At 42.5% G+C, this 60,948-nt stretch overlaps 1 protein-coding gene across 1 annotated transcript; it reads right to left on the reverse strand.

Annotated features, from left to right (window-relative positions):
* Window positions 1-34,179: 34,179 nt before the first annotated feature.
* Window positions 34,180-60,420, reverse strand: TRIM29 (tripartite motif containing 29; the record flags this gene model as incomplete). The annotated part of the gene is made up of 9 exons (XM_081333749.1): window positions 34,180-34,345; window positions 38,484-38,560; window positions 39,703-39,804; window positions 40,595-40,699; window positions 41,174-41,260; window positions 43,189-43,387; window positions 44,038-44,271; window positions 46,355-46,450; window positions 59,572-60,420. The coding sequence occupies 9 exons, from the start codon at window positions 60,418-60,420 to the stop codon at window positions 34,283-34,285; spliced, it is 1,812 nt and encodes a 603-aa protein (XP_081189875.1). The 3' UTR covers window positions 34,180-34,282.
* Between the last annotated feature and the right edge of the window lie 528 nt (window positions 60,421-60,948).

The following is a 60,948-nucleotide window of genomic DNA, read 5'->3' on the forward strand; positions in this document are numbered from 1 at the left end:
TCCACATGTCCACACTTTTTCTCCAGCTAACTAGGTCAGCATCCTGTTTTGATGATGGTCAGCCAAGCATCACCAAGGCACAAAGTCATCTTCTTCTCTCCCAGAGTCCCATGAGTTCTCAATCAAAAGAACGGTGCCTCTCCAAATTTTCCTTAACTTCTCCATATATCTCTCAGCTTGTTAAATTGGCTTGCTCATTTTCATTTTAAATGTATGATTTGGTTGGTATTATTTTCAATACCATACATTGTAACAAGGCTTAGGGGTTTTATTTCTTTTTCTTTTAAAAAAAAATCCATAAAGGCACAGATCATTAGTTGAATTAGCAGAGTGTTGAGATTTATGACTCCATCGGGAGGAAAACACTGACAGTGTTGTATTTTTCCCCCCTTTGTTTTAAGTTGGACTGCAGCTTAAGGGCTGGCCACAGGAGTGTAAATTTGACAAACACATCTCCATTTTTTTTAAAAAAAAGTCTTTTTTTTTTGTTTTAAAGATCTTGAGAAGGTATGTGGAGAGGCAAGAGCTGCCTCTGTTCCTTGACTCCTGCCCTTCATGACTACATCTTCAGAAGAATTGACCTCCTTGTAGGTGGACAAAATATCCCTTACTTTCATGAAATGTCCTTAAGATGTTTGTTGAAGAAACGTCCCTCAATCTGGCAGATCTTGGCACGTATACACCCCAAAGTTATCAGTAGAAAGAGAGCAAATGAAAGAAATTTGAATTGTAGAATCATAGGGCTGAAAGGGACCTGGGAGGTCTTCTAGTCCAACTGCTGCCCAAGGCAGGAGTCCTTAACCATCATGGAAAAATGGTTGTCCAATCTTTTCTTGAAAGCCTCCAGGGATGGAGCACCCACAACTGGGAAGCAAACTGCCCCGTTGATTAATTGTTCTGTCAAGTAACTCCTTCTTATTTCCAGATAAGATCTCCCTCTAACAGGTTTCCATCTATTGCTTTTTTTGAAACGTGTCATGATGCAAATCCCATAATTTATATACTTGCATCAGACCTCAGGATTATAATGATATCTCCCAAACAATTGAAACAAAGATAAAGTAGAATATTGGGTGACACTTAATCAATCATCAATCTACAGTGAGCCTTAGACTTCTTGTTTACTATTAATCAATTTTGCTTCCTCCAGTCAATGATTTGACTTGCTATGCTGACAGCATCACAAAACTAAATATAATTGCATTCTGCATTTGTATTGGATGACATAAAACTTTATTTCATTTAAAAACCAAAAAATGGGGAGAAAAAGAAAACAGGGAAAATCATTCATTCATTCATTCATTCATTCATTCATTCATTCAATATCTATAGCACCCATCTCAGTCAACAAGTCAGAATGTTGACTTCCAACTCTTTCCAATATAGTAAAATACTAATATATTTGCAACCTCTACTTTTTACATAACCTATCATTATTATAAACCATTTCTGTAACTACATAATTATTCAGTCTTCAAACTAAATTTCATTTTTTTCTCCTCTTTTGAGAATAACGAGAAGCAGTATCTCAATAGAAAGAAAGGCAAATGAAATCTCTTTGTGTTTAAAAATCACAACTAATCTTAAGTGGAAGTGCTAAATCCTGCCCTTGTATGAGCTCTTAAGAATCAAGGTTTTTTTAGCATTAAAAGAACTTCACATTGTTTTCCTCCTAATGATATTATTGTAGTTTTGTCCCTAAATTTGATGACATCGTGATTGCTGCTGGTAATTTTAACTTGATTATTCTGCTGGTGTTTTTTTATCCTCTGTTACTTTTATTGTACGTCTGTAACTCATTTGCACCTAACTTGGAAAAGTGCGTTTAATGGGCAGATTAGAAATGCTGTAATTTATTTGAATATATGAAGAGGCTGTTTTGGTTTTAGAACTCATTTGGGCCGTTGTGAACCCCTCTTAACACCATCTCAGTTACCACTCAAACTATATTAAGTTGCCTGCTGTGAAAGGCATTGAGTTAGGAAGATATTCTACAGACCATAAAAGTAATTTGTAATGAATTTATTTGTTGAAACATTTATTGCCTGCCTACTATCCTAAGGAAATCAAGGTAAGTTAAGATGAAATAATGAAATACAATAAAAACCAAGAATGGTTTAAAGGATTAAAGAGGCAATTATTATGGATTAGTAGTTCTAAAACCTTTGGTTTATTTCTTCTGAAGAAGATTAAAAAGTCTAAGGCAGACTAAGAGAAGTAGATACATTTCTCAGCCTTTCTAATTGCTGGGAAAATGCATTTATGGCCTCAGTTTGTCAAAGGTCCTATAAGTCATTTGTGAGGCTTGAAGAGGTTAAGGCACCAGTCTAGAAAGCAGGAGTTGGTGAGTTTTAGTTCTAATCCTACCTTAACCATGAAAGCCAGCTAGGTGACATTGGGCCAATCACCAGGAGATGTTGAATTCTAGTTCTACCTGAGGCATGAAAGCCAGCTGGGTGACTTTAGGCCAATCCTTTTCTCTCAGCCCACCTGACCTCACAGGTTGGGAAAATAGGAAAAGGAAGGTGTTCTGGATAGGTTTGCCACCTTGAGTTAGTTGTAAAAATAACAAAGACAGGATACAAATAAATCAAATGAAAAATAAAATAAATAACGAAATATCGTCCCCCTACGAGGAAAGTCTTATATAAAACTCTATATACACGTTACATATACATGCACAGTGTGTTTACAGAACACCTACAAATATGCTCTCATTTAACTCTTTCCATATTAAAAATGAAATTCATCATTATCAAATGGGACATTCTTTTACTCCTTTATTCTTGTCTATTTTTAAGTTCTTTTCTGGGATTTATTTTTTTACTTCTATACACCAGAAACGTTGGGAGTCTGGTGGTATATTAATTTAATGAATTAATAAATAATATGGTTTAAAAGTACTGGTTCAAAAAATGCAAAACTTTGCAAAAATGTTTATTTCTCTCCCCTCATCTTGCAATTCCTTCCATGTTTTACTACTTTGGCCTCATCACCCCCTCCTGAACTTCTAAACTTCCTTCTTTTCCTAGTTTTGTGTTGTGTTTCTGTGTGGCTTGTGTTCCTGCTTTACCTCCTTTGAGTTGAGCTAAATGATCGATGTTTGGGCAATATCAAATTTGTTGTTCCCAATCTCTGGAACAAGTGTATTAAGAGCACGAGGCTGCAAAATGAATCAATGTGCCAGAATAGTCTTCTAATCACAGTTCCTCAAGACCGTACAGATGGAATTTGCTATTTCTTATCGAGATAAGAGGCTGAATTTTGGATAGGCAGCATTTCAGCCAGAGAAATGTTTGTTCTTTTCTCACCCAGGGAAGTTTTTTTTCAAGTACATCTTTGGATTGTGGCTGATGGTCTTTTTTTTCCTCAAGCCCTTTGGAGCGTGGTAGAAAACTCAAGCTAGGAAACAGCAAGATAGTAAAAGAAGGAAACTTAAATGCATTTAAAGATCTCTAAGTCCATAAAATAAACTAGAATCCAGGGTGGTGGGGGGGAGGATACGATGGAATACAGGCTGCTTGCAAACAGTGAAAGCATTAAAAGCAATTTTGTGGTAAGAACAAATTGACATGGTGTCTTGTTTCTGAATGGCCTGGCCTTCACCGTTGGTGACCCCAATCTTGCTCTTCTACTTCCTGAATCACATTAGCTAAATACATTTCTTCTGTCAAACCAAGAAGGCCATATTTCTCTTTTTATCTAAAAAATATTAATTTCTGCCTTTTATCTCGTTCTCTTTCTTTCTCTCTCTCTGTATGTGTGTGTGTGTGTGTGTGTATGTCTCTCGATCTATATCTATTTCTATCTATCTATCTATCTATCTATCTATCTATCTATCTATCTATCTATCTATCTATCAGATTCCTCTAAAAATCCAATTTTAAAGTCTTTCATTGAGGAAAAGAAATCTAGCAAATATTAGTCTCCAATTGTATCATAATCTTAGAAAGAGCTCATGGATCTGCAAATTGGATCCAACTATGTCTGTACCTTTATTTTATGATGATGAAATTTATATGCCACCGTTCCCACCAAGAGGCATCTCTTAGGCAGCTTGCAACCTTGCATTAATCTAACTATGTCTGAAAGCCAAAGAGAACAAAATTCACAGCTGTGTGCTTGTGATTTCTACACAAGCAGGGGAGAAACATCCCCAACCTGACCAAAATTTTATTTATTTATTATATGAGTCCACCGTGCTTTGACTCTTCATTGCTGATGCATTACCCATAACAAGACCCCAACTCTTAAGAAAAAGAAAAGCATTAGAGCATCCGTGACCCTTGAAGCTTCATGAATTCAGACAACTATGGTTGGAGAAGGGGAAAACGTAGCTTTCTTTTCTGCAGAGAATTGTTCAGACCAAAGGAATGACTAAATAACTGCACCAGAGGGACCTAAGCGAAGTAAATGTTACTCAACGACCAGTAAACTTAATTGGGTGTGGTGGGATGTGGACAGGATATCAACCCAGCCTTCCTTTCTTCCCTTCTTCCCTTCTAATCATTCCATCCATCCTGAATTTTGACATTCCATGTTTCAATAAAGCCAGTGTTAAGACTTTTGCTTCTGATAGCATATAATTGCTAGTGGATAATCCTATATTAACTTTTCCCCCGTCGAATCAGAAGAGGGCTAGTGGGAATCAGTCACGTCCCATCTCTAGACGGTGCTGTTATCATGTTTATGAACAGCCACACCAGGCGGGGATATTTGCATATAAATAACCTGCCAATACACACAAAAGAGGCACCTGGCAACTATTTCATTTATTATTCCGGAGAGAGGTGGAGACAAATGAACCAATGTGGTTGGTACCCATGTCATGGAAATTCATCTGCCATCATTGATTAGACCAGGTGGAGACTGTGACCCCATAAATACAGGGTAATGATATCTCTCTCTGTGTGTTTGTGTGTGTGTGTATGTGTGTGTGTGTGTGTGTGTGTGTGTGTGTATTAAAACCATGCATGTTGATCAGTGTCCTTCTGTCCTCTTATTAAGAAGCTGCAGAGATGAAAAATCTCCTTCTGCAGGATCACCACCAGTTTTTTATGCCTACGTTCTCCTGCTTTCTGTTATGTGCCAAGGAAATCAGAAGATCCAGGTAGTTCAAAGGGGTATAATAGAGATTTATTGCAAATTTAAGTTCTTTAAAGAATCTGAACTACTAATAGTCCAATCAAATTAGCAGTAGAGAAGAGTCAACATCCCAAAGGTGCTTTTTTCAAAAGGCAACTGGACTTTGTTTTATCTTGAAGACATTTCGCTTCTTATCCAAGAAGCCTCTTCAGTTCTGATTGAATGATGGAAGGATTTATATTCCTTGCAATCATCTGGTCATTAGTACTCTTTCTGAGAGTCATTGGGGCCACTGGGAGGTTCATATTACAAGCGAAACTTCTTCAAGGGAAAAGAAAATCCAGTAGCCTTTTGAAATAGCACCTTTGGGACAACCATGACCTGAATCAGCCAAGCGGGCTGACTGAGGAATTCTGGGACTTGAAATCCACAGTTCATAAAAGGGCCAAGTCTGAAGACCCCTGACCTGGATGATTGAGAATCTCCATAGACATCCAGTCAATGGTGTTCAAGATGGGCTGGGCATAGATCTCTTGTGAGCGTGAAGGGATTCAAGACTGATGATATGTTTGATCCCTCCCTCAAGCTCTTCATTTGTCTGCATAGCACCACTGGTGCTTGAACCTCTCCAGTTAGCGTTGCTTTGAACATCTCTCTGGAGTTAAAGCAAGATGTCATCTATAAGCTTCTTGCAGTGGTGAACCTGGGTCTGTCTACCAGAAATGCATTTCCTTCTGGGGTTCCAGCATGTTATTTAGCTGTACCATAATCGGGCAGTTTCCTGCAGCATCTGGTTTTAGAAGTTTCACTTAGCTGAATCTACTGCCACATGTCTTCACCGAGTAATTCTGAGAACTAATTTTATGAGATATGGAAAGACAGGATAGTTCCAGATAAACATCTCCTAAGGCTCCTGAGCAGAGGAATTATAGACCCATCTTTCCATCATAGCTGTTTGTATATGTTCGTGTTAGGAGCAAAGATGGAAGATTTTTACTAGATGGTTACAAATCAGAAAATGTTATTGAGCTACCTTTAAAAAAAAAAGCTGCAGGCAAGGTGAATACACAATAAAAGCTTTGCCTGGCAATATCTGTGTCCTTTCCAACCTTACTACCATCCATAATTTTATGTACTTCTATTCTGTCAGCTTCCCCATTTCGGCTGTCTCTTTCCAAAGTAAAAATAGCTAGGAACTTTAGCTTTTCATTGCAGGGTTTCAAAATCCTTCAATCATTTATAAAGCTACTCAGTCTGGGCTGGTAATAACCACAAGATGGCAGCAAAGAGCTAAGATTTTCTGTAACTCTTCTGTACCCTCTACTGGCCATCTGGAAATTTGCTGTCCAGATCTGGAATTTCATCCTTTCCAGGAAGGCATAATCCAATGCAACTTCAGTCTCAAGGTTTATTTATTTGGTTAAGAAATATATTTGCTGCCCATCTCGTATCCAACAAGGTTTTACGAGAATGAAGAAGGTTGATTCTCCTTGTCCCCTGTTGCAATCGTCTATTATGAGCCCTTGTTTGTTCTAGTAAAATCAGATAGTCCTTAATTTATGACTGTTTTCACTTAGTGACCATGTGAAGTTACAATCTACCTAGAAAAAGTTATTACCTGATTCCAAAGTTTTAACAGTTGGGCCCCCACTCCTGGGATCATGTGCCCACACTTTGGGCAAATGGCAACATGACTATTTATAGTCATTTGCAGCATCCCACAATCAAGTGGCCATGTTTTACTGGCTGGCTGGGGCATTCTGGACTCTTCAAGTTGCCAAGGTTGAGAAACACTGCATTAGATTATGTAACTTAATGGACGATATCTGGAATCACCTTCTGAGCTTAATAGATAAGCATCAGCCATTGGAATTGGGTGCTCCAGTACCTGTCACTGCTTTGCAAAGAAAGGCAGCAGAAATCTGCTGAGGATGACATAGCAATTGTTGGATTGAGTCCTGAGCACAACAGTGATTGTGAGCACTCCTTGCAATATTAACATCTGAAAACCTGGTTTTTTGATCTATCAGGCCTGGACTGAAGGGGTTTTAGCTTTTAATATTGTTTTAATTGTTGGGCTTATGTAATTTAATCTATTTTAATTTATACTATTTTTATATTATGTTTTATGCTGCCCTGTAAACCGCCCTGAGTCCTTCGGGAATAGGGCGGTATAAAAATTTAATTAAATAAATAAATAAATAAATAAACATGTCTCCTCCTCCCATCAGATACTTTTTTCAGATACTTTTTTTATAGGAAGAAAAGTCTCTGCTACATAACATCTAGTTTAAGGAAAAGAAGGACTAGGGGTGACACGATAGCAGTGTTCTCATATTTGAGGGGCAGCTACAAAGAAGAGGGGGGGTCAACCTATTCTCCAAAGCACCTGAAGACAAAACAAGAAACAATGGATGGAAACTAATCAAGAAGAGAAGCAACCTAGAACTAAGGAGAAATTTCCTGACAGTGAGAACAATTAACCAGTGGAACCACCTGCCTCCAGAAGTTGTGGGCGCTCCAACACTGGAAGTTTTAAGAAGAGATTGGATAACCATTTGTTTCCTGCTTGAGCAGGGGGTTGGACTAGAAGACCTCCAAGATCCCTTCCAACTGTTTCTCTGTTATTCTGTAACATGCTGAATAGACTTTGATTGCCCTCAGCAACACCAACCTGGGTCTAGTTGCAATGGCTTATTAGTGTTGCAATGTCACCAAACTCATAAAGTGACATCCGGCTAGGTTTACTGGAGGAATGTGGCTTCATTAAGAGAGAGAAATAAGGAAATTAAAAAGGCAGCCAAGAATGAACCAACAGCAGTGAAGAGGTTAACAAACCTGTGCCTCCCTTTGAAAGGATTTGGGGAGTAATAAATCCATCCTCGACAAGTGACAACTTTTATCTGAAATCAAAATGGATGAATATTTCGTGTGGTCTCTGCAGATCCGTAGCCTAGAAAAAGAGACACCAGCAGGTTATGTTGTGTGGGTGGAAGGATGGTTAACAACTGAGTGGAAAATTTGGTGGTCTAGATTCCTCTTATTGAACGTGGGTTGTTTATGTGACGTTGCCAAGGCAACAGAAAGTTAAGGTGGCATGCGCTGATGCTGTCACATCGAAAGCACTAATGGAGCCTATTAGAGCATCACAATCCATTTTGGCAACATGGTTTGTGCCCACGGGAGACCAACACAAAATAGTTCAATGAGTTGCAGGGCGGTTTGGTAAATGGGAGAGTTGCCGCTACGAGGAACAGGATGAGGGGTTCCAACTGTGGGTGAAAACGTTTTCTGTGAATTTTGTAATTGCACCCAACGAAGAGGGCAAAAAGCAGAGACCGCAGAGAGGCGAGAAGCGACCCATTTCTCAGGTGGGTGAGAGAATGATAGGGAGGCACACAGATTACTACCATCACCTGGTTAAATTGGCCATAGCTAGCCCAACCCTGGTAATGCCAAAATCCATGGCAAGCTCAGCAGATAGGCAAGTGGTCTGAATTTTGCAGATGAGCCATACAGATGGTCTGGAACTTACGACAGAAACAGTGTTGAGAAACAGAAACAGTGCTGAGAAACATGGTGTTGATATATTATTGGCATACTACATCAAGTACACACAGATAGTCCTCACCTTACGACCACAATTGACCCCAAAATTTCTGTTGCTAAGCAAAACATCTGTTCAGTGAATTTTGCCCCATTTTATGGCCTTTCTTGCCACCGTTAAGTAAATCATTTGCAGTTGTTAACTTAGTCGTGTAGTTGTTCAATGAATCTGGCTTCCCCATCTGGCTTCCCAGCCTGGGAAGGCTACAGATGACATTGACATGGTCCCCAGGACACTGCAAACATCACAAAGACCGGTCTGTTGCCAACCATTTGTATTTCGATCACGTGACCATGAGGATGCTGCCACAGTCACAAGCATGGAAAAACAGTCATAAGTCACCTTTTCCAGTGTCTTCGTAACTTGGAACAGTCACTAAACGAACTGCTGTAAGTCGAGGACTATCTGTAAAAGGAATATAATGTCTGAACAAATTCAGGCATTTAATTCAGCGCAATTCATTACAGGAATGGGCCTCGCCAGCATGGCACCTGGTACGACATTTGCTACCTTACAAATGAAGTTTCTGGCAAGGCCTGTGGTGCCTCCTCCATCCCCATCCTCGCCCAATCAGAAAAGGATGGGAGGAAGTCAGTCTGAAGCTACCAACTGCCCTCTTTCTCGACCCCAAAAATCTGTGACTGCTTTACTCGAAGACGTGCAAATGCAGCCTCTTCGTTCCAGGAAGAGCGCAGCAACAGGAACATCTTCAGAGGCACACCAAACATGGAAGGAGGCTATTTTTAGCATTTACAGGCCACTCTTTAACAAAGTCCTTGGGGCACCTCACAGCCCCTCATTGCAAAGCGATTCGACCCTGGATAAGCACTAGAGCAGGGGTCTTCAAACTTCGCCCTTTTATGACTTGTGGACTTCAACTCCCAGAATTCCTCAGCCAGTGTGCCTGGCTGAGGAATTCTGGGAGTTGAAGTCCACAAGTCACAAAAGGGCCAAGTTTGAAGACCCCTGCACTAGAGGAAGAGGAAGCCTCAATTCCTTTGTAGAAGGGTTGCAGAAGGAAGAGGAGAAAAAAGCTATCCTTGTGATCCATCTTTGCTTCGCCTGGAAGCACCGGAGCCCCAGGTAGGATGGAGCCTTTGCAAGCCAAAGGCTTGCATTATTACAAAGCCAGTTCCGAGCGAGGGCCGTTTGCATCCAATCTTCCTTCTGATTCTGCTGGTATGAATAAAAATGATGCCTGGGAAATGTCTGTCTCTCTTTGTGTGGGTGTGTGTGGGTGTGTGGGTGTGTGTGTATGGGATCATAATAATTGCTGCTGGTAATTTAGCATCGCAGATTCCTGCCCTTTGGTTCACTAGAACGGCCCTACTCCCCACGCCTCCGATGAAGAAGGATGGGGAAGGTGGGGTAGCGCTGCGGCTTAGCTTTGATTGATGCAGCCCCGAATAAAAGCTGTAAGGATGGATGTGTCACCCCAACCCATTTGATGGCCCCACTCCCCAACTGTGTTGTCACCGGATTATTTTGATCTATCTCTTTTCAGGACACAGCGATTGGTAAAGCCAAGAGATTTGAAGCGGGACAAAAGTCTTATTTAAAGGGATTTGCCTTTTTTCTTTCATGTCTTCCCTTCACAACATCCTTTTCAAATGTATTTTATTAACAGGTCTATTCAATCCAAACTGCCTCTGAGCTTGAAAAGTTGGTTTTTCTGAGTCACTTTTTGCTTTTGCTAATCCCCCCCCCCCAACTCTCTCATCTTTCTTCTTTTCAAACATTTTGTGTCGCTGTTTTTTCTTTCTCAGCACATTTTAATCCCACATCAGACACAGAGTTGTTCTTTCTCCCCCCTCCCCCCCCCCCCTCTGATCTGTTGCAGTAGACCAGGGGTAGGCAACCTCGGCTCTTTTACGACTCATGGACTTCAACTCCCAGAATTCCTGAGTCAGCTATGCTGACTCAGGAATTCTGGGAGTTGAAGTCCATGAGTTATAAAAGAGCTGAGGTTGCCTACCCCTGCAGTAGACAGAGAACGTTGCTCTCTTCCCTTCTGCCTTACAGAGATGGTCCCACTCGCCCGATCCCCATGTTCACATGGTTTTCTGCAGTGGGGATGATGGGCTGTGCAGGCCTAGAGAACAAACTTCTCTTTTGGTATTATAACTACTGAAAAGGTGGCTTTTATTGCTCCATGGCAAGATAATAGTTACTGGAAGGAGTAGGGGGGTCCTTTGGGGGCTTGCATTAGAGAAAAATTATTTCATTTGCTGTTTATTTGACGGGGAGAAAACCCCAGCTTTAACCAACCAAAATCCTCAAAAGGAAGACAGGGAGATGATAGATAGATAGATAGATAGATAGATAGATAGATAGATAGATAGATAGATAGATAGATAGATAGATAGATAGATAGACAGACAGACAGACAGACAGACAGACAGACAGACAGACAGACAGACAGACAGACAGACATGGGCAGTGGATATATGATAGACAGACAGACAGACGATGGTTGGACAAGCAGAGGTGTGTGTGTGTGCATTAGCACAGTCATTAGCACAAAGTATGCTATGTTCCAAGGATCATCAGCACAAAAACATCAGCACACACCCAAAGCAGCTTACAATCTAATCCTGCATTCAAATCTGTCATGCAGTTTTTCAAATATTTCCCTACGTAAGAGGCTTCTGTTCTACTAACTTTAGTTTAAACAGGGAGGGGGGAGGTTGGATCACTAGAGATGATGTAGGTGCCACTGATTGCATTTCTTTCTAGCAGCCCTGAATAAAATCCTTCTCCCTCACTCTTCAGGAAGACTCTTTGGATACCCTCCCTCCCCTTTTCAATCCGTAAAGACTCTGTAGGATAAAGATCTTCCTGAAGTCTTCTTCTCAGGTTCAATTGAAAAATATTGTCAGATCTGAAAGTCCAGGCATCTCTTCTATACTGAACAAGAAGGACCGTCATCTTGTCCTTCATCTCAGGTTCAAAATGTCTTGGGGGCCATCTTGGGCTGAAGAAGACAAGAGAAACGTATTTACAAATCCGTGGTGTACGTCTTCAAGATTGGACCAATGTGATGAGTTCTCCAGCACTTGGACAAAATTAAAGACACTGCAGAAAGGTCCCAGATAATACTTTGGAAGATAATGCAGGACCTAGAAATGAAGTAGTGAAGGGATGGAGTCCTCCAGCTAGAATTAGTAGGAACTCACGCCCTAGAAAAGGTCTTCGGGGTGACCTAGATAGTCTCCTTCGTTGCTCCTTGAAACTGTTGGTGAGTTTTTAGTCACAAGCAGACATCTTCTTCACACCATACCTCAGGTATGGACAGATTCTGGATCCACAAAACAAGGAAGATGATGATTGAAGTGATGCTACTGAGCAGGAACAGCTAGGATTTAGGGATTATTTTTTCATGGCTGGTCAAGGAGACAATTCGGTGTTTCTCTTTGTTTTATAAAGTGTCACAAATGACTTTGATATATGCATTATGATACAGCTACTTTACAACCTACACTGTATTTGCAGACCCTTCCCATCTCAAAAAGGGCAAGGAACTGGGCCGCCCATTCGAGGCAACTCAATCAGAGTGGCTCCAGCATCAATTCCTTTTCCACAACTGAAGAGGACCTGTGTGTATTCATCATACAATATCCAGTTCACAAGTCTTGACAGTGACTGAATAACCTACATGCACATATACGGCCACGGAGTATTCATATGTAGTACGTGTGTCGGGTTCTCGTTGCTCAAGCACCTGACCATATCATTTCGTCTAAACCAAACCAGCCTTCAGAATCTTTCCACCTGTCTTTCAAAAGCTCAATTACTACAATTATTTTCTTAAAAAGAGATTTAATGGGCTCACCTCTTGCCCTGCGGATTCCTACACACACGAGACACGGAATGGAAATTACTTTTCCGCTGATTGCTTGGCTGTCCCCAACATTTAGATTTCATACAACCTAATCATCCTCATTAGCATAATTTGGGTGGATTCATTCCATATCTCAGTGACACGGTTGATTATTTATAGGGCCCAACAGCTGATTACAATTAACTTTGATTAATTGAAAGACTTTCTGAAAAGAATCCCAGGACAACAGAAACAACAAAAGCTTGTGGCTGTTTTTATAGCTCTGCTATCCTTTATAATGCAGATGCAGGGTATTCTTTTTTTTTTTAAAGGAAAATAAATGTGTCTAGATCGTAAAGCATTAAAAGGAAGCACGAAAGTATGTGTCTCTGTGTGTGCGTATTTGTGTATGTCTTTGTAGTTTCCCTGTTGGCAATTGCTGCCTGTTTTTTTAGCTACGCTATGCTAATTTATGCCTCCTAATGAGAAATTGCATTGGGCTGCTGTTCTCTCCTTCCTTGTCTACTGTATGCCGAGTTGAAGGCTAAGCTGATGGAGTACGGGGCAGTGAATTTCCTTAATTCATGCAGCTGCATGCACAACGCCAATATTTTTATACGTGAAGAAGCTTGCAAAGAAAAACCGTGATGGTGGGGAAAAAATGGCTCGTTTTATGAAGTGTCCGTGACTAAGCAGACTCTTCATTCTTCCTCCCGAGATCCTTACCCTGGTGAACAGCCAGGTTAAGTGAGATAAATATGCTCATAATGATTCTGAAGAGGAAAGGTGCAGACAGCATAACCCAACCTGGTGTCTCTTGGAGCTGCAGGAGGGATTAGATACCTCTAACATCTCAAAGAAGGGGGTCCACCAACTTCTATAGGATTTGTATCATCTAAAACCATCAAGCAAAGATACCTGGAGGAAATTAAGGATGAAAAGGATGTAGCAGAGCTAGCAAATTCAGTGAGATGAGTGGCATATTTCGAGAACAAAGGACATTCTTCAGAAATTCTTCCAGAATATGATTCTATGATTGAAGGATCCTTGGTGCTCTCTAAGCTTGGTGGTTTTCTTGCAGATGTTTCATTACCAAACTAGGTAACATCATCAGCGTTAGATGATGTTAGTACTAGCACAGATGATATCACCTACTTGGGGTAATGAAACATCTGTAAGGAAACCACCAAGCTCAGAGAGCACCAAGGACCCCTCATTTCAACTTTGAGCTACAAATATTCTCCTTTATTGATTCTATGATTGATTGCTCTACATCTCAATCAGAGGCTCCATTTTAAGACAGTGGAGTATTTCTCGTTGCCCGTTCTTCCTCAAATAATCCATTCCTTCTCTCCTTGTAAGTTCTCCCTCTCATTTAGACCTGCCCTCCCCTGTCAAATCCATGTTACATTTACTCTGGTGTGCAACGTGGAACACCAGGCTTTTTCTCCCTTGAGTTGTGGGTCTGCTGTTCCAGCCACTTGCTCCACAGGGGGTTGCTTGTAATTCTGCTTCCTCAGCAGGGGCCCAGTGATCTGATAGGCACTCTAGGCTCCATCTGGTTGTGTATCTTCAGATCTTCCCCCTGGTATTTAGCAACTAAGCTCTGAGGATGATTTTGAGCTTCTTACAAAGAAGCCAGCTGCTAATCTTTCCTTCCCATAGAGAGAGAAAGAGAGAGAGAGAGACAGAGAGAAGAAAATAGTGGAAAGAGTTCAGCTCACTATGGTATTAATCACACCAGTGCACACGTGCCCAATGGAGTTTCCCACTAATTTGGCTCACAATGGGTGGAATGGAGGATATTAGAAGAAGCCAAGAGGATCTCTTTTTTTTTTTTACAGTGGTACCCTTTGGAAGTATTACTCTACAGCACCCAAAATCTCCAACCAGCATGTCTGGATAGCTAGGAGACAATGAAGTCCAAGACATTTGGAAGAAGCTCTGGAGAAAGCATGACTAGGAGGTCCTTCTTGCTCACCTCACCATCAAAGCTCACCAGTCAGAGCATAGAAAAACTCAAACAAATAGTGCAAGATCAGAAGATATGGAGACCTGACCCATAGAATTGCCAAGAGTCCGACACAACTGAATGGATAACATCATCAACATCATCATCTTGCCCATCTAATTCTGTATGGAAGATTGCCATTGTAAGATGCAGAATGACCTTCTAGAACAGGGTGTCCAACCTTGCCAACTTTCAGACTTGTGGACTTCAACTCCCAGAATTACCCAGCCAGCATGAGGAAGTCTTAAAGTTCTACAGGTCTTAAAGTTGCCAAGATTGGACACACCTGTCCTAGAATAATGGATCTATCTTGGTCTAGCCCAGCAGGATTAAAGTTTGCACCTGCTACTAAATCTGGCACAATGTGAGTATAGAACAGACAATAACAGTGACAAATTCATCTCTGCAGACATTTCAGATTCCTCCTCCTTTGCCTCCCCCTCTCCCACTTCTTTGAAAGCGAGTTTCTAGCCCTTAAGGCAATGAAGCTGGGCTGCAGAATGCAGCTTTGTGAGCGACACTGATAACAATGTTATGCTGAATTGGATTTTGTGGTGGTCCATGAGAAGAGTAAGGTCTTTTTCAGAGTTGTCCTCATCTTTTTCACATGCTGGCTAGCAGGAATTGTCATACATAGGCAAATTGGGAGACATTATCCCAATTTGCAGCATTTGTATCTGGGGTAGGGTTCACCCCCTCAGTCCACTAACCCGCATATCTTGGAGCAGAATTCTTGCAAAAGATCAAATGCAAGATAAAAAAGCTTGTTTGCTGCTTTTTCACATCATGCTCAAAATCGCCTGACAACACTGTCTGGCTGAATACTTGATCCGCTGCAATAAATATTCATTCTATATTCATTTTAATTCTGCTCAAGATCAATAATTTATTTGGCATCTTTCTTTCTGTACATCTTTTCTCTCTCTGCCTTGCTGAAGGAAGGAAGAAGACAGAGAGAACAAAATAATTTTCATGCCTTGCTGATCTCCAAATATTGCAAGGTGCCTGAGTGGGTCTCCAGGTGGGGAGGGGGGTTCAAATACCCTGGCCCCAAAGATAAGGGGAGCAAGGAGGGTGGCCATTATTATCTATGTATTTAAATGTATTGACCACCCATCTCCAGTGAACTCTGGGCAGCCCACAAAACTAAGAGACACATAAAAACAACTAGAAATATCAAATCAAAGACAGCCTGGACTAATATGCTCCAGTAAGAAAAGCTAAAAAAAAATCCAATCAAGGGGTGTCATTGAACAAATAACAAACATCAACCCTAATCCTGGGATTGGATCTTCAATCACATGGACCCATTGTTAATTTACATCTCCAAATACGAAAGTAGCATTTATGGAACTTAATGTACACGGGAACACAACACAACAGATCTCAGTCAAGCAGAGAAGCTGTTTGCTATCTCTCAGTGGAAGTCCAGGCTTCTCTTGACCTCTTTTGAGGTTCTCCATCAGATGGACAGACTTGTAAAGAGACAAGACATTGAAAAACAGCATTCCAGACCAGTGCTTTTTTTGTAAAAGAAAAAGGTGCCGGAACTCACACGTCATACAACCCGCCTTGCCTACCCTACAAGGTTCCATCCAAAAAAGGTGCCGGAACTCCGTTCTGAGCGTTCTATGAGGGAAAAAAAGCCCTGTTCCAGACTATCGTAGACGCAAACTGGCTAATTAAAGACTGTTTTAACTTCAGTTTTCGTATCCCCCAGAAGTCCACCAAAGCAAATCAGAAGACCATCCTTGGAGACAGTTGGGTTCCTTCAAGCTCACTGTAGCCCGGTAGACATCCATGGCTGTCTATTAGAATGATAGATGATACCCCAATGACCAAGCCACAGCTTGTAAATCCAACAATACAGATTTCCTGACAAAACCAAGTTGCTTTCTTTGGGGCAGCTGAAGTGGAAAAGATGAAAATGACAGCTTCCAAGTGTCTGCTCCAAGATTAATGTAGCTGCAGGGCTCCAGCATGGGACAGGTGAAGGAAGAAATTATAAATGGGGACCCTTCGTGTCATGTATCTCATGTAGCTAGGGAGCAAAAGGTGTCCTATGTCAGTTAAAAACGTGAGACACCACATTTTATTTCTCTTCTGGGACATGACCCAATAAGAAGAGGACCCAAAACATACGATAGGATTACTTGCTCACTCACCTGGGACAAGGTGATGAGGTTTTATTGGGCAATGGTGTGCACCCATCCACCTTCCCACTCTAAGTTTTTCAAAATATTCACTTGGTGAACCTGGTGGCCACATGGCAGAGCAAGGTGCCAGTTTTCAGCATGTTTATCTGCAACCCTATCTTCAAGGTTCAAGTAGGACAAGGGTCTCTCCAAACATGGCAACTTTAAGACTTGTGGACTTCAACTCCCAGAATTCCCCAGCCAGCCATCCCAACAACCAGCGAGGTGAATGAGCTGAGTCAGAGGAAGGAGGAGCGTCTGACCCATCTTAAACCAGTGAGCTCTGAGGTCAAGTGGGGACTTCAGCGTGGGTCTAACTCGGCACTGAAACCCCCAAATGCAACATATGTGACTCCAGACTCCAGAATCAATTTTCTAGCCCAGCTTCCTCCCAGACCACGTTTATTGGACCATCACTTTTTTATGAGCTTTGAACAGCACAGCTGAAAGTTCTGCCTTCTCTGGATTCGATGCAAATGTATTTCTATCCTGCCCTCTTTGCTCAATTGGGCTGCGCTTCTTCACTGTGCTGTGAAAGGCTACTTTGCTCTTACATCTTTATGGAAGCCTCAGCTGCATTAGTGTAATTGATCTATTAGGCTATCCCATTTATGGATTTAATCACCCTTCTTTCTCCAACGTGGCTTGGAGCCAAGAGCCAATTAAGATCAATGCAAGAATTCAGTGGATCTTCTATGGCTTTTAAGCAGGAGAATTTTTCAACACCTGGGATACACAGAGAGAGAGAGAGAGAGATTTCTGATCAATTTATACAGTAGTATATATTCTTTTTGAGCTGCGCATTGGATTAAGAGGAAAAAATAATAATCCAGGAACAACACAATAGCAAATCACTTCTCTCTATAAAAATGTCCCTATAATCTCTAGAGAAGCGTTTCTCAATCTTAGGAAGCTTGAAGATGCGTGGACTTCAACTCCCAAATTTCTTCAGTTGGACTTCATGGCTGGAGCAGGCTAGCTAGGGAATTCTGGGAGTTGAAGTCCACACATCTTAAACCTTTCAAGTTGAGGAATGCTGCCCTAGATGGTGGCAGTAGCATTTAGTCATCCTGGAAGACCACAAGAAACTAAATGGGTAGAACTAGGATAGGAGACCATCCATTACTGCCCTAATAATGGGCCTGATTAGGAAGCCAGAACAAACAGTTCCATATTGTTGCAGGAGAGCAAGGTAGATGTATCCATGAAGTTACCATAAGGGTGAGTGGGTTGAAGGAAGCTTTACCTTTTATCTAAGCTACTTGGGGACCACAGATGTCTGGCAGACAAAGGCAGGCAAGCTTTGCTCAGCAGATGGCAAGCCACTTGTATATAAACAAAGAACAAACACAACTTCCTTCTAACACTGATATTACCTAGCTGGATCGTGAAATGTCTTCAAGAAAACACCCGACAAGAAAGCACCAAAGGATCCCTCATAATGCTCATCCTCCTCCTCCTTCTCTCTACAAACCCCCCTCCCTTCTAGCCCTGAGGATGTTGGGTAGTTGGGTAATGAAACATCTGCAAGAAAACCACCCAGCTCAGAGAGCGCCAAAGGGCCCCACAGTCATTGTCATCCTCCTCCTCTTCCTTCTCCCCACAAACACCACTCCCTTCTAGCACGGAAGATGTTACTAGTTAGGTAACGAAATATCTGTAGAAAAACAATCACATTCAAAGAGCACCAAGGATCCCACCATCCTGTCCCTTCCCACAGCCAGCGATCCAGTGGACCGATTGGCTTGTAAAAAAACTGAAATGAGCCACACCATTGTTCAGCCATGAGCTCTCCCAGTTTGACCATGCTAAAACACATTCTTCATACTTAAGTGCTGTTATCATCACTGTAAACCCTCCAAAGTTCTTGGATGAGATGAGGTCTTCTTTTTCCCCCCATGCACCAGGTTCCTTTTTAAGCAAGTCTCCATATGCTGAGATACAAACCCTGCTATATTTTTTCTGCTCTGGCTGGGTCCCCAACCCAAAATCTCTGCTTTCTATAAGAGAAGATAAGCAAATTTTAACCTGCCTGGCTCTCTCTGCAATTTGCAATTCCATTTACACTTCAAAAGTAGAAATAGCGGGCTTGCAGGCCCAAAGGAGATCAGGTTAATGATGGAAGAGGCAGGAGATTGTAATTCTGTTCACCCCAGTGGAACCTCACCAGATCAGTGGATTTGCAACTCCTTTCAGCATTTAAAAGGAAACTCCCTTTGGCACAGACAGGGATGCTTGATTCGGTCCCAGGGAAAGGGTAGTGGGGAGATTCAGATGGGAATTTTAACCAGTTCTCCCCAATTACACATCTCCTTGCCAGAAGAATGCCTAAGTAGACCAAGAGCCAGTTGAAAAAGGAACCTAAAGAATGATCTCCACATTCATTAAAAGAAAGAAGAGAAGAAATGTCATGTGACCAGCACCATGGTCTCCAAGGGGGCAGGAGACCCCAATGGTGGACTTTCAGCCCATTGTCTCACTGAGCTTCCTATTACATCATCCAGAACAGTGTTTCACAACCTTGGTAACTTGAAGATGGTGGACTTCAACTCCCAGAATTCCCCACCCAGCAAGCTTGGCCAAGAGAAGTTGGCATAAGGGAGCTAGCCACTCATGAGACACCAGCAGAACCAACCTCATTTCTTAAAGCTGAAGAAGCTTCTTGGATGAGAAGTGAAATGTCTTCAAAGAAAAACCAAGAAAGTCCAGTTGCCTCCTGAAAAAGCACCTTTGGGGCAACCATGACCTGGATGACTGAGAATCTCCACAGACAACTCCATTTCTTGTGGTTTTGTGACCACCAGAACATTGAGGGCTGCAGGACTGAGCATGTGGGAGAACCTCAAGAATGTTCTCCTGGTCAAACATCACTTGAGGGAGAGACCTACCATTGCGGACAGTTTTTATTGAGAAGGGAAGCTTCTCTCCGTGGACATGTACAGAAACTCAGATATATACCAGCACGAAAAATCCCTACATTTTGGTGGCTAGCAGTTGAGTTGAATCTCCTTAGTGCTATTGTGAGAATCCAGGCAAAACCATCGCTTTCCAGCAAATGTTGCAAAACAACAACAAAACCCTTCACTGCTTTTCCACAAATGCTGCTAAAAAAAAACAAAAAACCCTTCACATCTGACAAAGTTTATGCCATATGCTCCACTCATTGGTGGGGGGGGGGAGGAGATAGTCATGACCTTGATCTAGAACTTTCTGTGCAGTGTATGAAAAATATATTAAAATTTGTTTGGTTATTTTCTGGGGTTTTTTTTCCTTGTATGGCTTGGCTTTAAATGAAAATTTCAAACTGGCAATCCTGCTGCAAGGTCAAAGGAGACCATTTTACTCTTTAAAATGTGCCTGACCTCCTGCAAAGGGGGAAAGCTTTGGGACCCCTACACTCAGGGGGCTGGAGGGGGGGGGTCACCAAAGGATGCTGACTAGTTGACAAGCTTCTGCTGAGCAAAAACAAAAACAAAACAGCACCATCTGGGCAAAGCTGTATCTCAATTCAGCCTGTAGATCTGTTGGGTGAGGGCCTTTTTAATTTTTTTGTAGCTATTTATTTATTTATTTATTTATTTATTTATTTATTTATTTATTTATTTATTATTTGGATTTATATACCAGCCCTCTCCCGAATGACTCGGGGCAGTGTACAGGGCAATTAAAACACTATATACAACACATAACATACAAAAATTAAAATAAATTAAACCAAGTAGCCCTAAACAATAAAACACGTTCTAAAATGTAAAATGTAAAATCTAAAATCTAAAATCCCAGTCCCTCAGTCCAGGCCGGCAAGTTCGAATAGCCAAGTCTTCAGGTCGTGGCGAAAAGAGCGAAGGTCGGGAGCCATCCGGAGCTCAACAGGGAGCTGATTCCAGAGGGCAGGCGCGCCCACAGAGAATGCTCTCCCCCTGGGGGCCGCCAGTCGACATTCCCTGACCGACGGCACCCTGAGGAGGCCCTCTCTGTGGGAGCGCACGGGGCGATGGGAAGTTAACGCTGGCAAAAGGTACTCCCGTAAATAATCCGGACCCGTGCCATGGTGCAGCTTAGGGAATCTCATACCTTTTAATAAAATTTGTTGATTGGACAAAAGGCTAGCAGACTGCTTCTGATTTCCTAATCAGAAGGAACCTGCCTTGACCTTGATTTCTACCTTGGGTAGACTGAGATACTAATTCACTTGGAAGGGACCTTGGAGGTCATCTAGTCCAACCCCCTGCTCAGGCAGGAAACCTTACACCATTTCAGACAAATGGTTGTCCCGTCCCTTCTTAAAAACTTCCAGTGTTGGAGCATTCACCACTTCTGGAGGCAGGTGGTTCCACTGGTTCATTGTTCCCACAGTCAGGAAATTTCTCCATAGTTCCAGGTTGCTTCTCTCCTTGATTAGTTTCCATCCACTGTTTCTTCTTCTGCCTTCAGCTTCCTTGGAGAATAGGTTGACCGCCTCTTCTTGGTGGCAGCCCCTGAGATATTGGGACACTGCTTAAGGTTGTCTCCATGAAGTCTCTGGTGCTCTCGGAGCTTGGCTGTTTTCTTGAAAACATTTCAGTACCCAAGTAGGTAATATCATCAACACTAGAAGGGACTGGTGCTGGAAGGAGGAGGGGGAGGAGGAAGAGGGGTGGAAGAGGAGGAGGAGGACATTTAATAGAAAGTTCAGTCCTGAGCTACTAATATTTACCTCTAACTGTTGTCTCCCTGCTTGATGCTGAATGTTCATGAGCATTCAGGGCCTGTAACATGAGTCACCCCCAGCAGGTGATGGACATCTTTTAATTAGCAGGCAAGTGAATTACACTGAGATACCAGAAAAGCCCGTCTCTTCTTGACAGGCTGGGGAAAGGGAGATTCCCCCCCTTTTCGATTTAAGATAATAAATAAAAGGTGAGATGGACAGCGTACAAGTCTAATAAATTAGACTTGTTAGATAACATCTGTGGCTGGTGCCAGCAGATTACAGGATGGATATTTACCAGGATTTGCAAATATTCAGGAGGAAAGCAGAAGACACAAGCAGCCTAGGAATTTATTACAATCTGCTGTGTTTGTTGGTTATCTTTAAGGAAAGAGAGAGGTGGAAAGATGAGGTCTTAATTTGGGAGAAACTATAAGTTTGGGCAGTTTTGCCAGCCTTTCTGGAATTCGGAAATGGAAGGTCTAACAGAGAAATTTTGAAATAAACTATGAGTAAACAACCCCTTAAGGCAGGGATCTTCAAACTTGGCCCTTTTTTGACTTGTGGACTTCAACTCCCAGAATTTGTCAGCCAACGTGCCTGGCTGAGGAATTCTGGGAATTGAAGTCCACAAGTCATAAAAGGGCCAAGTTTGAAGACCCCTATCTTAAAGCATCCTGGCTGAGGAATTCTGGGAGTTGAAGTCCACAAATTTGAAGACCCCTGCCTTAAGGTTTTGTGAGTGGCCTCCAGCCCATTTTATTTTATTATTTTATTTTATTTTATTTTATTTTATTATTTTATTTTATTTTATTATTTTATTTTATTTTATTTTATTTTATTATTTTATTTTATTTTATTTTATTTTATTAATTTAATTTATTAGACTCGTATGCTGCCCATATTGCCTTTTATTTATTAAAAAATATATATGGACGACCAAGTCATACGCGGTGCCTCTGGGTAGCGTAAGGGTCTTTTCTGATACTATGGTTCTATTTTTTTTCCCCAGATAGGACTACAATCATCTTTTTTTAATATTAGTGAACATTCAGTACAGTATAGTAGATTAGAAAAGAGAATCAAAGAAGAAAAAGTCACTGAGTTTTAGGCTGAAGACACCCATACCCAAACCACGCTTCTCAATATATTCCCCAAGATTCATGTGTGACTTTGACCCTAGATCAAAGGAAAGTTGGCAGCCTATTTTTCTGCTGTTGGGTCCCACCGTTTCCCCCAGTAAAATACAACCACAAATGGAAATCCTTCTCCTGAGAGACTGAATTCTCCACCCCACGTTTTTCTGCTCTCTTCTAAAGGAGATTCACACAACAGTCCATTCATCAAAACGCAGCCATCCAGAAGCTGGCTTGAAACAGGCCATAAATTCAGCCAACCGCAAAACAAACAGCCCTTCAGCCACAGACAATGAATGAATGGAGGAAGGTTTTTCAGAAATGTCTCTATCATGATCAATATGATGTTGAATTGTAGGGCAGGCGCACACAACAGGTTAAGCTAAAATGAGAATACAGCGGTTTGTGGTTGAACAAAGCAAGCTAGTTGAACTAGGCTATTACCTTAAGCCAGTGTTTTCCAAACCTGTGAAAATTTGTCCCCAGTTGATTAAGAGTAGTTTTTCTTTGAGTAACGACATGTGAACTCACCACCCACCACAACAAGGACCTTTAAACAGATTAAGGATTGAGATACTGTATATATTTAAAATTTTTGCAAAGTATTCCTATTCAGACAAAAACCTATGACATTACCAAAGGGAATTTGTTTTAAGGATCATTCAACAATAGTCTATTTAAAATACGGAGTAGTCCTCAAATTATGAGGTTTTGATCAGCTACTGTTTAAAGTTACAACAGTGTTAAAGAAAGAGATTTACAACCAGGCCTTGAATTTCAATAGGACTTTCTGATAAATGGTTTAGGGTAAAGAAGGAGAAAATTTAGGAGGCATTACGTTAAGCCATAGTAGGATTTACTTGTTTAGGCATCACGTATTGTGTGCATGTCATCATTTCAGCCATTCAGTCGTGTCCGACCTTTGGCCACTCTGTGGATCAGCACTCTCCATGCCTCTCTATCTCATACTGCCTCCTTCAGATTCACCATGGTCATCCTGGTGTCATCCTTTATAGCAGGTGTCCCCAACCCTGGTCCATGGACCAGTACCGGGCCACGGCATGCCAGCAACCAGTCTGTACCAACAAGCAAAGCCCAATCCATGGGATCCAGGCAGCACACAAAACTACACACCCTACGGTCCATGCAAAAACCTCTCTCCATGGAACCGATCCTTGGTGCCCAAAAGGTTGGGGACCTCTGCTTTATAGTGTCCAGCCAGTGGGTGCCTGGGCGATCCCTTCTCCTTTTTCCACTGATCACTCCCAGCATGACTGACTTTTCAAGTGAGTCAACTCTCACGACATGACGGCCTCTGGGTGGCGATCTGGGTCTCAAGTGATATTTTTGGTGAGGCTTGATCTAGGACTTCTTTGCTTGTTATTTTGGGAATTATTGTGGGATGCATCCTAGTCGCCTCCAGCTCCACAGTTCAAAGGCTTCCACTCCTTTTCCTATTGGCGACGTTTCAACGAGGTCCCACTCATCATCTTCAGGCTGGTGTCTTCGGCTTCATGCTTGTGCGAGCAAAGCATGATCGGAGCTGCCGTCTCTCTATAAATATTGGTGGGGTTGTGTGTGGTGCTGGCTTTGTTGCTGTAAGCGGGTTGGTTGGCTGTGTTGTTACATCCTGATATATACAGTATATATTGTGTTCACTGATCTGCATTTGATTTTTTGCAAATTGACCTCTTGTTAATCCAGGTTTAGGTGCCAGTGGGTGGTGTGAAGCCAACCGGAGGGTTCTTTCCCATGTTGAAAAGACAGAACTTCAAATTGTTCCCAGGAATGGATCTTAACGGGGTAGGGAAATAGCGCTAATTCCATCAAGGGCTGATTTTGCTCTGTGCTCCTCATTAAAGACCCGGTTCTGTTCTCCTGGGTAGCAGAACAGAAAGAACAGCTGTAGCAAGTCAGATCACTTCTGGTCCAAGACTCCTTAATAGAAAAGCTGTGGAAGCCACGAGCTGTATTCACCCATGAAATGAAAGAGTGGCGGAGAGATTTATTTTGTAGCAAAAAGTGGGGGAAAGTTTTGGAGCTCTTTCTCTCTCAAAGTTCTTTTCATAAGGATAGCAGGAGGATATCTGAAGTGTTCAGAGCAGGGGATTGTTCATCTCCCACCCCCACCCCCAAATATTGTGCTCAGATCCAAACACCAACAAAGGAGGGCCTTTGCGTAATTCCAGGTTGTGTGTCATTTATGCCCTGTCCTTTATTAACAATTCCTGATCACAGTCACTCATGGCCTAGTCACCTCTCATCTCGATTGCTACAACATCCTTCCAGGTCCAAATCAAGACACTGGTTGTCACGTTGAAAGACCTCCGTGGCCTGGGGCTAGGTTGTTTGAAGGACCATCTTTTCCCAGACCGACCAGAATGGGGAGGCAGAGGATTTTATGGGTTGCTCTCTCTTAAGGAGGTCCATCTGGTGAGACAAAGAAGAAGGGCCTTCATCCAGGATGGCTCTCTCCCTGTGGAACACCATCCCTGCAGAGATGAGATTGTCCCCCACTTTGACACACTTTCACAAGACCCTGAAGACATGGTTTTGTCAGTGGACCTGGGGACTCCAGAGTGATATGGAGCCCATCAAGAAGTGGTTTGATTGTTGTCCCCAGGGGGTTGAGGTTTATTGGTTTTTGTACTGGGGTTTTATCTTGTAAGCCACCCAGAGTCACCATGAGTGAGTTGGGCGGCCATATAAATTTTCTTAGTAAACAATTTGATGGTGATGAAACTTGATTTAAGGCAACTCTTGAAATATTTTGGCTTTCTTGATGCTTAGCACTCTGCTGTTGCTAGCCCAACCAAGTAGTGTTGGACAAAGGGGCATCTCAAGAACATTTTGGCAGCCAAATATCTTGATGGTCTCCAATAACCTCAAATTTCCCATCCCGACAGCAACTTTTTCAGCTTGCATGGAATTGGTCTAGGACGGTGATGAGGAATGGTGATGAGGTCAATGATTGTCCAAAGAGCCTGGCCCTAGCTTGCTTGATGAAGCTTCGAACTCATAAGAGAACTGGGTGATGGCTGATTGACAGTCTAAGAAATTAGATCTTTTAATTTAAATTGAGAAGAAGGCAGGAAACACATATAAATTAACAACTGCAATTTTCAGGGATGTGTTGGCTACATTGCTTGACCACTTCCTGGAGGTTAGACTACACATTAACCTCCTGCATTTTCCAAAATGAGTTTATATCTGTTTAAAAAGATTAAGGTTAATAGAATGCTCTTTAGAACGATTCTTGCTAAGCCGGTGGAGGTAGAATAGAAGACTTGGTTCTCGGTTATTTTAATAGCTCCCTGCTGTTTAGATCTGCAAATGGCTCTGCAATTTAAAACTAGCTCTTTCTTTTGAACTGACCATTACAGATCCCATCAGCTGTGGCTAAATTTCCCAGTAAAACCTGGAATTGGCTTAAGCAGTTGCACAGAGATCTCTGAGTTTTATTTATTCATTGCACTCAGACCAGATTGAAAAAACAGAGGCCCCCATGTCATGCTCAGCTCAGCCTGCAGAATAAACCACCATTAGCTACATTTGGGTAACTGTCTAGCTTGATTGTCAAGTCAAGGTGGAGTAGATGGGCTCACAAAACATTGCAAGCCAACAATAGTTGACCTTAAATTGTGGGTTGGTGGTGTGAACTCAGCTAACATGTGTGTTAGGAAGGGGCAATGGAGATAATAATTTACAGCTATTTTTAAAAGGAGGAGGAGGAGGAGGAGGAGGAGGAGGAGCAGGAGGAGGAGAAGGAGAAGGAGAAGGAGGAGAAGGAGAAGGAGAAGAAGAAGAAGAAGAAGAAGAAGAAGAAGAAGAAGAAGAAGAAGAAGAAGAAGAAGAAGAAGAAGAAGAAGAAGAAGAAGAAGAAGAAGAAGAAGAAGAAGAAGAAGAAGAAGAAGAAGAAGAAGAAGAAGAAACAAAGCAGCACCAAAACACGGTCAAAGAAGATCCATTAAGGCATCTACTTCACAGATGAGAAACACGGAAGCAGAGAGACCAGCTGGTCTATGCAATTTATATTCTTGGACTTTTGAGTGTTTCGGGCCCAGGCTATTCTCCCACAGCCTTCCAGAAATCTCTTTTACTTTTTAAACGATGGTGACATTTCCTCTGGAAAAAAAAATAGAAAGAAGAGGTCTGTAAAGCTATTTATGCTGAACCTCTCTACTTAGATATTTGTGTAAATCAACTTTATGTCCTGAAGTATCATTAGGTTTCCAAGATGCAGTCTTTCTTATTTCCTTCTCAAAAAAAAAAAACCCCTGCACCCTGAAATCCTTACTTCTCAATAATTTTGACTGTAGCTCCAAAGCCATAATGGAAAAAAACCATAAAATTGGAAGGAATACTAAAGGTAATCAAGTTTGACCCTTTGCTGATGCAAAAACGCTTTTGCTGTATCATTCTGGAGAACTGCTTCTGTATTAAAAGGCAGGATCAGCTGTTTGCAGTTTCTAAGACGGAGAAGCAAGGTATTCTACTACTCATGTACTACAGGCAATTCTCGGCTTACACCTACAACTGAGCCTCAAATTTTATGTTGCTAAGCGAAACATTTGTCAAGCAAGCAGTTTTGCCCCATTTTACGATCTTTCTTGCCACAGTTGTTAAGTTGTTTAGTAACACGGTTGTTAAGCGAATCTGACTTCCCTCATTGGCTTTGGTCGCAAAAGGTGATCACATGACCCCAGACGCTACCACGGTCATAAATGTGAGACAGTTGTCCGAGTGTCCAAGTGTCCGAATTTTGACCACGAGACCATGGGAATGCTACAACAGTCGTGTGAAAAATGATTGTAAGTCACTTTTTTCAGTGCTGTTGTAACTTCAAGTAACAGTAACTGAACAGAACAGAACAGAACAGAACAGAACCGAATAGAATAGAATAGAACAGGACAGGACAGGACAGGACAGGACAGGACAGGACAGGACAGGACAGGACAGGACAGGACAGGATAGGATAGGATAGGATAGGATAGGATAGGATAGGATAGGATAGGATAGGATAGGATAGGATAGGATAGGATAGGATAGAATAGAGCCGGAAGGGACCTTGGAGGTCTTCTAGTCCAGCCCCCTGCACAAGCAGGAGAACCTATACCGTCTGAGACAGGTGACTGTCTAGTCTCTTCTTTAAAATCTCCAGTGATGGAGCACCCACAATTTCTAGTGGCAAGCTGTTCCACTGGCTGATGGTCCTCACTGTCAGGAAGTTTCTCCTCAATTCCAGGTTGCTTCTCTCTTTGATCAGTTTCCAACCATTGTTTCTCATCCTTCCTTCTGGTGCTTTGGTGAAGAACGTGACCCCCTCTTCTTTGTGGCAGCCCTTCAAATACTGGAACACTGCTATCATATCTCCCCTGTTTCTTCTTTTCTTGAGACTGGCCAAACCCAAGTCCTACAGCCGTTCTTCATATGTTTCAGTCTCCAGGCCTTGGATCATCTTAGTTGCTCTTCTCTGCAGTTTTTCCAAAGTCTCAGCATCTTTTTTGTAGTATGGCGACCAAAATTGGCTGCAGTATTCCAGGTGTGGTCTCACCAGGGTTTTATAAAGCTTCATAAATGAACTGAAAGTTTTATAAATGAACTGTTGTTAGTTGAGGACTGCCTGTATTACACCACTGACACATTAAGAATGCATTGTACTGCTGATAATTCATCGGGGTAGTAGTGAGTGTTAAGGGATGGAGTAGCCTAGAATGGAGTGTAAAAACTGGCTATTACTGACTGAATAATGGAATCTACGACCTTCACACCCCGCCTATCACTGTCAAACTCATCATGTCCTTTGCCTGCATGTTTTCATTCTCCACCAGCTATAAATGGGAAAATGACGTTTTCCTCCCGATCTGAGAAAAGATCAGCCAGTGTGACAAGCCAAATATCCAGACTAGAATCTTCAGGGACACAAAACAGCAGAACGCAAAGAATGGTATGAACTGCAGTGGGACAGTGACATCTGCTGTCCATTTCTTTCTCTGCAGACCCACATTTTTTTCCCCCTGTTGTTTTGTTTTGTGATGCTGTAATAGCAAATTACAGTAGCTCGGATCTCAGACCTGGGCACTGAGCAACTGTGTGAGTGCCCATTCCTTGGCCCAGCTCTGCCCACCTAGCAGTTCGAAAGCATTCAAATGTGAGTATATAAATAGGTACCACTTTGGTGGGAAAGTAACTGTGTTCTGTGCACCTCAGCATATAGTCATGCTGACCACACAACCCTGGGAAATGTCTTCGGACCATGCTGGTTCCCTGAGCCAAGAAATGGAGGTGAGCACTAATCACACTTGGCCAAACTATTCTATTCTATTCTATTCTATTCTATTCTATTCTATTCTATTCTATTCTATTCTATTCTATTCTATTTATTCTGTTCTGTTCCATTCTGTATTTCTATTCTATTCTATTCCATTCCATTGCATTCCATTCCATTCCATTCCATTCCATATTTTCTATTCTATTCTATTCTATTCTATTCTATTCTATTCTATTCTATTCTATTCTATTCTATTCTATTCCATTCCATTCCATTCCATTCCATTCCATATTTTCTATTCTATTCTATTCTATTCTATTCTATTCTATTCCATTCCATTCCATTCCATTCCATATTTTCTATTCTATTCTATTCTATTCTATTCTATTCTATTCTATTCTATTCCATTCCATTCCATTCCATTCCATTCCATTCCATTCCATATTTTCTATTCTATTCTATTCTATTCTATTCTATTCTATTCTATTCTATTCTATTCTATTCCATTCCATTCCATTCCATTCCATTCCATTCCATTCCATATTTTCTATTCTATTCTATTCTATTCTATTCTATTCTATTCTATTCTATTCTATTCTATTCTATTCTATTCTATTCTATTCTATTCCATTCCATTCCATTCCATTCCATATTTTCTATTCTATTCTATTCTATTCTATTCTATTCTATTCTATTCTATTCTATTCTATTCTATTCTATTCTATTCTATTCTATTCTATTCTATTCTATTCTATTCTATTCTATTCCATTCCATTCCATACCATTCCATATTTTCTATTCTATTCTATTCTATTCTGTTCTGTTCTGTTCTGTTCTGTTCCATTCTGTATTTCCATTCCATTCCATTTATTCTGTTCAGATCTGTTCTGTTCTGCTCTGCTCCCTTCTCTTCTCTTCTATTCCATTCCATTCCATTCCATTCCATTCCATTCCATTCCATTCCATTCCATTCTATTCTATTCTATTCTATTCTATTCTATTCTATTCTATTCTATTCTATTCGGAGAGACAGGTTTTGGGCTCTATTGTGGTCATAAGTCAAGGACTGCTGTAGATGATCCCTTTTTTTAATACGGATTCTGTTACATCACACGTAATAATCCATCCCTCCTTTGCATTTTTCTCTTCTTTATTTTCACAGCCTCTGGACTATAAAATCTCCCACCTCCCACATTCCCACACGGGCTGCTGGGTAGAAGAATCCAAGTGATCCTGGGGAGAAAATGGCGGTCCACCCCCTCATCCTCACCACCAGCTTTGTTTCCCCCAAAACAACAGGTGGGCCTTTTCACAACTTAACAATCAACGGGATTCCCCGGGAATTGATCTGTTGGTGGGGTCTCTTGTTCAAAAGCACAGCAGTGGGGGTTAACGAAACAGTTGGCAACCTGGCTTCCAAAGGAGTAGATGTGTGTTTTCCTTTTTTTAAAAAAAAAAGTTCTCTGGGCTTATCATAATCTACAAATTGAGTCTTGGTGGAGCAGTGGGCTAATGCCTCCTTAAGTAACACCAGCTGCCTGCAATTAGTGCAGGTTCGCATCCCACCAGGCTCAAGGTTGACTCAGCCTTCCATCCTTCCGAGGTAGGTAAAATGAGGACCCAGATTGTTGGGGGCAATTAAGATGACTTTGTAATAATGCCGCTTGGGGGGTGTATGAAAGCCCTAATAAGCAGGCATATACATAGAATGAAGGCTACTGCTAAGCTTGTAAGCCGCCCTGAGTCTTCGGAGAAGGGCGGGATATAAATGGAATTAAAATAAAATAAAATAAATAAATGGAATTAAGGGCACATCGGGAAGTATTCTATAATCCTGGGTGGGAAGTTTTGTTTCTATGATAAGTGGTCCCAGACCTTCAGGCATCAATGGAGCTCACCAATATTTCTGTCCATCCTACACAGACAGACAGACAGACAGACAGACAGACAGACAGACAGACAGAAAGACAGACTGCATCCTTATCTGGGTTTCTGCCTTTTCCCCCCAAGAAAATAAAAGCAAGGAATTCAAAGCACTGATGGAAATCACTAATAACAGGGGTTGTTTGCCATCTGGTGGCACAGTGGTTAGAATGCAGCATTGCAGGCTAACACTGCCAACTGCCAGCAGTTCGATTCTGACCAGCTGAAGGCTTAATCAACCCAGATTGTTGGGGGCAAGAGGCTGACTTTGTAAACCTCCTAGAGAGGGCTGTAAAGCACTATGAAGCGGTCATTTTGAACAGTTTGACGTCTCACAAAAATTATAAGAAAAAAACACATGCCAATTTTGTTTCTTGGTCATTCCAACATTTTATTTTCTGGGAATACTTTTAAGTAAACTTATTTGATGATGAAAACTTGGGCAAGGCAACTGACATCAAATCGCCCCTCTCGGGGTTTTGAATGTTTTTAAAAAAAAAAAAACTGGAGAAAAGTTTCTACCTGTAATTTACATTCAGAAAATGGAATATCACAACATTCCTGCCTCAGGTGGGAGAAAAAAACAATAATCAAATCAATGGCTTTAGAAGCGGATCCAGTTTTAAAAGGGGAAAGGCAGGAACCAGAATGCAGTTTTTGCTGCAATTCGGATCAATCTAGACTTGGTATTTGCGAAGGAGGAACGTGCCACTGCTAGTCCTCAATTTACAACCAGGATTGGGACACGAATTGCTGTTGCTAAGCAAGGTTGTTGTTAAATGTGGCTTTTACTGTCTTGTTTGCTACAGTTGTTAAGTGACCCAGCCAGTCATTAAGTAAATCTGATTGCCCCCACTGACTTTACTTGTCAGAAACCAGCTAAGAAAATTGCAAATGGCGATCACCTGACCTCAATCACATCTCGATCACATGACCCCAATCACATGACCCGAGGACGGTGCATTCCTTGTAAATACATTCTGGTTGCCAAGCGCCAGAATTTTGGTCACATGACTGTGAGGATGCTGCAACAGTCTTAAGTGCGAGGACTAATCAAATAGTTGTAAGAGGAGGACAACTGCATGCAATTATTCCATTTCTCCAAGATTCAGACATCGGAAGATTTAAAAGTAAACCTTTAAAATATTATCACAAATGTATTTCTGAATGAAGTTAGAATTGTTTTGGCCCATCTGCTTGTCGTTCCCACCTTCCCCCACATCTTTTCCTCTAATTATCCCTAAAATATTACAACATGCTTTCCTTTCAATTTCTTGTTGGAAAAGGATCATTTTTTAAAAAAAAAAAAAGAAAGAAAAGAAAAAATAAAGGAAACATTTTGTGGGATTTCTTGTAATAAAAAAGATACGCTTTGCAAGAACTTAACTGCTGCACTAGGCTGACCTCACAAGGGTCCAGCTTCCTAGCAGGCTGATCCACCACATTTAAGCAACATAATTAAAAAGTGGCCAGGAGAAAAGTCAACAATTGCAAATGTCTTCAAGCTTTCAGGAAGGACAGAATGACACTCCTGACTGTGATCTTCCCTGCATTTCAGTAATGCAAATAGATGCTGCAGGGCGAGGTTTGTGCTTACTCACAAATAAGACCAATGGAGCTCCTAGGTCAGTGTGTAGTTGTGTAATCCTAATGTTGTCTTTGTTTGTTTTGTCACACGTGCAAGAAGAGATCTGAGTGATCGTATGCCTGGTGTTTTTTTAAAAAAAAATGGCTTCATTCGTTGGTAAGAGCCGCTTTTGACAGTAAGAAGACTAGTCAAGATTGAATTAGCAATCAAGTGATTCCCCCACTCCAAAAGAAAAATTAGGCTTCATTTTAGAAGAAATTGAACAGAAATTGACCAATCCTGCCAGAGGTTTCTTTTCTTTTTCCCTTGCTTAGAGGGACCTACAAGAGGATTTTTTTTTCTGCAGCAGAATCCAACACAAAAAGGGAAAGAAGGCAGAGGAAGGAAGAGAGGGAGGGAGGGAGGGAGGGAGGGAGGGAGGGAGGGAGGAAGGAAGGAAGGAAGGAAGGAAGGAAGGAAGGAAGGAAGGAAGGAAGGAAGGAAGGAAGGAAGGTGTTGCTTATATCCGAAAGGGATTTTTAAACAGTTCCCCCATATTCTGACCAGTATCCCATCAAAGGGTGCGGATGATGTGTGTTGGTGTTTATTGCCTACATGGGAATGGACAAGGAAGCCTATTGTGAAAGAACAAAACAACAACAATCCAGAATGAAAACCAACATGACATTCCCTTCTCAACCCAGTCACCCTCTTAAAAAGCTTATCCTAGAAAGGGTATATCATCCCTCCATCTCCCAGATTTGGAGACAGATAAGGTCCCCTCCATCTCGTAGGAGATGTGGAAGTTTAAATACCAGTTTTGGGATGAGACAATCTGGTTCCCCTGGCAACCCTAAGAGATTCTTTTGATCTGGAACATTGCACAGCCTTCCGCTCATCCTTGGCCTGATTCTTAGCGTCCAGCGAGAAGGAAGCCCCAGAGAAGATACAGCCGCATGAACACGCTTTTAAAAATAATTCCCCCCAAATGTAAACCGAACCACTGACCCAAAGCACATCAGCCAGTATCATCAGCGGAGGAGAAGAGCACAACTAAGACATCTAATCAATCTTCTATGGATTTTTTTCTCTCTCTCTCTCCTCTTTTTCTTCCGTGATTTGAACAACAAGCAGAAGGAAGAGAAAATGGGACGATGGACAATTCACAGAGCCTTTTAGCTATAGGTTCACCTCCACCAGCTGACTAGTGGCCAGAGGGAAGCAGTTAATATTTAGTGCACTCTGATTTTTTTATTTTATTTCAATGCACCAGAAGGCAAGACGAGAAACAACAGGTAGAAACTGAAGCAAGAGACAAGCAGCCTAGAACTAAGGAGAAACTTCCTGACAGTAAGAACAATCAACCAGTGGAATAACTGGCCTCCAGATGTTGTGGATGCTCCAACACTGGAGGCTTTTAAAAAGGGACTGGACAACCATTTGTCTGAAATGGTATAGGGTCTCTTGCTTGAGCAGGGGGCTGGACTAGAAGACCTCCAAGGTCCCTTCCAACTCTGTTATTCTGTTATTCTGATTGCTATGTCCAAGCAGATGGCTTTGGAACGGAGTTGGCCAACCAAGTCTCCATTAATGTCAGCAACAGTTGGACCTGCAGCTAGAAGTTGGCTGCTGAAGTCAGTTTTAAGCAGCAGCTTGTTTGCTTAAACCCAATGTATCTTGGGAATACGCTGAATAAACACTGGCGAGGCATTAGTAAGAGCAAAGCAGTTACATCAGGAAAAGGGGATTCATTAGTCAACCAATATCTATTTGGGGTGAATTGGCTTCTCAGGGGCTGCAAAGCATGGATCGAAAAGAGCAGGGTGGGATGTGCATCCTTTCCTCTAGAGCACCCGCCCACCCCCACCCCCATTTTAAAAAAGAAGAAGAAAGAATTAGGACAATTTGGTTAATACAATAGCAGGAATATCCATGGACGTTCTGGTTAATTGTCTTCCTCTTCTGCCACCGTCTTGTTCAGGGGGCTTCATTGGAAGTGACGCCATTGCCCTTGTTGACATAAAAGGGGCGGTAATGAGACTGGATGGAGAAAGCAGAGAAAGAGAGAAGTGAGCGGGCTGGTCTTCACTCAGCTCCATCCACCCAATTAGGTTTGCCTGCCTCACTGACTTACTGCCTGCCTGCCTGCCTGCCTGCCTGCCTGCCTGTCTGTCTGTCTGTCTGTCTGTCTGTCTGTCTGTCTATCTATCTATCTATCTATCTATCTATCTATCTATCTATCTATCTATCTATCTATCTATCTATCTATCTATCTATGATCTCTCATTATGTATCTATATCTATATCTATCTATCATCTATATCTATCTGTCTGTGACTGTCTATCATCTATCTATCTTTCATCTATCATTATCTATCTATATCGATCTGTCTGTCTGTCTGTATCATCTATCTATCATCTATCTATCATCTATCTATCGTCTATTTGTCTATCTATCATCTACCTATCTTTCATCTATCATTATCTATCTATATCTATATCTATCATCTATATCTGTCTATCATCTTATCTATCATCTATCTATCTATCTATCTATCTATCTATCTATCTATCTATCTATCTATCTATCTATCTATCTCATCTAATTAGATTTGTTTCCTGCCTTTATAACGTTTTAGAAACTTAATGCAGTGAGCCTATCTAATACTCCTTCCTCAACCTATTTTCCACACAATAGCGATCCTGTGAGATGGACTGGGCTCAGCGAGAGAGGGACTGGCTCAAAGTTACCCATCCAGCTTTCGTGCCTTAGGCAGCTCTAGAACTCACCGTCTCCTGGTTTCTACCCTGCCACTTTTAACCACTACTGCAAACTGCCTCTATGAACTATTGGAGAGCCACTGGGACGAAGAAGAAGTCCTGGGTCCTCTTAAGATAAAATGCTTCTGGAAGTTCTTACTTAAGCATAACAATTGTGCCCAGTCACAAAACATTAAATTACCTGGAGACAAACCATCATGGCTAAGTGCTTATCTGCCACTCTCTTTAGCTGTGCAGAATATGCTCCGCCACCTTTTTATTGACCTACTTCCATAAAATGAAGCTCTGGTCTAGCCTCACTTTCCACTTGGCTTTTTTAAGAGCAGCTTTGGGGTCCCTGGGGATCCCTGTAAATCCAAGAGGCTGGCCTAAATCCTCAATGCTTCCTGTGGCCCCTCAACAGCCCGTTCACAATCTCCAGAAATCTCCCGTGGCAGATTCCAAATTGTAAATGTGAATGAGGAGGGAATTATTAAATGCATGGCTGGAGAGTAATCACACGGACAATATTATTTTTAATTAAATTTAAATGTCAAGGAAATGAAGTCCATTTCATTTTTGTCTTGATTTCCTCCCTCTTCCTCCCCTCCCCCCGCCAATCCCAAGAAAGCATATATTCCAGCAACTTTCTGTCTGCCCCTAAAAATTTAGTTGCAGCAGCTTCTGGTACAGCAAATGAGATGATAGATGCTGGGATGAGCTTTGTACACTTTAAAATTAATACTGTTGTTGATTTTGATGCCAGGCTCCAACAAATCCAGTCTGAAAGGGTCTCATTAAACATTTAAATTACATTTGGTCCCCGATTTATTCTTTTTGCAGCTCTGATCTGATGCAAACCAAGGACTATGCTTCCTATAAAATGTACCAATAAAGTGTTAGCCTGGAAAGTCTATTGTGCATTTCCTTCTTCTTCCTAAAATATATATATAATGTACCAAAAGAAGAGAATATTTGTAACTCGGAGTTGAACTGAGGGGTCCTTGGTACCTTCTGAGCTTGGTTGTTTTCCTGAAGACGTTTCATTCACCAAACTAGCTAACATCATCAGTGCTCGGATGATATTACCTACTTTGGGTAAAGAAACATCTGAAACACCTCAGAGAGCAGTGTCAGCATAAAGAAACAGATGTCCTGTCATCACTTAAACACAAGAGTGGCACAACGTTGAGCCTTAAATGCGTGTTTTTCATGCCATCCGCAACATTGCAACACCCCAATGTGGCCCCACCCTGTGTCTATGTGGATTGTGACATCTCACAATGATAAAAGGGTGAACTCCTGTGGACATCACCACACCCAGCATGCCTTCATCTTATTTCTAAGAGCTGAGGGGAGAGTTTTAAGACATCTTTATTTGTACTGATGCTTTCTCTCTTCCTCCAGCACCATCCAAGAGGTTCTGGGCATCTTGAGGGATCCAGAATCTGTTAGGCTTTATCGGCTATTCTCTCAGAGCATGTGGTCTCCAAATCTGGCAACTTGAAGACTTGCGGATGTCAACTCCCTGAATTCTTCAGCCAGCCATCAATTCTGGGAGTTGACATCCACAAGTCTTCAAGTTGCCAGATTTGGAGACCCCTGCAATGGGAATAGATCTATGATCCAGTCCACAAAGCTTCTGCTGGCTATATAAAATCCACCTTAAGTGCATTTTGTCTAGGAAAGCTTAACGTTGTTTATTTATCAGTCCGATTGTTTGCTGTAGTGTCTAGCTGGGGCACATAAATGGACTTTTCAAATTCCGAGCAGGCCTTCTGAATACCGCCAAAGCTAGTGCACTTTGTCGTTCTCTACAGGAACAAGGTGAGGTTGGGGCAAAGAAATGCTGGAATGCAGAACAGGACTCGAGGAGTGGGATGGGCAGGCATTGTCTAGCACCAGAAGTTTTTGCTTTGATTTACCACCTACCTGGGCAGGTAAGGATCCAACGGAATAAAGACCCCCATTTCTGCAGATTGCAGAGGTCAGATGTGCTGGCACAGCCAAGTTCAGAATACATTAAAGCAGCGTTTCTCAACCTCAGCAAGTTTAAGATATGTGGACTTCAACTCCCAGAATCCCCCAGCAAGCCAGCCCACCATGTGGATTTCTGGGAGTTTGAAGCCCACACAACCTAATGTAGCTGAGGTTGAGAAACTCTGGATTAGAGTCGCCATGTAGCCTAAGATTTTTAAATCCCTTTCATATTTTTCTGCTGTTTCTCAGGACGCTGTGCAGTTAATTATTTTCAGCATCAATATTTTCTGCCCAAAAACAGAGCTGAGCTGGTGTCTTGTCCTTGAGCCTCGTTAATCATTTTCCCCGAAAGCCTAAGCCCTCCCCAACTACAATTTCTTCCTCAGAGACGGGGGAGTGAAATGCACTAGAGAATAAATCTCAGGGCAGAGGGCTGCCGGGACAGGAGTCCTGGTGGCTGGAGGAGGTGGGTGTTTCTAACTTACAACAATTCACTTAGTGATCATTTGATGTTACAAGAGCACTGAAGCGAGGGAGTTATGACTGGCTCTCTCGCACCATTGCAGCATCCCCGTGGCTATATGGGTTTGCAGCAACTCGGGGGTCATGCGGTCACCATTTGCGATCTTCCCGGCTGGCTTCTGACAATTAAGAGAGACAGTTTTGTCTAGTGGCTAAGGCACTAGGCTAAACAGTGGGAAACTGGGAGTTCAAGTCTTGCCTTAGCTATGAAAACTGGTTAGGTGACTTTGGGCCAATCACCAGGAGACCGGGAGTTCTAGTCCCACCTTAGCCATGAAAGCTGGCTGGGTGACTTTGGGCAAATCACCAGGAGACCGTGAGTGCTAGTTCTGCCTTGCCTATGAAAGCTAGCTGGGTGACTTTGGGCCAATCACCAGGAGACTGGGAGTTCTAGTCCCTCCTTAGCCATGAAAGCTGGCTGGGTGACTTTGGGCCAATCACTAGGAGACCGTGAGTGCTAGTTCTGCCTTACCTATGAAAGCTAGCTGGGTGACTTTGGGCCAATCACCAAGAGACCGGGAGTTCTAGTCCCTCCTTAGTCATGCATGCTGGCTGGGTTACTTTGGACCAATGGGGATGGGGAGTTCTAGTCCTGCTTTGAGCACAAATGCCAGCTAGGTGACTTTGGATCATTCACCAGAAGACAGTGAGTTCCAGGCTCATTTTAGGCATGAAAGTCCAGCTGGCTGGCTAACTTTGGGCCAGTGACTCTCTCTCAGTCCAACCCACCTCACGGGGTTGGGGCTGTGGGGAGAATAGGAGGAGGAAGCTGTGCTGGATATGTTCTCGCTGCTTTATTTGAGTGACCACCATACAGGCGGGATACAGTTAAATAAAACCATGATGAATAAGTCCCTGAGGGAAGCTGGATTCGCTTAACAACCGCGTGTTTCATTTAACCACCACAGGGACTTACCAGCATGCTTTGCTTGGAAGACTTCCATGTCTGTGGCTGCGCCTTAGCGGTCTGGTGCCTCACGATGGAAGGATAGGCTGGGAAGGAGAGACAAGGCAGTTTGGGTTATTTCCATAATGCGCCTCCTTGCCTGCTCTGCTTGTGCTTCGCCGAAGCAGAAAAACACTGGAGGGCCAGATTATGCCATCTCACCTCCACGTCAGTGAGGCCGAGCGATCCCAGAACAGATGAGCTTTTGAGCAGACCGAAGCAGGAAGAGATACAGGCAAGTCCTTGACTTACAACCATCCGCTCAAAGTTACAAACTGAAAACCGATCCTCGCACGTGCAACCGTCACAGCATCCACATAGTCACGTGCTCAAAATTAGCAACCGGTGTGTATTTAGGATAGTTGCAGCCTCCTGGGGTCACATGATCACCATCTGTGACCTGGCTTCCGACAAGCAAGGCCAAGGGACGAAGCCGGATGGCCTTAATGACCGTCCAAATCACTTAGCGACTGCCCTGATTCTCTTTACAACTGTGACAAGAAAAGTTGGAAAATCGGGCACGACTCGCTTCTCAGCAGCTGTGCTTAGCAAAGGAAATTCTGGTCCCACTGGGATCATAAGTCAAGGACCACCTTGATTTTTAATTCTCATTTCTCCAGCCCAAAACTCAAACAAACAGAGCTTCCAACCTGCAAAAAACAAATGGATGAAGTCTATGGGGCCACCGTTTTCAGTGAAAATTGTTCGGAATAATAGAACAATGGAGTTGGAAGGGACCTTAGAAGTCTTCCAGTCCAACCTTCTACTCAACCAGGAAACCCTATACCATTCTGGACTGTCCAATCTCTTCTTAAAAACTTCTAGTGTTGGAGCATCCACAACTTCTAATCGTTCCACTGATTGATTGTTCTCACTGTCATGAAATTACTCCTTAGTTCTAGGTTGCTTCTCTCCTTGATGAGTTTCCATCCGTTGCTTCTTGTCCTGCCTTCTGGTGCTTTGGAGAATAGCTTGACTCCCTCTTCTTTGTGGCGGGCCCTGAGATATGGGAACTTGGTTATAATGTTGCCCCTGCTCATCCTGTTCATTAAACTAAACACCAGTTCCTGCTGTTCCCTAAGTAGTTGTGGTCATAAGTCAAGGACTGCCTGTAGGAACAAATGGAGAGGAAAAGACAAGCTAGAAAGGAAAGGGGCCAAAGGAACACCAAGTAGAAGCCCTGAAGTACCATTCTTAGTATAGAGGCTGCCGTCAGACTGCTTGCTGAAATCCCCGGGTGAACTCTGGCCAATTGGGGGAAACTGATATGGCATCTTGGTTCCATTGCCAACTGGAAAATAGAAGAAGCAACATGATGGTGAGGTGGGTAGAACTCTCCACGTTTTCCACCCCATCGGCCGCGATCCTCAAAGTGCTGGACCAAGACGACAAATTGATTGATTGATTCGATTTCTGTGCTACCCATCTCAGAGGCAAATTTAGGCTGACAAATCCCAGAATCTACATCAAGAGAAGATCAGGAGTGGTCAGGTCTAGCATGAGGACCACCGCCAAAGGAAGTAGGTTGAGTTTTCTGCTCAGAAGCACTGAAGATCTTAACCTGCAATGGTGGGAAAAGGAAAATTGAAAATCTGAACTCAGTAGAGATCAGGAAACCGTGGGGGGTGGGATATCTAGCCCTTTGAAATTTTGGGCTTTCCATTGGCATAAGCCCAGATGCCAAGTTCTCCTCAAATTTTCCAGCGTCCCCGTATTTGTACACGTATTCCTACAAAGACGTCAACTAATAAATATTACATTCACATGTATTTTTTTAAAAAAAGAAATCCGCCATCTAATCACATCCGATGATGTTCTTACTTCTTTGCATAATAGACCTATTATTCTCTTAATAATAATTAACATCATTCCGTAATCTTCTCAAAAGCCACGATCCCTGTTCTTTTGGAGAGGAAAAACAATCTAGGCAATCGCGTTACATTTTGGATACCAGAGTTCTGACACAGGGGGAAATAGTCTGCAAAACCGTTACAGATCTGGGCAAAGAAACAAAGTTAAAGGAGAGGTGGAAACCTTTCAAAAGGAAGGGGGGAAAAATTGAGGTGGGGCATGACACATACCTTTCATGGAGAACGCTGAGTTCCCAGCTGTGAGTGTCTCTTCAGCAGCTTGCATGGAGGAAAACTCCCAACCTCGGGTGTTGTAATTCCCTCCTAAATTCCCTCCTAAATGAAAGAATAGTCAGCAAGATGAGTGAGCCTTTTCTGGAGTCATCATTGAAGCAATAGTAGGCAGGCAATTGGAAGGAGATAAATGTCTCTTTGGGGAAGGGATTTTGTTCAGAAAACACTTTTTCCGTAATGGTTTCCTCTGAGTGGACATTTAATGACTCACTTGTGGTTTATGCCTTGGTCCAATTAGGTGGACACTTACATTGTGGGAGACAGGCCAAGATGCTCTTTTTGAGCCAGGTAAAGAAATTGAAGAATCGTCTCCATTTAAAATAGACACAATTGAATCTATTTAATTGTGGCTTGCAGAAGTAGTGAGGGGATTCAAGTTCTCCTCTCCTGGTTCTTAGTCTGGGGAAACTGGAGCTAAGGTTTGCTTCAGATCAAAGTCAGGAAAAAGAAAATCATCTCCAAAAACCCAAAATGGACAGTTGGGTACATTGTGTAGAAGGGGTGGTTTTCGTTTACCTTTTGGAGACAAGAACATGGAAAACCTCTTCATGTTATCTGGCTGGTTCCAGTCGGAAAAGTTGTTCATCATGTAACGGTGATCTCCTACAAAATGAAGACACCAAAGAAAGAATCGTAGTTGTCAGGAGATAGAGACACAGCAACCACAAAATGAGAAAGATTAGGTGAAGCATTTTAAAAGCAGGCCAATCTGTGGAGATGGAGCATGTGGAAATGTAAGATCAACAATTGATGTTGGTCATCAGTGGACAAGATGGGTGCGGACTGCCTTTAGAACCTATGGGTGCTCCATCATTGAAGGCTTTTAAGAAAAGACTGGAGACCCACGTGTCTCCAGACCTCGGTATAGGTCTTCTGCTAGAAGACATCCAAGGTTCCTTCCAACTCTGTTATTCTGTCTGTTTAATCAAGTGTCCCAATTAGTAAGAAAAAGTGATAAGTCAACCATGAAGAGAACCAAGGATTACTTGTTCAAACTTCAGCATGCAGATGTTGGCAGCCTGCATGGATTCATGAGACTGCAGAAATCTGACATTTTATAGTTTGGCCTGTCTTTGTGAGTATCAATCAACCCTCAAAAGATACTTCCTTCCTGTGCCTTTTCTGCTGTTCCAACAGTAGGAAGTTATTACTCTGGGCACTACCCAGTGAATTCCTCCAGTATGAAAATCGCAATGTTGTCTTTAAATGAGATGCCAATTAAAGAGGTGAATATTAAGGTCCTTTTTTCCCCTTGTGGGCAAAAGTAGGTGAGGTAAGCAGGGTGTTGTACTGGCTAGGTATGGCACATATTAATTTGGAAGAGAATATTTGTAGCTCAGGGTTGAACGGTCCTTGGTGGTTTCTCCAATATGGTCATTCTCAGGATGCAGATGTATAAACTGCTGGTGTGGCTGAATGCTGCCTTAGCAACCGAACAAACAAATCACCTGGAATTGCATTCACTATTGTTCTTCCATATATTCCCATATATCCCCATATATCTATCTACATGTATGTGTCTGTCTGTCTGTCTATCTATCTATCTATCTATCTATCTATCTATCTATCTATCTATCTATCTATTGTATCATCTATCCATCTATCTCTATCATCTATCATCTATCATATCTATCTTTTATCTACTTATCAATCAACTATCATCTATCTATCTACTTATCAACCTATCTATCTATCTATCTATCTATCTATCTATCTATCTATCTATCTATCTATCTATCTATCTATCTTCTACCTATTATTTCTCCAGATGCCTTGGGGTCTCCAAATTTCCATCACTTAGGTGCATCTGAATAGAGAGAATTGTGAGACTTTTATCTTGATGAAGGAATAACTCAAGATAAGTTTGATCAAAATCTTAATGAACTAATCGGGGTAGAGATTTCCACAATGACTTTCAACAAGTAATAGATCAAAGACTTTTTCAACAAGTAACAGGCTGTCTCCTTCCTCTCTTCTTCCTAAATGAAAAGATGATAAAAGTATGCCTTGGTCATCTCCCCCAACCCTCCCCTTGCCCCGGGCTAAGCATCTATCAAGTTTTCATATTCCTGTATCTGGAGGGATTCATTTTTGTTCTCACAGCCTCTTGCAAGGTGGTGAAAGTTTATCTCCATGTTAGAGATAAGTATCTCTAGATCAAAATTGCATTCAGCATTTTCTTCTTCTTCTTTTCATAATTGTGATCTAGCAATTCTCAGGATAGCAATCAGAACAAGAATTATTAGCTGGAGTTATGAGTGATTGCACAGCACAGGTAAAAACATTAAGATGCAGCAATAAAAGATTATCACTAGATCTTCATTTAAAAAAAACCTGATGTGATGCCACCTATGATATCATCCGGAGCTTGCCTGAGGCACTTCTAACTTTTACAAGTAGGACAATGTTCTCCTGGTTATGGGGAGCAATGGACAAACTTGGCACCAATGTCTCCTCCTGCACATCATGTGAGCTAATGCCCCTCCCAATCTGTGTCTCCCAAGATGGCCCCTTTTCATAGTTCCCCATACCATTTTCCATGTGGTTTCTCTCAATGAAATTCCTGCTAAGGTCTGCCTTGCAGATTTTTTCAACGTGCCTCATGCATACATTCAGGAGGTCATCTCTGAGTATCCCCATTGCTGGACTCATGTTCTCTCCTTCAAGCAAGATGTTATATGTTGGCAGAGATGGAGGAATAACATAGCTTCTCATCATTGCTCCAAATTCCTGGGAAGGAGAAGAGAGAAGAGATGGGGGGGGGGAGGAGGAGGAGGAGGAGGAGGAGGAGGAGGAGGAGGAGAGAAGAAGAAGAAGAAGAAGAAGAAGAAGAAGAAGAAGAAGAAGAAGAAGAAGAAGAAGAAGAAGAAGAAGAAGAAGAAGAAGAAGAAGAAGAAGAAGAAGAAGAAGAAGAAGAAGAAGAAGAAGAAGAAGAAGAAGAAGAAGAAGAAGAAGAAGAAGAAGAAGAAGAAGAAGAAGAAGAAGAAGAAGAAGAAGAAGAAATATCTTCAATGTCGAGCTACATTGCAAAAGTATAGGAGGCTACCAATTTCAGCACATACTTAATGGCATAGGTTTACCTCCAATGTAAACAAAATTAAAATCTTCCTTGATGAATTAACCTTATTAAACCTTTTCCCAGGTGGATCCTGCCCTACTGCCAGGCAGAATAAATATACATCCCCATTAATATGTGTCAACAATTTTAATGGGAGCAGGGCAGCATTGCTACCAGATAAACCCAGACACATTCACATGGAAATAGAAGCTTTTCTTAGTCTAACGAGATTGTGTCATGGAGTCAGTGCATTAGCAGTTGATTAGCTTGCAACTGTGTTCGTGGTTGGATTTGTTCTCCCAAACAACGGAGAAAACTATACCTGTAGGAACAGCACTGAATCGCTGATTAGGCCAATCTGTTCCCTGGTTTCCTTATCCTCCTGCAACAATTTGGCTCTTTCTTCCAGTTCCTCCACAATCTCCTTGATGTTCTCCACCGCCACCTTCTCCCTGTGATCCAGACCAGCCTTGACCTCTTCACGTTGTTTTTCAATGTCACGGATCAGCTCTTTGAAATGCTGGTCGACCGTGGCTTTTTCATTGGCAGTAAAATTCTAAACAGAGACCGCAAAAGGGAGAAGAGAAAACCAATGTCCCATTAAAAATCCAAAACAGCCACCGCAGAGCAACTATCAATTTAACATCTTCCTCCAGGACTCTGCATTTGGTAAAGATGTGAGTGAACCTCTCTTTTTTTTAATGAAAAATTCTCATTTTAAACCAAGGGATTTTAATTCTTTCTGAAAATTCTCACGATAAATCAAAGTCTCTGAAGACTTGGGGCATAACTCCCAGAGATCTCCAAAGGTAGCTATCAAATTATAATTCTTAAATGTTCATACAGGAGAAATTCTTAAACACATGATTGGGGCATAATCTTCAACGAGATGCAATCATAATAATAAATGACTGCAACTTTTCGGAGCATAGCTTCCAGTTCAGAGAAAACCAGTACATGTTGGCTGTTTTTTAAGTAATAAGTTTAGCAAAGTTTTCTTTTCCTAGTCATGAATTTAGACATGGGATAGATAGAGAATCCAGAGCTGGTCATTTCAATTTTGTCATTCGTGTTCGAGAGGCTTTCGATGGAGCTACCACTTCTGAGCAGTGTAGAATCCCAGAGAAGGAACCATCCGACCTAAGGACCAACTGGGCATTTTAATTTTTGCTAAAATTCACTGAGCAAGGAGAAACTGCAGAGGTTGTCTGCAAAAATCATGCCACGGCTTGCAGCCAAGAGCTAACGAACCCTCTCCTTGTGGCTTCCTCATTCATTCCTCATGCTTCTCATCATCCATTCAAGTCGAGCAATTGGTTTCTGCTGAGAACTTTTTTCTTCTCACATAAGATTTCTCTGCTAAATTTCTCCCAATACGCAGATGGATTTCTTTGCGCTCACAGCAAGAAGACTATATATAAATGAGGTGAAATTCTGGCAGCAGTGTCTCTCTCTCTCTCTCTCTCTCTCTCTCTCTCTCTCTCTCTCTCTCTCTCTCTCTCTCTCTCTGTGTGTGTGTGTGTGTGTGTGTGTGAGAGAGAGAGAGAGAGAGAGAGAGAGAGAGAGGATAATTCTTAGGCATGTACGTGGACAGCCTCAAACTAGAGACATCACTGTTTTAAAATTCACAAGAAATAATAGTAATTAGAGTTCTGAATTGATTCTGCTTTGATCAGATCTCATCTCATGGAAACGGGTAAGTTCTGGGTACCCCGCCTTAAGAAGGTTCCAGAAAACCGGAACAGGTTTGGAAAAGAGCTGTCAAGGCCCAGCAATGGCTTTCCACCAAAAAGATTGAAGGAGATGGAAACATCAAGAGAAGTATGAGTAGAGGTGGGATCAAATACCTGAAGAAGCAAAAGATTAAGATTTAATGTTCATCGTTCTGAGGTGAATCATTTGGAAAAAATGGATTTTAGCTGCAGCGAACCAGATTCTGACTGGGGGGCAGGGAGGAAATCCTATCAAAAAGTTATGATCAACAAAAACAGTTATATCCAACATGGCACAAATTAAAAGGTGGCTGGCAGCATCTCTGCATGATTCCCCTCTGGGGTGAAAGAGGAGACTAAGGAGTGAAGAGGTGGGCATTTCCAGGAAAGAGACAATGGCCCATGCCACGCTCCATGGAACTCCAGCACTGCAAATCCAAGCCAAACTTGGAGTGATTCTCAATAAACTCTAGTTGGGTCAGATAGACCTTGATGGAGCTGATGAACAGAAAACAGCATATAGGAGATGACTAGGCTGATCCTGAGGGAGGAGTCAAGTGCACCATCAGCCTTGAGTCCCTTCACACCCACAAGAGATCTCAATCCCGCCCACCTTGAATTCCTTTCATTCTACCTACCGCCAATTTGCTTGAACCGTTAGTAGTTCAGATTCTTGTAGAGAGCTTAAGCTTGCAATATATCTTTATACCTGTTTGAAGTGCCTGGATTTTCTGGCACTTTATTTCCCTGGCCGCTTGACACAGCATCATGAAATCCCCAAAGGGCCATATTGACATGGGATGGGTGTCAAACCGACATGGGTCAGGGCTAAATTGCCATGGATGATCTGGTTGAAATCAAGCAAACTCAAAATGGGAAGTCAAGGACTACCATACTGAAGAGGAAGGTTGCTGGTGCCGCGCTCACCTTGATACGGTCCCTCTCCTTGTGCCACTTGTCCACTTCATCTTCAAGCTCAACAATCTTCAGATGCAGCTGCTCTTTTTGCAAAGAAAGCTCAGTCTACAGGAGGGAAAGAAAGAGAGTGATGAAATAGCACAGCCCCAAGTCAACTTTCATGTCTTTGGCATCTGAATCACGGGGCCTCCAGCTACCACTTCCTGGCAAGCTCTGAGTTGGATTTGAAAGCCACCCACATTTAGATTGTTCTCCAATAGGGCCCAAAGCTCTGAGCTCCCCAATCAAAGCTGTGAAGAATAAAGAGGCTTAGAGACCCGTCAGATCTATTTTTGTTAATCGCTTGGGAAGAAAGGGGGTAGGGGGAAATGGATCTGTTCATCAAAAGGGGCAAGGAGAAGAGGTGGATTTCAAAACCCAGCTGGGTTTGAATCAAAGAACTGTGCCCAGGGTGCGCCTTTCCAACTATAAATGGTTTTTGTGTAATTGTGGGATGATGTCACCTTGGTGTTGCAATAGATCGGAAGATGCCTTTGGTAGAAATGTGGTTGCAACATGACTATGGAGTTGGGCCTGGCCCTTTGGCATGTGTACAAGGGAAGTGGGAGGAGAGAAAGGGAGGCTGCTGCTGAGCTTGACCTCAATCCATCCATGCAGCTCCCCCTTCCCCATTTTAAGTTGTGATCTGTGCAGAGAGGAGCTAAACTGTAAGAGACACCTCGGTGGGTTCCATGGGAAGTCCATGAGCCAAGTGCCAGTCTGATAACCCACAAAGGACCTTAGAAGAGAATATTTAGAGCTCAGGGTTGAACTGTGGAGTTCTTGGTGCTCTCTGAGCTTGGTTGTTTCCTTGCAAATGTTTGATTACCCAACGAGGTAACCTCATCAATGTTAGAAGGGAGTAGGGTTATATTGTACATAAACAGAGAGCAAACCCCATTGCCTTTTAGTAAAGATAATGAAAGGTCTGCAAGAAAACTACCAAGCTCAGAGAGCACCTAAGGACCCCACAGTCGTCTTCCTCCTCCTCCTCTTCCTCCACCTCTCCACAACCCCCCCCTTTCTAGCACTGATGTTGTTATTTATTTGGGTCATGAAATGTCTGCAAGAAAACAACCAAGTTCCAGTCCTCCTCCTCCTCTGCCACCCATTCTCCTTCTCCTCCATTCCAAAAACACCCCCCTCCCTTCTAGCATTGATGATGTTACCTAGTTTGGTAATGAAACATCTGCAAGAAGACCTCCAAGCTCAGAGAGCACCAAGGAACCCACAATGGAACTTATTTTTTTTTTATTTTTATTTTTTAATATTTCTATACCGCCCTTCTCCCGAAGGACTCAGGGCGGTGTACAGGGCAAGAATAAAACAAGAGTTACAAAAATTAAAAGATAATTAAATACATGCCCATAAAAACAGTTGATACATTAATAAAAACCCCAATAAAATGATAATAAAAAACCCCACCAATCCCCCCTCAGGCCAGGCCGGCTTGTTCGAACAGGTATGTTTTCAGATCGCGGCGAAAGGAGCGGAGATCGGGCGCCATCCGGAGCTCAACCGGTAACTGGTTCCATAGCTCCGGGGCGCCCACAGAGAAAGATCTCCCCCTGGGGGCCACCAATCTACATTCTCTGACCAGTGGCACCCTGAGGAGTCCCTCTCTGTGGGAACGCACAGGGCGGAGGGAAGTTGACGCCGGCAGCAGGTGTTCCCTAAGGTACTCCGGACCCCTGCCATGTAGGGCTTATAGCATCCATGGCTGTGTCCACATTTGTGCAAGCTGAGGAACTGATATGGCATCCAACCATTCACAGTTCCTTACGTATAGGATTTATACCACATTAATGGTTAATCCCATATCAGGTCTATGTTTTTATCACATCCAAATGAACCCCTGGATTCACAAGCAAGCTAACACAATCTAGTTGCAGCAACAAAGTTGATACAGTCTCCAGATAGAGACAACCAGGGATGGTTCCTGAGAACCTCAAACTGAAAACCTGAACTCCAACTCTCTGCCTTGTTAATGATGTACAAAAATACACTTCATATGAATACGGAGGTGCCATTTTGTTGCGGTAGCTAATTAATTCATTAGCTGTTAGGTTTAACTCACGGCATTCACCTCCTCTATGCAGATCAGCATTCCAGCCTCAGATAACATCCCAACTTTTGCTGAAGGAACCGCTCCAGTTTTGCTTCAGCTGTACAGGTCCCTGAGGCTGCCCATGACCCCCGGGAACCACTCCAAAAGTTGCTTCATTGTAATTTTTAATTTGGCAGAAGAGGGAAAAGATGAAAGGCATGAAGTGTAATCATGTGAACTGTATTAGTCTAATTTAATTTGCATGGAAATTAAATTACAGGCTGTTTAACACTGGGCCTTGACCTGCCTCCTACTTGGTTCTGGTGGCACCACGCTTTCATGGTCCCCACCCCCTTCAGGTGGCCCAAGGCCTTTGAAAAGTAGGCTTGGCTCACAAGGCGGACCTTTCCAGCCTTCAGATCTCTAAGCCAAGCACCATCTCAGGAGTTCGTTTCTATCTTGGATCAGACTACGGGTTGGCATAAGCATAAAAGTGATCGTATTTGTAGGTCTCTCCCTTAAGAGAGGGATGGGAGGGATGAAAAAACATTTCTCAGTCCTTTGGACTACTTACAGAATCCTATCTGCCTGAAGCAACCCTGACACCATTAATGAGAGTGGCTTTTCTCACATTTCTCGTCTGTTTGCAAAAATTCAAAATGCTTTTTTTTTGTTGAGAGCTGGTGTGCAGACTAATAGCTGATGTGATGAGCTGAAGAGGGTGGAAGGACTCTGCTCGGTTCAAAAAAGGCCTCCTCTCCTCCCGTGCTCTGCCACTGTACAAGCTGTTTGCGTCCTGATTTCATTAACCGTAAAAGCTGTTGAACAACTGAGCCTCACACAGGAGGTGTGAAATAGAAAACAACGCACAATAGAAGCATGCCCAACATTATGACTTTGTGAGATGTGTGAACCAGCCAGCAAGAACAGCAAAGCGCATAATAAGAAGCAATTAGAAAAAGTGTGCAAATAAATTGTGAAAAGAACGGAAGTGTTAACACAGAGGTGGGTCTTCCTGCCAGCCAATCCTGACATTTTTCCATGTGTAAAGAAAGAAAGACAGAGGGGCACCTGGGGGGCACTGTAATGCTCCATGGAAATCTAGACTTGGTCCTGATCATGTGAGGTGGAATCCCACCTTGATTCTGATGGCCGTGGAACTGCTCCAGGCCTAAGAAATATCACCCATAATTAATCTCTTCTAACTTTTGCCTTAGAAGGCGGAGGTTTTATTGACACCAGGATCTGGGTGGCTGCTAATGAAATGGATTAACTGGGGTGGTCCTAATTATGGTTGGAGGCATGCAGCAGGGAGATGGTGAGATGTTCTGTGGGTGGTGCCTTATGTAATTCCAGCTTTAGCAACTTTCTCCCAGAATTCTCACAAAGAATTCTGTCTGACCCAAGGACCTTCTCTTGGAAATATCTGCATGGAAAAGAAAAGAGTAAACAACACAATCGGGTGCCTTCTTTCATCACAATCCTGCATAATGAAGACATCTCTCTTTCTCCAACAGAGCTGTTGAAGTGATGAGATTGCCCTTTAGGTCATTTCTTAACAATACTCATTTACCAGAAACTCTCTGGAAACCAAGCTCTTCAGGTATAATAGAGTGATTTTCCCCCCCCTATGTAGAACACTTGAGTTGAACAAAAGCTTTCTCAACCACACCTGAGAAAGAAGAGTTCATCCTTCAAACACTAGCGAGTTCTCCTTCACTCCCTTAATTTAATTACGTATTATTTACACATTCCATAGGATCTGCACACTAACTTGGAAACTGCGTGATGGGTTTTCTGCAACTGCATTGCTTCAGGCTGCAGAACGACTTGTGCAAAAGGAACATGTTGGGGAGAAGACAGGAAGCATGAAGAGCATCTACACTGTTCCAGCACCTGCCTGTTCTCAAGGTCTATCTAGGACAGGGTTTCTCAACCTTGACCATTTCCAGTTATATGGATGCCTAGCCATTGCTGATAAATCTAGAAGGTGAGGTCTACTCACTTTCAAAATGCCAAGATTGGAAAACACTGATCTATGGTATTTGCATGGGTGTGTCCAGTGCTTACTCGGGAACAACCTTCTTCAACCTGGAATCTTTCTGCAGCATCAAAACAACCAACATCCAGAATTCCTACTCAGCACCCAAGGATTTGTCTTACTAGGAAGAGGTATATAGGTTACAATTTTACATAGCCAGTCTTGTTTGACTATTGGCTCTGTGGAGGTACCAACAATCTCCTTGGTTTTAAACTTCATCTACACTCAGAAGTTGCACATATTCAAAATGATGTAGTTTAGAGAAAATCAGCTCCCAATTGGTTGGTTTCCTACTCCAGACGTATTGTGGAGACAGATTTGAAGCTTCGTCTCTGAAGGTTTAGGACAAATACTTTCTCAGCTTCTGAGATTTCTCTCCTTCTCCATGGTGTCCTTTCACATCTCCTGTCCTCCCTAGGTGATCTGAGAAGGAGTTCTGCACACAGCAGCTTGTTAGATGGAGTCTTTTTCTTATCCACCATGGAAAAGAAATGTGAGAAGGAAAAAAATTGGACCATGCGCCATCCAATTGCCTCTTTGGACAAACACGTGTTGGCAAAATACTGGCCATTGCAGAAGAAGACAAAGCAAATGGACCTTCTGCAGAAGGTTTAAGGAAACAGGTAGTGGCTGGATCTCAAATGGCCCAGAAATGTCTACCTTCACCATCTTCAAGAATTAGCTGTTGATTTATCCCCAGAAATAAAGAAAAGCAACTGATTAAGAATCAGTCCAGCCATCTCAGTGAAACTTAGCCACAGCATCATATAATTAGATCTAGAATACATTAGGAGGGAGGGACAGCAAGGTTAGAAGTCAGCCAATGGTTTGATTTATTAAACAGGCACATCTGGTGCATGCAGAAATCAAGAAGCCATGCAGACTGCCAGCCAATGCTCAGTTATCGGTGCTCAGAAAAGTTCTTGGCGTGCTCCCAAATGCCTGTAAGCATTGAATATGTCCTCTCCAAGCTGCCATGTTCAGAATGGGGAGGATATATGATCATGCCTTGCAGGAGATTTCTGCAAGATCATGTGAGGTCTCCTGAACCTCAAAGGGGTGCAAAAAAATGGCCTCCTTTTGAAACTCCTCCCAGCAATTCACCGGGACTGAATTTCTTTCTAGCCAGATTCCCAGGGTGTGTTCACACGGCACCTTTGTGAGAACTGAAGCTCATTTCTTCTTGAGAACATCAGATGACCTAACCATAGCATAGTTAGCTGTTGACTTACCATTCTTCTAAAGACTAGCCAACACTTGGGTGTACAGCGTTGGTTCACAAGCTTTATAGAGATCTTCTGTGAGTGAAGGAGAAGGTAGGAACAGTGGTGGGGTTCAGCCGGTTCGCACAGGTAGATATTTTTTTGTTGCCCAGGCCCAGAAGCGGCATCCACACAGAGAACCAGTTGTTCACATATTTGAATCCCACCACTGATCTGACATGCCTATTTTGTGCAGGTTTTAATAGGTGTCTTTCTGAATACGTGGCCTTTGAGTGTGGAAGGAGCAAATTATATACAAGACTATAAGGAATCATAAAGAGACAGGCAATCTGAGAAAATGAATGCTGCTACTGCTGTCACATATTTCCTTTCCATCTTGATCAAGGCAGGAGGCCAATAAACAATGGCACGTTAGAGTGAATAGGGGTAAAAGGAAGTCTAATGGCCAAATCTTTCCGTACCATTTCCAGATGTTCTGAAATGGGATGAAATAATTAGTGGAGCCACTATAAAAATTTCAGTATCCACAACATCTTATTCTCAAAATAAGATGCAAGGCAAAATACTTTTCTGATAAGTTTCGGACTTGTTTTTTTCTGCTAGTTGTTTTTAAACTCAGCTTTCTGTTTTCTTATTTGCTCCAAAATGTTGCAGATTTCTGCTCTGCTCATGGGTGTGTGTACGTTTGTGTGTGTGTGGTTTCGTAGGAACCATTTCAGCCTCTTCAACTGAGGAAGGGACAAAAACAAGGAAATCACCTACCTCACATTAGAAGTTTTCATCACTACAAGGAACCTGTTTTCCGGAAAACTGATGACTCCCATTTTACCGTTCAAAGCCAATTTACCCCAAAAGTAGTTTGCACTAAAACAAGACGTTACTCACCATATATGTTTGCTGGGAAAAACCTACAATTCCAACTTCTGTGAGGATTGTGGCTCAATATTAGAAAGAATTAATGAGGGCAAAAATGGGACATTACCAATGTGAGTGAAAGAAAAATCCCGCCTCCTGGCCCTGGTTCAAAAGCATGGAATACGTCAAAGAGATTGGAGACATTGAAGTTAACCAAATTGAAATCCTACTGACTTCACCTGCAACGCCAAGCCACGTTTGATTAATTCTGGTTTATGGACTACACAACCATTGGCTATGCAATAGATTAAGCTACTGTCCATGGCTTACAAATATGGGAGCAAGCCCAGCATTTAGTTCAGCTATCACATAATCCTGTTTGTCTTAATCGTGGTTTGTTCATACATTTCATGTAACTGTTCCATTTTGTAGACCACTTAGATTCATTTTTAATGCTTGTTTTTCTTTTCTGAAACAGCAAGAAAGCACTTGCAATAACTAAAAGACATATAAGTATCTCGAGCAAACCACAGTTTGCAAACCACAGAGATGGTGACATTGTTGCAGCATGGTGTATGTATATTCTAGCATCTGATGCAGGTCCATAAGTCATGGGAATCATCACCATTATACCAACAAGCACAACTTAGCCCAATGTGGCTTAGTCAACGAAACCATCACAGCTCCAATTCATCCATTGCTCTAAGCCAGGAATGATGGTTCAAAACACTTCCAAAAAGCATTTCCCTTCTTGTATTGTCCATCACCTTCACCCAATTATACTCATTTGAGACACTGCTGCTTTCTGGTCTCTTTATTCAGATTTCCAACTTGCTCTTCAACACCAACCTCTGAGAACCTGGGAACCACGGATCACTCCAACATATTCATTGAAGGAGAGGAATTAAGATTAGATGGTGATGCCCTGAGGTTAATGGCACAGGGTGGAGCCAAATCTAGGTGTCCCTTGCTTTCCCCACGTGACCCTGGCATTAGAATCCTGAACTCGAACCCATGGCAATTGAACAGCTTGAACCTTGAGGAGAAAAGTGAGATGGGACTTCAGCAGGAGATTGTCACATCTGTAGCCTAAAGCGCAATTGAAACTCCCATGAAATCAGGTCCATCATGGCCCACTACTTTTACACACACAGTTCTAGTCTCTAGTAGACATTCTACCAATGTTTGACAGGGGTATTGGAGTACAACAACCATCATTCCTTTCCAGTGTCCCCCAGTGTCCAAACCCTCTTTCCTTAAGGAGCCATCTGTTGAGCCAGCTGTTTTGGCAGAAGAACAGGGGAGAAGAGAAAGGGATATTATTTCATTTCTACTTCGTTCATTCAACTTCTCTGGGGCATTTGAATCATTGTCTCATTGCCTAAAAATTTAACTACAGCAGCTCTTTTTGGTGGGTCATCGTCACCAGCTCCTGGCCTTCAAAGAGGACACAAGGGAAGGCCCCTCTTTTGTTGTTGGGGAACCAGAAATTCGAGATCTCTCTCTCTCTCTCCCTTCTGTGCAATTACTTAATTCTTTTTTAATTGCTACCCCGACAGCCTCCCTCCTACACATTCCCACATCATCTTTTCAAAACATTTTTTTTGTCCTTCAGTCTCTTTGTCTTCCCTTCTGCAGCAAAGAAATTGGAGAGTCTTCATAACCTTTCTCAACCTGGGTCACTTCCAGATGGGTGGACTTCAACTCCCAGAATTCCACACCCTTCTTAAAGTAGCCCAGGTTGAGAAACACAGTTTTTTGGGGGATGGAGAGTCAACACTTGCTAATTAATGTTGCAGGATCCAGTGTGGGTTGGTCACCGGGACCAGAGGATTAGTCTTCCGAGCTTTCAGACTCAGGGAGCTTCTCTCTCACCAGAATTTGTGCCTTGGGATATAGAGATTCTCCATCCTCCAGGTCATGGTTGTCCCAATGTTGCTTTTTCAAGAGGCAACTGGAATTCCTTTGTTTTACCTTGAAGACGTTTCACTTCTCATCCAAGAAGCTTCTTCAGTTCATATTCAATGCCTAGAATAGCCCATAGGCCACATTCTGGAGAGAGAAAAGCTCCTTGAGGATGGGCTGCAGCAGAAGCCCAAAAACTTGGAAGACCAAACTTGTGTCCCGGAGAATCCGACCCAGATTGGATCCTGCAACATTATCCTGGGATAGGTATATTTGCCTTCACTCATAATTTGTGATGCTGCATGGACTTCCTTTTCCATAAGCATTATCTTCACATTTGTCCCCATCCTTCCCCCAAAAGCATCTCTAAAACCTGTGGCATCCACAGTGTGCATGTTGTCCATAAAAACCATAAAGAAGCTAGCCGTGACCATGCTATTGAAGCCTCCGGTCTTGTTATATACACTGTGAGAAACAAAAAATGGATGAGGGCGTCAATCATGCCATTGCAGATATCATCTTAACTTTGTTGATCCTTCTGCAGATACTCCTGCATAGAAATTGCTCCTTTTTTATCAAAATAACTCTGGGAATGATGCTTAGATGAGAGAAAACTACTAGTCTAGGGTCATCCAGTAAATTTCCAGCTAATCTTCATCATCAAAACATTGGGGTGTGCTTCATGCAACACACCAACCCCAAAGTTGGGTGACTTGAGGATGGACCACGATGGAAACTAAGTTCAAATCTCCTACAATAAGCCAAGAAGCAGAGTCTCCTGCTTGAGCATGAAGTTGGACTACAAGACTTCCAAGAAGCAACGGATGGAATCAAGGAGAGAAGCAACCTAGAGCTAGGGAGAAACTTCCCAACAGTGAGAACAATAAAATGGTGGAACGGCTTGCCTTCAGAAATTGTGAGTGCTCCATCACTGGAGACTTTTTAAGAAGAGACTGGACAGTCACTTGTCTGAAATGCTATAGGGTCTCCTGCTTGAGCAGGGGGCTGGACTGGAAGACCTCCAAGGTCCCTTCCAACTCTGTTATTCTGTTAAATCATTGACATGGTGTTCTGACAGACTAAGTTAGAAGGCAGGATAATTCTTAAAATAGCTCCAGCCAGAACTTGTCAGTATCTTAAAACACCCAAACGCCCTCCCCCAAATTCTGCAAAATACAAGAAATCCTGGTCCCACTGAAAACTGAGTCTAACCATGTCAGAACTAGCCAACCAGATGGGTTGGGCAAAGCTTGCACCTTGTTCAGGGTGGTGTGCAAACCCAGCATGTTGGATTAATTCAGCAAATTGAGGTTCAATTAACCATGAGTAATATGCTGGGCGAACCTAGATGTGAGTGAGATATTTACATTATACGTCTAGCCGGCCTGATCAACACCTTCCCCTGCCAAGTGTGTGCCTCACAGCCACAAAAGATTGTCCATCACAGGTAGAGCCCTGGTTTGTTTAGATGTGAATTAATAAATAAAGTAGGAGTACCTAGCAATACACGTAGAGGCAGGAGGGGAAATCCAAAACCTCTCTGTCGGATGAAATTTGACCAGTTCTACAATCCAGTTTCTTTGTAATTTAAAAAGACAACAAAGGGCTGCGTTCTTAAGGATTTATCGTGTTTTATCAGTTTTTTAAGGAGGAGGAGAAGGAGGAGGGGGGGAGGGGGAGGAGGAGGACAAGAGGATACAACCTTCAAAATCATCTATTGAAGAAAAAAATGCAAGTAGTTCTTGACTTACAACCACAATTCATGTTGCTAAGTGAGACAGTGAATTTTGCCCTATTTTAGGACCTTTCCTGCCAACAGTTGCTAACTGAATCATTGCAACTCTTAAATTAGTAATGTGGTTGTTAAATGAGTCCGACTTCCCTCATTGACTTTGCTTGTCAGATGGTCGCAAAAGGGGATCGCGAGACCCCGGGACACGGCAACCGTCATAAATATGAACCAGTTGCCCAGGGTCTGAATTTTGATCATGTGACCATGGGGATGCTGCAACAGTCGTAAGTGTGAAAAACGGTCCTGAGTCATTTTCCCCCCCAGTGCCATCGTAATGTCAAACAGTCACGAAATGAACTGTTGCAAGATAAGGACTACCTGCATTTTTTTTAGAACAGGGGTCCCCAACCCCTGGTCTGTGGACCGGTACCGTGCCGCGGCATGCCAGCAACTGGTCTGCACAAACAAGCAAAGCCCCATCCTTGGGATGCAGGCAGCACACAAAACCACACACTCTACGGTCTGTGGAAATGCCTGCATTCCTAAAGAGAAGGGATCCTTGTTGGATTAAATCTTTAGGCAAAAGGAAATGCTATACAGTCATTTTCTTTCTTTTCTTCTTGAGCCTCTATTGAGTTTTTAAAACTTCCTTTACAATGTCCCTTTAAATGAGTGGAACCAAAAGCTTAGCAAGACGACTAAACAGTCAACAAGGTGGGGGGAGGCGGGGGAAGGGGGGAGAGAGAGAAAAAGAACCCCACAGTTTCAAATGTAAATTGGGCTGCTACTACGAGGCTTCAGGTTTTTCAGTGCCTCCTCCGCCAGCCATCCACGAGGCTCCAAAATCCCTGTAATCCTGCCAGATTCCTGCAAATTGGTCTAATTTGCCCCTTTGCTAATCCTTAAAGTATTCGCCATTGACTGTAAGACATGATTAAAAAGTCTTGTGTATTTTCACAAATATGTGAATGAGTTCACGCGGCTTCTTTAACTGTGGCTTACTAAATAAATCATTGGAAACAGAATTGAGGCAAAGCCAACCTAACCCCAGAGAAATGGCTTCTTTAAAAGAGGGCGCTCCAAACTTGGCAACTTTAAGACTTGTGGACTTCAACTCCCAGAATGCCCCAGCGAGCACGGAAGCCTGGGAGTTGAAGTCCACAAGTCTTAAAGTTGCCAAGGGTTGGACTCCCCTGCTTTAAAATATAGGAAGCCCCAACATTTGTCTGACACATTTTTAAACATTTTTGCTAATCTTGCTGGTGGCAAGTGCCATCTATAAAACATTTTGTATAGATTTTCTTTATAAGAAGTTGACATGAACAAATGGCTTTGCCATTTCTCTCAATCTATATTGTATCCCAAGTTCTTTGCCCGTGTTATCACTGTTTCTTTTACGTGTTCCTCTTCCGTTTTCAAATTTGATAGAAAGTTATACATTTTCTTAATTAGTTCTTCATCAGAGGTTAGTAATATCGGATCAAACAACATCTGCTCTTTATAAAATTCATACACTTTAACATCTTTATCATATCTCACTTGCATCTGTAAATGTGACCACCACGATAGATCAATACCCTGATTTTCCATCTCTCGTCTAGATTTTAAGTTCCCTTCAGAGTTCAGAATATCTTTATATGCCCATATATACAAAGACTGATTAGAAACGGATCTGCATGGGCTCATTCTCAACTTCATCGACTTTACCAGGCTGTTGTAAGAGTAAAACGGGAAGAGAGAAGAGAGGAGAAGAGTGTACAAATAATTTGCAGCATTTGAAAATGCAATGTGAAAAGAAAGGAAAGAGATAATCTGAATACTTGTGGATTTAAAACCCATGCTTTAAATCCAAACTTGGATTGTTTTAAAGTGGGTTGAGCGTTTTGCCTCTCGTCATAAAGGAAGCACTGAGAACAAAAATTATTTCCTTGTCTCAACCAGCTCACAGAAATTTCAAGAAGGAATAAAGTGAAAAACAGCCTACACTTCCCCGCCTGTGTCTGCATTAGCAGTCGATAGATTTCCAGAACATTTCAGCAAGAATCGAGTCACAGCATGTCTTGTGAATCACAGCTTGGGCACAGGCCTTGCAACCAGGCTGGGAAGACTTATAGATATGGGGGTAAATAAAAGCAGGTTACCAGTTTTTTCGTGACAAGGGCCATGGGTCAAAATCATTACTTAAAAAAAAATAGAATTATTTTCCTTGCAGTGTGTGTTATGGCTGAGAGATCAGGGAAATAATTTGTCCACAGTGGATTATCTTTGCAGGGACTAAGGGGAGAATGAGATGGGTTGTTTTTTTCCTAACCAACTTTTCATAAATAAATATGACATGCATGGCTCCACTGCCCCATGTAAGTTGAATGTTTCACATTTTAAACCCAGTGGTTGCAAGAGGAAGGGAAGGGAAGGGAAGGGAAGGGAAGGGAAGGGAAGGGAAGGGAAGGGAAGGGAAGGGAAGGGAGGGAAGGGAAGGGAAGGGAAGGGAAGGGAAGGGAAGGGAATAATGAAATGGGAAGGGAAGAGAAAGGATGGGATGGGATACTGGAAAAAACTTATTTCTATCCATTGATGTCCATAGCATTCAATAAGTGGTCAGCAAAGATGATCATCTTGTTCTCCTTCATCAACTTTTTTGAAGTAATATCCCTCACCCCATGGTCTGGGAAGCAAAAATTGAACATCTTTTCTAAGATCTAGCCCTCAACACACTTTTACACACTTTTGCAGTAGTGTGTCAGGGGAAGCCCCAGTCCTCATCCCTTCAAGCCAAGTCAGATGCTGTATTTTCTCCTAGCAACTTCTTTGTAAACACACCCAAACACTGCTGATGTCCTTCCAAAGAAGTCCAGTTTTAAGAAACTCAGTGTTGTCTAAAATCCACCCCATTTCCCTCCACCTCAACTTTTAGGTGATGAGTTTAGGTCAGAATCTTTGTGATAGGAGCCACGTAAATACTGGAGTAAATAAATGTGAACCTTGGTTATCTTTCTTCCTGAAAACCAGATTTAACTCATACAGGCATGTTCTTTGCATGGCTATGGCAGCCTCAAGACACACTTCGAAAATGAGAACAAGCCGAAGCGACAATTCACCGAGGGTACATTACCTCAAATGAAGTGCTTTTAAATGCAAGCAACGCACCCATGCACAGGTACAAATCAACACAAACCTTGAGCAATTCAGCGATGGATATACCCATGTCAACTAACTCATTGTAGAGTCCAGAAACAGAAAACCTAAGTGGCTAAGTAGCATTTAGCATTCATTGTAGGTTATTTGGTCTCATTTGGGTGAAAATGCTTCCTTGCAAAGCTCCTGGTGGGATAAGAAAGAGTAAGGGTGCAACAATATGCCAAAGAAAAAGAAAAATTACAATACCTCTTTGCCTGATTTCTCAATCTCTACAGTCACAGTGGTATGATTCTTGTGTTCTTGGAACATGCAGAGGTAACAGATGCAGACTTGGTCAGTCTGGCAGAAAAGCTCCATCGTCTTGCCATGGATGGGACATTTCCTGGCTTCAAAGTCTTTGATGGGATCCAGCAGCTGGTGGTCTCGGAAAGCAGCCCCTTCAAAGTGGGGCTTCAGGTGAAGCTCACAGAAGCTGGCTTGGCACACCAGACAGGACTTCACTGCCTTCTGCTTGTTGTCGATGCAAGAGTCACAAAGGACCTCTTCCAGAGTCACCCGGGGTCTTCCACTAGGTACCCTATTGACCCGGTTGAAGTTGGTCCTTTTGGTCTCTCCAGATTCCCCTAGGGAGATGATGGGTTTTCTTAGATCGGCAATTTGCCCACTGGAAAACACTGGCTTTTTCCCTTCTCCTTCACCGCCGAAAGATTTCTTGGTTTCCACATTGAACAGGGGCTTCCTAAAATCTCCTCGCTCTGGAAAAGAGACTTGGGACCTCCGAGGTTCTCCTAGCTGCCCAGTAGGAAAACCTGACTTCTTGGCCTCCCCTGCTTCCACATTGAAGTAGGTTGACCTCTTCTCATCAGAAGACTCCACAAATTGGATGATTGGCCTCTTCCAGTCACCTCCGGCAAACATAGAATTCTTGAGTTGGGATGTCTCCAGGGTTGGTGCCACATTGTTTTTGTTGGCTTCTTTCTCACCTTTCTTTGGGCTGCTGGATTTTTTCCCTTCTTCTGTCTCTTTCTTGGGTGAAGTGGGGGTCTTGGCTTCCTCTTGTTTGCCTGCAGTCCCGTTTGTCCTTGCCGTTTCCATCTTGTGGTCCTTTACCCCTCTGGGTTGGCTTTCTGGCTTCTCCTCTGCAGCCACGCTCTGTGAAGGAGAGAATCAAATTGCAGCCTAATTTGCCCCTTTCTCTCTCTTTCTCTACAGAAACAGTCAAGTTCTCAGGCCTTGATCCCAGAGAGGAATGAAAAAGGAAGACAGGGAAAGCTCTGCCTAAATGCCACACCTGGAAAATGGGGAGGAGAAGGGAAACACCTAGATTATACAGGTAGAGCCAGAGAGAAGACAGGCAAAGAGATATTACAAAAGGCATCAAGGAATCCTGCTTAATTACAGAAGGTGCTCCACACCCAAAAAAATACCTGTCTAACCAGGTTAGGGAGTGAAAAGCTATTTATGTGTCACACTACCTCCTCCTCCTCCTCCTCCTCCTCCTCCTCCTTCTTCTTCTTCTTCTTCTTCTTCTTCTTCTTCTTCTTCTTCTTCTTCTTCTTCTTCTTCTTCTTCTTCTTCTTCTTCTTCTTCTTCTTCTTCTTCTTCCTACTCCTACTCCCCCTC

Source organism: Vipera berus (genome assembly GCF_964194415.1).
Source record: "Vipera berus genome assembly, chromosome: 8".
NCBI classification, from domain to species: domain Eukaryota; kingdom Metazoa; phylum Chordata; class Lepidosauria; order Squamata; family Viperidae; genus Vipera; species Vipera berus.